General features: G+C 40.9%; 2 protein-coding genes and 1 non-coding gene across 3 annotated transcripts; 2 read left to right on the plus strand and 1 right to left on the minus strand.

Annotated features, from left to right (window-relative positions):
* Positions 1–24,841: 24,841 nt before the first annotated feature.
* LOC130953511 (small nucleolar RNA R71) lies at positions 24,842–24,943 on the minus strand. Its single transcript, XR_009075680.1, has one exon. It is a non-coding gene; the product is annotated as a small nucleolar RNA R71 (small nucleolar RNA).
* An 849-nt stretch (positions 24,944–25,792) lies between these two features.
* LOC130949459 (uncharacterized) lies at positions 25,793–26,701 on the plus strand. The gene is made up of 2 exons (XM_057878172.1): positions 25,793–26,263; positions 26,369–26,701. The coding sequence occupies exons 1-2, from the start codon at positions 25,793–25,795 to the stop codon at positions 26,699–26,701; spliced, it is 804 nt and encodes a 267-aa protein (XP_057734155.1).
* A 13,861-nt stretch (positions 26,702–40,562) lies between these two features.
* On the plus strand, positions 40,563–41,096 carry LOC130949460 (uncharacterized). The gene has a single exon (XM_057878173.1). The coding sequence runs from the start codon at positions 40,563–40,565 to the stop codon at positions 41,094–41,096; it is 534 nt and encodes a 177-aa protein (XP_057734156.1).
* The last annotated feature ends 30,993 nt before the right edge of the window (positions 41,097–72,089 follow it).

Here is a 72,089-nt window from a genome sequence, read left to right on the forward strand (position 1 = left end):
AGATTTGAATAAAAGAAATAGAACTTCATTAATACTTGAGGTACAGCAGAGCTCCACACCCTTAATCTATGGTGTGCAGAAACTCCACCGTTGAAAATACATAAGTGAAAGAGGTTCAGGCATGGCCGAATGGCCAGCCCTCTCCATGATCAAGTGACCGAATGAATAATGAGTTAAAGTGGTCAAAAGATGATTTCTAATACAATAGATAAATGTCCTATATATACTAGACTAGCTACTAGGGTTTACATGAGTAAGTAATTGATGTATAAATCCACTTCCGGGGCCCACTTGGTGTGTGCTTGGGCTGAGCTTGATCAATCCACGAGCTGAGGCTTCTCTTGGAGTTGAACTCCGAGTTATGACGTGTTTTGGGCGTTCAACTCCGGATCATGACGTTTTTCTGGCGTTTAACTCCAGACAGCAGCATGTACTTGGCGTTCAACGCCAAGTTACGTCGTCATTCTTCGAATAAAGTATGGACTATTATATATTGCTGGAAAGTCCTGGATGTCTACTTTCCAACACCATTGAGAGCGCGCCAATTGGAGTTCTGTAGCTCCAAAAAATCCATTTTGAGTGCAGGGAGGTCAGATTCCAACAGCATCAGCAGTCCTTTTGTCAGCCTTTTTCAGAGTTTTGCTCAAATCCCTCAATTTCAGCCAGAAATTACCTGAAATCACAGAAAAACACACAAACTCATAGTAAAGTCCAGAAATGTGAATTTATCATAAAAACTAATGAAAACATCCCTAAAAGTAGCTTGAACTTGCTAAAAACTACCTAAAAACAATGCCAAAAAGCGTATAAATTATCCGCTCATCAGTAGCATAGATCAAGCATCAAAAGTTTTTAACGTATTGTTTGTCATAAGAAACTAACAATAACGTTTGTATTAACAATTATATTTAATTAATAAAATAGTAAATGAAGTTTATGAAAAGCAAGCATTGAATAGTATAAGGTAAAATAGAGAAGTGCATAATGCTATATGGCTTTTTCACAAACACATAGCATGCATGGTGAATACGGTATAGAAAGTATTAAAGTGAACATGCAAGCAACCCTTTAAAAATTAATATAATTGTCAAACAGTTCCTTTAATAATCCACAAGCAAAATATGGTAAATAATTACCCAAATAAATTTCTAACACCAATGAAAATAATGCAATGGATGAAAGTATGCAAACAAAATAAAATAAAAAGAAAAATAAGAAGAATGAGAATGGAAAGAAGGGAAGAGGAAGTAAACAAGAAAGGAGGGAGGAAAAATTAGGATTGGGGAACAAAAGATAAAATATTTTGGCATATAAGGTTAAGGTGTGCGACGCTGGTGACGCGGTAGCGTGGGTGACGCGGTCGCGTGGTGCGCGATAAGGTTGGACGACACGGACGCGTGGGGCACGCGATCGCGTGACTCGATTTGTGCTAGTGGCGCGAGTGCAGCCTCGCGGTCGCACAACTCTCTGTTCGAAACTTGGTATTGCCAAAATCCAGGGTGACGCGGTCGCGTGGTCGACGCGATCGCACGGGTGGCCTTATTTCCAATATGACGCGGACGCGTGGGTGACGCGTTTGCGTGGCAGGGCTTGTGCTGCTAGCACGGGTCCAGCCCAATTCAAGCTCAACTTTCGGCCATACACCCTTTTTACACCGATTTCAGGTCACGCGGCCGCGTGGGTGACGCGGTCGCGTGGGAGGCTATTTGTGCTAATAGCGCGCCTCCAGCCCTGCTCCTGCATAACTCTCTGTTTAATTTATTATTCTCTCATCTCCTTGTGACGCGGACGCGTCGCTGATGCGATCGCGTCGCGTGCTCGCTTTTTTTTTTTAATCTGAAAAGATGTAGAATTCAGTGCTAATATGAATGTGATGCAAAACTCCAGGTTCAATATAATAAAATAAAATAAAATAAAAAACAAACAAAACGAAATAAAATTGAAAAAGAAACGATCATACCATGGTGGGTTGTCTCCCACCTAGCACTTTTAGTTAAAGTCCTTAAGTTGGACATTTGATGAGCTTCCTGTTATGGTGGCTTATGCTTGAACTCATCCAGGAATCTCCACCAGTGTTTGTGATTCCAGTAACCTCCGGGGTCCCAAACTAGGCATGTAAAACCCTTGAGCAGCTTCAAAAAGATTCTTAGGCTCCCGAGGTGTTGGATGTCAGAACAGATTCCAGGATCCCAAATCTTGCTTTTACACCCGTCTTCGTGTTGATTATCATGATTCCATCCGGGTGGTTCAGCTTTAGAATTCTCACTGAAGTGTCCAAACAACTTCCTAGACCCATTCAGTTGAGCTCTATACCAACCTTTACGTTTAAGCTTAAAGCTTCCAACCATGATGAACCTTGCAGGACAATTCTTACCACTGACCATCTTCCTTTTACTCTTAATGCCACAAAGAGCTCTAAGTTGACCATCCGTCTCCAGTAGCCCATATTCAAGTGGAATCAGAAAGCTAAGGGATATGAATTTTACCCACTTGAATGTTGTGAAGGATGATGGCAACTTAGGGGGAGTGTTTTTAATGAAATTGCAAGCTCCACTCCCTTGTGCTCTTCTCTGATAATTACCACCTCTTTGCAAACTTCTTCAATTTCAACCTCTTCCTCTTGGTAGCTCTCTTTCAATTCAATCTCCTTTTCATTGCTTTCCAAGGGCATGGGAGGTTGTGCTTCTTCTTCTTGAATCTCCATCTCTTGATCAACCTCTTCCAAGTCATCAACTATGATATGCTTTGGAGGTTGTACACCCTCTTCAGCATCAATTTCAACCGTCTTGGAAGGAGGCTCTATGTCTTGTCTTTTCCATGGAGGTTCTGCATCTCCTAAGTCTTCAACCAACTCTTCTTCTTGAACAATGATAGCTTCTTCTACTTGTTCTAGTATGAATTCATGCTCTGTCTTGTCCACGGGAGCTTCTGGTATCTCCTTTATGCTATGCTCTTCACTAGACTGTCCACATGGGGCTGTGGCTGATCCTTGTGTATTTAAGTGTCTAGAAGCCCATTGAATTAATACTTGCCCCAGTTGTTGAGTGGTTGCTTGAAATCGATCCATTGTTTCCTTGAGACGATCCTTTGCCTCTTGATGCACTCGGTTTTCATAAGTAGGATCATAATGCTCTTGGATTGATGGATATGGAGATGGTGAATATTGAAGTGGTGGTTCTTGTGAGTAATTAGGTTGGAATTGGGGTGGTTCTATATATGGTTCATATGGCTCATAAGGTGGTTGGTATGGTGGTTGAGGGTTAGGGTCATATGCAGGTGAATGGCGGAAAGGGGCTTGTGAGTATGATGGTCTAAAGTCATGTTGAGGAGGGGGTTCATAGGCATATGGTGGTGGTTGTTGATAATCAAAAGAGTGCTCACCATAGCCATTGCCTTGATATGCATCACAGAATGGTTGTTGATAGTCCATTGGAGGTGGTTGTTGCCATGAGGGTTGATCAAATCCTTGTGGCTCCTCCCACCTTTGATTGTTCCAACCTTGATTCCTGTTCTCATTATAGTTTCCTCTTCCTGCAACATAATTGTAACCAGACTCATAGCCAAAGGGGTGAGAGTTCATAGTAGTGAGACAAAATAAAAATAAAAATCGACAAAAAGAAAATATTTTGAAAAAGATAAGATTTTAAAAAAAGATAAATATATTTTTTTTTGAAAATTATTTACAATAACCAATAATAAGGCACACGTTTACAATTCTCCGGCAACGGCGCCATTTTGACGTCGGAATTTTTGCCAGTAAAGAATTTCATAAAAACAGTCGCGTTGTAGATATAGTCTCTAAACCGACAGAAATCCCTTCGTACAAACGTTTTGGTTGTCACAAGTAACAAACCCCTTTAAAATTGATAACCGAGTATTTAAACCTCGGGTCGCATTCTCAAGGAATTGCACGGAGGTATGTTCTTATTATTGGCTATGAAAAAGGTAAAATTGGGGTTTTGGAAGTAAGGTGCGAATATATTATATGACAAGTAAAATAAAATAATAATAGCTGTAAAATAAACCTTTGGCAAGGTATAAGAACTCGAGGTTCTTTCCTAGTTATCCTTATCAATTGTGATGAGAATTGGATTTTTCTCCCACTTTGTTAACTGATGAGCGGATAATTTATACGCTTTTTGGCATTGTTTTTAGTATGTTTTTAGTATCTTTTAGTTAGTTTTTAGTATATTTTTATTAGTTTTTAATTGAAATTCACTTTTCTGGACTTTACTATGAGTTTGTGTGTTTTTCTGTGATTTCAGGTATTTTCTGACTGAAATTGAGGGTCCTGAGCAAAAATCTGATCCAGAGACTTAAAAGGACTGCAGATGCTGTTGGATTCTGACCTCCCTGCACTCGAAGTGGATTTTCTGGAGCTACAGAGGCCCAATTGGCGCGCTCTCAACGGCATTGGAAAGTAGACATCCTGGGCTTTCCAGCAATATATAATAGTCCATACTTTGCCCAAGATTTGATGGCCCAAACCGGCGCTCAAAGTCACCTACAGAAATTCCAGCGTTAAACGCCGGAACTGGCATAAAATTTGGAGTTAAACGCCCAAACTAGCATGAAAGCTGGCGTTTAACTCCAGAAAAGGTCTCTACACGAAATTCCTTCATTTCTCAGCCCAAGCACACACCAAGTGGGCCCGGAAGTGGATTTTTCTGTCATTTACTCATTCCTGTAAACCTTAGGACACTAGTTTACTACTTATAGGATCTTTTGACATTGTATCCGTACCTTATGACCCCATAACATTTTGTAAACGTTTCTTTCCACAGTATGAGCCTCTAAACCCCATGGTTGGGGGTGAGGAGCTTTGCTGTGTCTTGTTGGATTAATGCAATTACTACTGTTTCTTATTCAATCATGCTTGCTTCGATTCTAAGATAACACTTGTTCTTAATCCGGATGAATGTGATGATCCGTGACAATCATCATCATTCTCAACTATGAACACGTGCCTGACAACCACCTCTATTCTATCTTAGATTGAGTAGTTATCTCTTGGGTTCTTTAATCGGAATCTTCGTGGTATAGGCAGGACCTGATGGCAGCATTCAAGAGAATCCGGAAGGTCTAAACCTTGTCTGTGGTATTCTGAGTAGGATTCAATGATTGAATGACTGTGACGTGCTTCAAACCTGTAACCTACTGGGCGTTAGTGACAGACGCAAAAGAGGGATTCTATTCCGGTAGGGGAGGGAACCAAACCGGTGATTGGCAGTACTGTGACAGAGTGCGTGCATTAGCTTTCACTGCGAGGATGGGAGGTAGCCATTGACAACGGTGAAACCCTACATGAGCTTGCCATGGAAGGAGGCTTGCGTGTTTGATGAAGAAGACAGTAGGAAAGCAGAGATTCAGAAGATGGAGCATCTCCAAACCTCAACCTATTCTCCATTACTGCAATACAAGTAACCATTTCATGTTCTTTTACTTTTTACAATCAATCCTGATAATTTCTGATATCCTGACTAAGATTTACAAGATAACCATAGCTTGCTTCAAGCCGACAATCTCCGTGGGATCGACCCTTGCTCACGCAAGGTATTACTTGGACGACCCAGTGCACTTGCTGGTTAGTTGTGCGGGATTGCAAAAGTGTTATTGCAATTTCGTGCACCAAGTTTTTGGCGCCGTTGCCGGGGATTGTTCGAGTTTGGACAACTGACGGCTTATCTTGTTGCTTAGATTAGGACTGTTTTATTTTTGTTGGTTTAGAGTCTTTTAGTTGAGTCTAGTTTCATATTCTAAGTTTGGTGTCAATTGCATGTTTTTATTTTTCTTTTAAAATTTTCGTTTTTGCATAGTCTTAGTCCCTTTTTGATTCATAAAAATTCTAAGTTTGGTGTCCTCTTTGTGTTTTTCCTTTAAAATTTTCGAAAAAAATTAGTGTTTGATTTCTAAAAATTTTAAGTTTGGTGTCTTTTTGTGTTTTTCTCTTTCCTCTTTTTAAGAATCAAATCTTTTTCATAAAAATTTTTCAATCATATCTTTTTAATTGCTGTTTTCAAAATCTTTTTAATTACTAATTGATTCAGTTCTCAATTTGCTTTGATCTTATTTTATTTTTAATTTTCGAATTTTTATTTTATTTTCCTCTTATTTTATTTTATTTTATTTTGATTTTTTCGGTTATTTCAAAAAAAAAATAAAAATAAACAAAATTTATCCCTTTGCAATCATTATCATTTCCCTTTTGTCCATCATGGACTCAAGTGGAATTAATCAGTCCAAAAGGACTCTGGGGTCATATGCTAACCCCATTACAGCTGCATATGGGAGTAGCATCTGTATACCTCCCATCAAAGCAAGCAGCTTTGAGCTAAACCCTCAACTCATTATCATAGTGCAGCAAAATTGCCAGTATTCCGGTCTTCCACAGGAAGAACCTACTGAGTTTCTGGCACAGTTTTTACAAATTGCTGACACAGTACATGATAAAGAGGTAGATCAGGATGTCTACAGACTATTACTGTTTCCATTTGCTGTAAAAGATCAAGCAAAAAGGTGGTTAAATAACCAACCTACAGCAAGCATAAAGACATGGAAACAGTTATCAGACAAATTCCTGAATCATTTCTACCCTCCAAAGAGGATGACACAGCTAAGGCTGGACATCCAAGGCTTTAAACAAGAGGATAATGAATCCCTTTATAATGCCTGGGAGAGGTATAGAGGTATGCTAAGAAAATGTCCCTCTGAAATGTTTTCAGAGTGGGTACAGTTAGACATTTTCTACTATGGGCTTACAGAAAAAGCTCAGATGTCTTTAGACCACTCAGCTGGTGGATCTATACACATGAGGAAGACAATTGAAGAAGCTCAAGAGCTTATAGACACTGTTGCTAGAAACCAATATCTGTACTCTAGCAATGAGTTCTCTCCAGAAGAGGAAGTCACTGACTCTAATCCTCAAGAACAGATAATGGAGCTTAATCAACAACTACTCCTGATGACAGAACAGTTAGCAGAATTTAAAGAGATGCTCAATGAAACTAAAGTTGCTAATAAGAGCATAGAACTACAGTTGAATCAAGCAAAACAGCAAATATCTAAACAGATAACAGAGGAGTGTCAAGCAGTTCAATTGAGGAGTGGGAAGACCTTGAATAACACTGCTCAAAAGAGCAAAAAGTCAAACAAGGAACAATTGACAGAGGACAACCAAACCACTGTTCAAGATCCCTCTGAGGACAGTAAGAGCCCAGAGAGGAATATTGGCGTTCAAACGCCAGAAAGGGAAGGAAAGCTGGCGTTAAACGCCCATTCCTTGCCCAGTTCTGGCGTTCAAACGCCAGAAAAGGGGGAAAAGTTGGCGTTAAACGCCCATTTTTCACCCATTCCTGGCGTCCAAACGCCAAGGGAGGATCAGACACCTGAGAGTGCTGACAGTAATCCCTCTAACAAGGCTTCTTCAACCACTTCTGTAAGGAATAAACCTGCAGCATCTAAGGTTGAAGAATATCAAGCCAAGATGCCTTATCCTCAGAAACTCCGCAAGGCGGAACAGGATAAGCAATTTGCCCGCTTTGCAGATTATTTAAGGACTCTTGAAATAAAGATTCCATTTGCAGAGGCACTTGAGCAAATACCTTCTTATGCTAAGTTCATGAAGGAAATCTTAAGTCATAAGAAGGATTGGAGAGAAACTGAAAAAGTGTTTCTCACTGAAGAATGCAGTGCAGTCATTCTAAAAAGCTTACCAGAAAAGCTTCAAGATCCTGGAAGCTTTCTGATACCATGCACATTAGAAGGCACTTGCACCAAGATAGCTTTATGTGATCTTGGAGCAAGCATCAATCTAATACCTGCATCCACTATCAGAAAGCTTGGGTTGATTGGAGAAGTCAAACCAACCAGGATATGCCTCCAACTTGCTGATGGCTCCATTAAACACCCATCAGGCATAATAGAGGACATGATTGTAAAGGTTGGGCCATTTGCCTTTCCAACTGACTTTGTGGTGCTGGAAATGGAGAAGCACAAGAGTGCAACTCTCATTCTAGGAAGACCTTTCCTAGCAACTGGACGAACTCTCATTGATGTACAAAAAGGGGAAGTAACCCTGAGAGTCAATGAGGATGAGTTCAAGTTGAATGCTGTAAAAGCTATGCAGCATCCAGACACACCAGAGGACTGCATGGACGCTGACATTATTGACTCTCTGGTAGAAGAGATCAATATGGCTGAAAGCCTAGAATCAGAGCTTGAGGACATCTTCAAGGATGCTCAAACTGATCAGGAAGAGCCAGAGGAGGCAAAGGAATTTTCGAAAATTCCTCAGGAGGAGGATAAGCCTCCTAAGCCTGAACTCAAACCACTACCATCATCCCTGAAATATGCATTTCTGGGAGAGGGTGATACTTTTCCAGTGATTATAAGCTCTGCTTTAAATCCACAGGAAGAGGAAGCACTGATTAAAGTGCTGAGGACACACAAGACAGCTCTTGGGTGGTCCATAAGTGATCTTAAGGGCATTAGCCCAGCTAGATGCATGCACAAGATCCTATTGGAGGATAATGCCAAACCAGTGGTTCAACCACAGAGGAGGCTAAATCCTGCCATGAAGGAGGTGGTGCAGAAAGAGGTCACTAAATTACTAGAGGCTGGGATTATTTATCCTATTTCTGATAGCCCCTGGGTGAGCCCTGTCCAAGTTGTTCCCAAAAAGGGAGGCATGACAGTGGTTCATAATGAAAAAAATGAACTGGTTCCTACAAGAACAGTCACAGGGTGGCGCATGTGTATTGACTACAGAAGGCTCAATACAGCCACCAGAAAGGATCATTTTCCTTTACCATTCATAGACCAAATGCTAGAAAGATTAGCTGGTCATGATTATTACTGCTTTTTGGATGGCTATTCAGGCTATAACCAAATTGCAGTAGATCCCCAGGACCAAGAGAAAACAGCATTCACCTGCCCTTCAGGCGTGTTTGCCTACAGGAGGATGCCTTTTGGTCTGTGCAATGCACCTGCAACCTTTCAGAGGTGCATGCTCTCTATCTTTTCAGATATGGTAAAGAAATTTCTGGAAGTCTTCATGGATGACTTCTCAGTGTATGGAGACTCATTCAGCTCCTGTCTTAACCACCTATCACTTGTCCTGAAAAGATGCCAAGAGACTAACCTGGTTTTAAACTGGGAGAAATGTCACTTTATGGTGACTGAAGGAATTGTCCTTGGGCACAAAATTTCAAGCAGGGGAATAGAGGTGGATAAGGCAAAGGTAGAGGTAATTGAAAAATTACCACCACCTGCCAATGTTAAGGCAATCAAAAGCTTTCTGGGGCATGCAGGATTCTATAGAAGGTTTATCAAGGATTTTTCAAAAATTGCAAAACCTTTAAGTAACCTGCTAGCTGCTGACACACCATTTGTGTTTGACACACAGTGTTTGCAGGCATTTGAGACCCTGAAAGCTAAGCTGGTCACAGCACCAGTCATCTCTGCACCAGATTGGGCATTACCATTTGAATTAATGTGTGATGCCAGTGATCATGCCATTGGTGCAGTGTTGGGACAGAGGCATAACAAACTTCTGCATGTCATTTATTATGCTAGCCGTGTTCTAAATGATGCACAGAAGAATTACACAACCACAGAAAAAGAGTTGCTTGCAGTGGTTTATGCCATTGACAAGTTTAGATCCTACTTAGTGGGATCAAAGGTGATTGTGTACACTGACCATGCTGCTCTTAAATACTTACTCACAAAGCAGGATTCAAAACCCAGGCTTATAAGATGGGTGTTGCTTCTGCAAGAGTTTGATATAGAAATAAGAGACAGAAAAGGGACAGAGAACCAAGTAGCTGATCATCTGTCCCGGATAGAACCAGTAGCTGGGGCGTCCCTCCCTTCTACTGAGATCTCTGAGACTTTCCCAGATGAGCAACTCTTTGCCATTCAGGAAGCTCCATGGTTTGCAGACATTGCAAATTATAAAGCTGTAAGGTTCATACCCAAGGAGTACAGCAGTGTGCAGAGAAAGAAACTAATTTCAGATGCCAAGTACTACCTTTGGGATGAACCATATCTCTTTAAGAGATGTGCTGACGGAGTGATCCGCAGGTGTGTACCCAGAGAAGAAGCACAAAAGATCTTATGGCACTGCCATGGATCACATTATGGAGGACATTTTGGAAGTGAGCGAACAGCCACTAAAGTTCTCCAGTGTGGATTCTACTGGCCTACTCTCTATAAAGACTCCCGAGAGTTTGTGCGTAACTGTGACAGTTGCCAAAGAGCTGGTAATCTGCCTCACGGATATGCCATGCCTCAACAAGGGATATTAGAGATAGAATTGTTTGATGTATGGGGAATTGACTTCATGGGGCCATTCCCACCATCATACTCAAACACTTACATTCTGGTGGCAGTGGACTATGTATCTAAGTGGGTAGAAGCAATTGCTACACCCACTAATGATACCAAGACCGTGCTGAAATTCCTCCAGAAAAACATTTTCAGCAGGTTTGGCGTCCCCAGAGTGCTAATCAGTGATGGGGGCACTCATTTCTGCAATAAACAGCTATACTCTGCTATGGTTAGATATGGAATCAGCCATAAAGTGGCAACTCCGTATCATCCACAGACAAATGGGCAAGCTGAGGTCTCTAACAGAGAGCTAAAAAGAATCCTGGAACGGACTGTGATGGCCCGAAGAAAGGATTGGGCAAAGAGCTTGGATGATGCTCTGTGGGCATACAGAACAGCATTCAAGACTCCTATAGGCACCTCTCCATACCAACTGGTGTATGGGAAGGCCTGTCATTTGCCTGTGGAACTGGAACACAAGCCTACTGGGCAACCAGATTCCTAAACATGGATGCACAGTTAGCTGGTGAGAAAAGACTGCTCCAGCTAAATGAGCTAGAGGAGTTCAGACTCAATGCCTTTGAAAATGCAAAAATTTATAAGGAAAAGGCAAAGAAGTGGCATGACAAGAGATTGTCAACCAGAGTCTTTGAGCCAGGACAAAAAGTTCTGCTCTTCAACTCCAGGCTCAAACTGTTTCCAGGAAAACTCAAATCCCGGTGGAGGGGTCCGTATGTGATTACAGGAGTATCACCATATGGATATGTTGAGCTTCAGGATATTGATTCTGACAAGAAGTTCATTGTTAATGGACAGAGGATCAAGCACTATCTTGAAGGAAATTTTGAGCAGGAATGCTCAAAACTGAGACTTGAGTGATTCTCAGTGAAAGTCCAGCTAAAGACAGTAAAGAAGCGCTTGCTGGGAGGCAACCCAGTCATTAGGAAAGTTGTATGAATTGTTCTTACAGAGGCAAGTATCAAAAATGAAGGAATTCACAGAGTTACAGAAGGATTCAGCTCAAAAAGCAGAGAAAATGAGCTTACTGGCGAAAAAACACCAGTAAAGGGCATTTTGGGCGTTAAACGCCAGAATGGGCACCATTCTGGGCGTTTAACGCCAGAATGGGCACCATTCTGGGCGTTTAACGCCAGTAATGGTACCATTTTGGGCGTTAAACGCCAGAATGGGCACCATTCTGGGCGTTTAACGCCAGGTGTGCAGCATCCTGGGCGTTTTGGAAAAACGCCCAGTGATAAAGGATTTCTGGCGTTTAACGCCAGCCAGGGCACCTGGCTGGGCGTTAAACGCCCAAAAGGGGTAACAATTGGGCGTTAAACGCCAGAATGGGTGCCATTCTGGGCGTTTAACGCCAGAAAGGTGGGGGGACCACATTTTTGTTTTCAACTCAATTTTTTTTCAAACTTTCCTCTTTTTAACCATACTCTTCTACATAAATGCACTTCAACCTTTCATTATTCACTTTCAAATCTTCACAAATCAAAACCATTCTTCAAATCTATTTCAAATTAATCCCAAATCTTCTTCAAAAACTCACCCTTTTCTCAATTTCTTTTCATATCTTCTCAAATCTCCTTTCAAATTTTTATTTTTTTGAAATCTCTTCTCCCCTCCCTTATAAATTCACGTTTGGAACCCCCTTTTGCCCACACCATTCGAATTTTCTCTTCCTCCTCCTCTCTTCTCTCTTTCCTTTTGCTTGAGGACAAGCAAACCTCTAAGTTTGGTGTGCTTTTCCGTGATCACTAAGCCAAGATTCATCAATATCATGGCTCCTAAGGGAAAACAAACCAATTTAAGAGGCAAGAAAGAGAATAATCCAAAGAATCTTTGGAATGAAGAGAAGTTCTTAACCAAAGAACATGAAGACCATTATCATAAAATAATGGGTCTGAGGTCAGTGATCCCGGAAGTTAAATTTGATCTGAAAGAAGATGAATATCCGGGGATCCAAGAGCAAATTCGAAACAGAGGATGGGAAGTTCTAACCAATCCTGAGACAAAGGTTGGAAGGAACATGGTTCAGGAATTCTACTCAAATCTGTGGCTAACAGATAAGCAGAGAATGACTGGAACTGCTTACCATACCCATAGAACCATGGTCAGAGGGAAAGTTATATACTTCCATCTGGACAAAATAAGAGAAATATTCAAGTTGCCTCAACTGCAAGATGATCCTTATTCCTTTAATAGGAGGATGGTGAGAGTAGATAAGGGGTTGGATCAGGTTCTAGAGGACATATGCCTCCCTGGAACTAAGTGGATAACCAATTCTAAGGGTGTCCCAAACCAACTCAAGAGGGGAGACCTCAAACAAATTGCAAGAGGTTGGCTAGACTTTATTGGGCGTTCCATATTGCCCACTAGCAACCGTTCTGAGGTCACCATCAAGAGAGCAGTGATGATTCATTGCATTATGCTTGGAAAAGAGGTGGAGGTCCATCATGTGATTGCTTGTGAGATTTACACAATTGCAAATAAGAATTCCACTGAAGCCAAATTGGCTTATCCAAGCTTGATTTCCTTGCTCTGTAAAGAGGCTGGGGTGAAGATGGGAGTAGATGAGTTCATACCCATTGAACACCCAATTACCAAGAAGTCAATGGAAGGACAAGTGCAAGACAACTCCATCAAAAGGAGGGCGCATGAGTTCCTCCCTGAACTCCCTGAAATTGGCTACTGGGCCAACCTAGAAGCATCTATTAACAAGTTGCAAGAGACTATGGAGCAACTGAAGGAAGAACAGCAGAATCAAAACTGCATGCTCTGCAAATTGCTGAAGAAACAAGAGAAGCAGGGGCGTGAAATCCAAGAGATGAAACGCCAAAAGCTCTCCTCTCAAGCTGAGGGAGCATCTACTTCTCAAAATCAAGGTTGTTGAGTCCTAACTCTGTGAAAACCTCTATCATTAGGAGTCTATTTTTTTTTCGTTTTTCTTGTCTTATTTTATATTTTTTTTAGTCTCATCTTATATCTATATTTGAGTCTTGTTCTTAGTTCATAATTAATAAAATTTAAGTATGCCTTAAAGCTATGAATGTCCTATGAATCCATCACCTCTCTTAAAAGAAAAATGCTCTAATCACAAAAGAACAAGAAGTACAGGGTTTCGAAATTTATCTCTGAAACTAGTTGAATTAGTTTGATGTGGTGACAATACTTTTTGTTTTCTGAATGAATGCTTGAACAGTGCATATGTCTGTTGAATTTGTTGTTTTTAAGAATGTTAAATTTGTTGGCTCTTGAAAGAATGAGGAGAAAAGAGAACTGTTATTGAGGATCTGAAAAATCATCAAATTGATTCTTGAAGCAAGAAAAAGCAGTGAATCCAAAAAAAAATATATATATATCTTTTCGAAAAAAAAAAAGAGAAGAAAAAGAAAAAGAAAGAAAAAGAAGGAAATAAAGTTGTGATCCAAGGCAAAAGAGTGTGCTTAAGAACCCTGGACACCTCTAATTGGGGACTTTAGCAAAGCTGAGTCACAATCTAAAAAAAAAAGGGTTCACCCAATTATGTGTCTGTGGCATGTATGTATCCGGTGGTAATACTGGAAGACAGAGTGCTTTGGGCCACAGCCAAGACTCATACACTAGCTATGTTCAAGAATCAATATACTTAACTAGGAGAATCAATAACACTATCTGAGTTCTGAGTTCTTATAGATGCCAATCATTCTGGACTTCAAAGGATAGAGTGAGATGCCAAAACTGTTCGGAGGCAAAAAGCTACTAGTCCCGCTCATCTAATTGGAGCTATGTTTCTTTGATATTTTGGAGTCTATAGTATGTTCTCTTCTTTTATCCTATTTTGATTTTCAGTTGCTTGGGGACAAGCAACAATTTAAGTTTGGTGTTGTGATGAGCGGATAATTTATACGCTTTTTGGCATTGTTTTTAGTATGTTTTTAGTATCTTTTAGTTAGTTTTTAGTATATTTTTATTAGTTTTTAATTGAAATTCACTTTTCTGGACTTTACTATGAGTTTGTGTGTTTTTATGTGATTTCAGGTATTTTCTGACTGAAATTGAGGGTCCTGAGCAAAAATCTGATCCAGAGACTTAAAAGGACTGCAGATGCTGTTGGATTTTGACCTCCCTGCACTCGAAGTAGATTTTCTGGAGCTACAGAAGCCCAATTGGCGCGCTCTCAACGGAATTGGAAAGTAGACATCCTGGGCTTTCCAGCAATATATAATAGTTCATACTTTGCCCAAGATTTGATGGCCCAAACCGGCGCTCAAAGTCACGTACAGAAATTCCAGCGTTAAACGCCGGAACTGGCATAAAATTTGGAGTTAAACGCCCAAACTGGCATGAAAGCTGGCGTTTAACTCCAGAAAAGGTCTCTACACGAAATTCCTTCATTGCTCAGCCCAAGCACACACCAAGTGGGCCCGGAAGTGGATTTTTCTGTCATTTACTCATTCCTGTAAACCTTAGGACACTAGTTTACTACTTATAGGATCTTTTGACATTGTATCCGTACCTTATGACCCCATAACATTTTGTAAACGTTTCTTTCCACAGTATGAGCCTCTAAACCCCATGGTTGGGGGTGAGGAGCTCTGCTGTGTCTTGTTGGATTAATGCAATTACTACTGTTTCTTATTCAATCATGCTTGCTTCGATTCTAAGATAACACTTGTTCTTAATCCGGATGAATGTGATGATCCGTGACAATCATCATCATTCTCAACTATGAACACGTGCCTGACAACCACCTCTGTTCTATCTTAGATTGAGTAGTTATCTCTTGGGTTCTTTAATCGGAATCTTCGTGGTATAGGCAGGACCTGATGGCAGCATTCAAGAGAATCCGGAAGGTCTAAACCTTGTCTGTGGTATTCTGAGTAGGATTCAATGATTGAATGACTGTGACGTGCTTCAAACCTGTAACCTACTGGGCGTTAGTGACAAACGCAAAAGAGAGATTCTATTCCGGTAGGGGAGGGAACCAAACCGGTGATTGGCAGTACTGTGACAGAGTGCGTGCATTAGCTTTCACTGCGAGGATGGGAGGTAGCCATTGACAACGGTGAAACCCTACATGAGCTTGCCATGGAAGGAGGCTTGCGTGTTTGATGAAGAAGACAGTAGGAAAGCAGAGATTCAGAAGATGGAGCATCTCCAAACCTCAACCTATTCTCCATTACTGCAATACAAGTAACCATTTCATGTTCTTTTACTTTTTACAATCAATCCTGATAATTTCTGATATCCTGACTAAGATTTACAAGATAACCATAGCTTGCTTCAAGCCGACAATCTCCGTGGGATCGACCCTTGCTCACGCAAGGTATTACTTGGACGACCCAGTGCACTTGCTGGTTAGTTGTGCGGGATTGCAAAAGTGTTATTGCAATTTCGTGCACCATTAACCTCTAACTATGAAGGTAAGTTAAGTGGATGAATTCCAATTTTCAATCAACAATGAGTTTGATAACTCTAGAGTCACCAATTATTTAACCAAAGCCAAAAGGAAAGAAAATTGAAACTGCTGGAATAAAATTGCCTTCAGATGGAAAGCAATAATCATGTAATTAAAAGAAAGCAATAATAACTGAAATATCTCAAATAATATTAATTCAAAGAAAATCATAACATGAAAGAGTTCATAAATTTAATTGGAAAAATAAATAAATATAAAGAACCTGGGATTGAGAGTCACTCCTAAAACTAAGAGAAGTCCTAAATCCTAATCCTAAGAGAGAGGAGAGAATCTCTCTCTCTAAAAACTACATCTAAAAACATGAAAAGTGAATTATGAGTGAATGTTGATGCGTACAGGTCGCAGAAAAGTGACGCGGCCGCATGGCTCACGCGGCCGTGCGGGTTGCGTTCCTGCCAGGTCACGTGTCCGCGTGACTCACGCGTTCGCGTCGCCTGGCGTCGGGGCAGCTATGACGAATTATATATCAAATCGAAGCCCCGAACGTTATTTTTCTAACGCAACTGAAACCGCGTCGTTTGGACCTTTGTAGCTAAAGTTATCGCTATTTGAGTGCGAAGAGGTCAGGTTGGACAGCTTAGCAGTTTCTCCAACTTCTTGTATTCCTTCCACTTTTGCATGCTTCCTTTCCATCCTCTGAGCCATTCCTGCCTTGTAATCTCTGAAAACACTTAACACACATATCAAGGCATCTAATGGTATAAAAGAAGAATTAATATTAATAAAATTAAGGTCAAAGAAGCATGTTTTCAATCAAAGCACATAATTAGGAAGGCAAATACAAAACCATGCAAATAGTATGAATAAGTGGGTAAAGAGCTGATAAAATCTACTCAATTGAGCACAAGATAAACCATGAAATATGGGTTTATCACTCCTCCCTGTCCTCTCCTTTAATTCTTGTGCTGTAGAAACTCCATCAAATCCAGCCGAATGCTACCTAAAATAAACAGAATTGCACAAGACTCAAAGTAGCATCCATAGTGGCTAAAAGATAATTAATTCTTGATTAAACTTAACAAATTAAATGCAAATTCACTAGGAAAAGATAAGAAAGATGCTCACGTATCACAACACCAAACTTGAATGGTTGCTTGTCCTTAAGAAACCAAAATTAGTACATGATTAAGATGTGAATTTGCATGAGAGGTGAGAGTTCAGTTATGCTCATGTCTCTTCTTATAGTGGGGTTTATCTATTATAATTCTGAACAATTTTGGCATCTCGCTTTCCTTTGAATCAGAGGAATGTCAGTGTCATTCGGAATTAGAATTCGGATCATATTATGAATTCTCTGATCTTTATACTCCAGTTTAATCCTTGAACACAGCATAATTTTCTTTAATTTATTTTTCTTTGGTGCTTTGCACCTTGAGCCTAGCCGTGACTTTAAATGTTTTGTCTAAAGGGTTACTTTACACAAAAACACCACAAGCACTTGACAGGAGAACTCTCTTTAAGTTCTGATTTTTTCTTTCATTTACTCCCAGACAGTGGTGCTCAAAGCCTTTGGCATACTCTATTAAATACACTTGGTCTCGACTCTAAGTCTTCTGTCTCAAGGATTATTTGACACAATCACACCACAAGCATATGACTAGGGAAACAACTCTTTGAGCTTTTAATCATGTCTGACCTCCCTAGTTATTGATGCCCAGAGCCTTGGACCTTGCTTTTATTATTATTATTATTATTATTATTATTATTATTATTATTATTATTATTATTATTATTATTATTATTATTATTATGCTGTTTCTTTTTATTCAAAGATTAAATTTTTGTTAATTTCAGAGAAATCATAATAATTCTCTAAATTCCTGTTCCTTATACATCAACATCCTTTAATTCAAATTCAACTATGCACTGTTCATCTCATGCATTCAGAATTACAATTATTACCACCACATCTAAGTAAATAAGACTATTCTTAAATATAAACTCAATTTTCCATGCAATACATCACTTCTGTATTTTTGATTTCAAGCTCAGTGAGCAATACATGAGGCAATTTTTTTTATTTATAAGTACTAAAGATCATGCAAGCAATCAAAGCATATGAAAACAGAAGACAACAAAATAAGAATGGAAGAGAAATAGAATGAAAGGAACTCAACCACCTCAGTTATGCTTGTGGTAATCTCATTCCTTCATGAAGAACATTCATCTCCCTTTTGTGATAAACAGAAAACCCATAAGTGAAGCGTCAACACCAAACTTAAAGGTTTGCTTGTCTTGAAGCAAAGAAGAACTGAAAACAAGAAGAAACAAATATTATGATGAAAGAAGAATAAAATGATAAAATAACAAGAGAGAATTAGGATTTGGGAGAGAGAGAATAAAAATTAAAAACTGGACGGCGCGCTAGTGGAGGTGTGCGGCGCAGGCGACGCGTACGACACGCGTACGCGTGGGGCGCGCAATTATCATAGTGACGCGTGAGCGTCAAGCACACGTATACGTGCGCTTGGATTGTGCGAATCACAAGAAGCCAGCCGCGTGCACGCGCAACTCTCTGCTTGCGTGGCTTGGGGACCAAAATTTTTATATGATGCGTGCGCGTCATGCACGCGCACGCATGGGTGGCCATTTGTGCAAAGGACGCGCACGCGTCAGGGACGCGTACGCATGAACAAGTTTGTGCGTCTAGCACACTTCCAGCCCCAAGCCAGCACAACTCTCTACCCAAACACCTATTTATGCCGATTTTCAAGGTCACGTGTACGCATCTGGGATGCGCACGCATGGATGGCTAAAGGCGCAAACGATGCGCACGCGTGAGGTACGCGTACGCGTGGTCTTGTTTGTGCGCAAAGCATAGTTCCAGCACCACTCCTGCTCATCTCTCGGGTAAGTTTCTTGCTTCTCTCCCTCCTTTTTTTTCGAAGTGTTCAGTTTCTGTTCTAAAATAGCTGCATGATAAGATAAAACTCAATAAAGATCATATAAATATGAAAACTACTACTACGAAAATAACTAAGGATACGAAATTATCGGGTTGCCTCCCGACAAGCGCTTCTTTAATGTCACTAGCTTGACGGTCAGTTCTGCTAATTCAGCAAATGAGCGGACCTCTGGCGATCAATCTCGCCTCCAAGATAGTGCTTCAACCTCTGGCCATTCACTGTAAATTTTCTATCAGAATTCTCTTCCTGTATTTCCACATGACCATATGGTGAAGCTCTGATAACCACAAACGGTCCTGACCACCGGGATTTCAGCTTCTCGGGAAAGAATTTGAGCCTTGAATTACACAGTAGCACTCTCTGTCCTGGCTCAAATACTCTGATGGCAATCTTCTTGTCATGTAATAACTTGGTTCTCTCCTTATAGAGCTTGGCATTCTCATAGGCTGAATTTCTGAATTCATCAAGCTCATTTAACTGAAGCATTCGCTTAATTCCTGCAGCTTCTGAATCAAGATTTAGGTACCTGATTGCCCAGTAAGCTTTATGCTCCAGCTCAACTGGCAAGTGATAGGCTTTGCTATAGACCAACTGATAAGGTGACATGCCAATGGGAGTCTTGTACGCTGTCCGGTATGCCCAGAGAGCATCACCAAGCTTCCTAGACCAGTCCTTTCTTGAAACACTGACGGTCTTCTCTAGATTCCTTTTGAGTTCCCTGTTGAAAACTTCAACCTGTCCACTTGTCTGAGGATGATAGGGGGTTGCCACTTTATGACGGACTCCATATCTCTGTAGAAGAGAGTCCAGCGGCCTGTTATAGAAGTGGCTTCCTCCATCACTAATGAGTGTCCTTGGGACACCAAACCGGCTAAAGATATATCTCTGAAAAAAACTCATTACCACCTTAGCATCATTGGTGGGTAGAGCCACAGCTTCCACCCACTTGGACACATAGTCAACCGCCACTAGAATATAGTTGTTTGAATGTGAGGGTGGGAAGGGTCCCATGAAATCAATACCCCACACATCAAACAATTCCACCTCAAGAATCCCTTGCTGTGGCATTTCATGGTTGGTAGGGAGATTCGTGGCTTTCTTACATCTGGCACAGTGCTTCACAAATGCTCTTGCATCCCTGAAGGGAGTCGGCCAGTAAAACCCGCTCTAAAGGACTTTTGTAGCTATTCTTTTGCCACCAAAGTGGCCTCCATAATCAGAACCATGACAGTGTCAAAGAATCTGTTGTGTTTCTTCATCTGGGACACATCTTTTGATTATACCATCTGAACACCTTTTAAAAAGGTATGGTTCCTCCAAAATGTTGTAATTTGCATCAGTCAATAGCTTCTTTACTTATTGCCTACTGTACTCCCTTGGAATATAGTTCATGGCTTTGTAATTTGCAATGTTTGCAAACCACGGAGCCTGCTAAATGAGGAATAATTGCTCATCAGAAAATGTCTCAGTCACTGCTGTGGGTGGTTGTACTCCTGCTTCAGGCTCAATTCTGGAGAGATGGTCAGCTACTTGATTTTTTGACCCTTTCCTGTCTTTTATCTCAATATCAAACTCCTGAAGGAGTAACACCCATATGATTAATCTTGGTTTAGAATCCTGTTTGGTTAGAAGGTACTTCAAAGCAGCATGATAAGTATAAATAATAACTTTAGAACCAAGTAAATAAGACCTAAACTTATCAATAGCATACACAACAGCTAATAATTCCTTTTCTGTAGTTGTATAATTCTTTTGGGCATCATTTAACACACGACTGGCATAGTAAATGACATGTGCAAGCTTACCATGCCTCTGTCCTAAATCCTATAGCAAAATCACTGGCATCACACATCAATTCAAATGGTAAATCCCAATCAGGGAGAGCTATAATGGGAGCAGAGGTAAGGTTTGCTTTCAGAGTTTCAAAAGCATGTAGACAATTAGAATCAAAGACAAAAGGAACATCAATAACTAACAGGTTACTCAATGGTTTAGCAATTTTTGAAAAGTCCTTTATAAATCTCCTATAAAATCCTGCATGACCCAAGAAACTCCTGACTGCCTTAACATTAGCTGGTGGTGGTAATTTTTCAATTACCTCCACCTTTGCTCTGTCAACCTCAATCCCCTTACTTGAAATCTGGTGTCCAAGAACAATACCTTCTGTAACCATGAAATGATATTTTTCCCAATTTAAAATAAGGTTTGATTCTTGACACCGTTTCAAGACAAGAGATAAATGCTTAAGGCAGGATTCAAAAGAATTACCAAAAATAGAAAAGTCATCCATAAATACCTCAATGAATTTTTCAACCATATCAGAAAAAATTGAAAGCATACACCTCTGAAAAGTTGCTGGAGCATTACAGAGTCCAAATGGCATTCTCCTGTAAGCAAACACTCCAAAGGGGCATGTGAATGCTGTCTTCTCTTGATCTTGAGGGTCTACTATAATTTGATTATATCCAGAATATCCATCCAGGAAACAATAAAATGCATGACTAGCAAACCTTTCAAGCATCTGATCAATGAAAGGCAGATGGAAGTGATCATTCCTTGTAGCAGTGTTGAGCTTCATGTAGTCTATACACATTCTCTATCCTGTGACTGTCCTTGTATGAATAAGCTCATTCTTTTCATTCTTGATCACTGTCATCCCTTTTTTCTTGGGAACTACCTGCACAGGACTCACCCAAGGACTGTCAGAAATAGGGTAAATAATACCTGCTTCCCATAATTTCATTACCTCTTTTTGGACCACCTCTTTCATGGTTGTATTGAGTCTCCTTTGTGGTTGCACAACTGGTTTAGCATCATCTTCAAGGAGGATCTTGTGCATACACTTGGTTGGACTAATCCACTTCAAGTCATTAATAGTCCACCCAAGAGCTGTTTTATGGCTCCCGAGCACTGAAATAAATGCCTCTTCCTCTTCAGGCTTCAGGGAAGAGCTAATAATCACCGGATATGAATTATTTTCACCCAAGAACACATATTTCAGAGAAGGAGGTAAAGGTTTGAGCTCAAGCCTGGGGGCTTCCTCCTCTGCTTTAGGCGTGTGAACCATAGTCTTCTGAAATAGGATCCAGAATTTTATCAAGTACCTCTTGAACAAGTGATGCCAGGGCATCTAGGCCAGTTTCACTGACCTTTTCTTTATTATTTTAGGGTAGTTTCATGCATTTTCTTAGTAAATAAGGCAAGTTTTGGATGAAAATACACTTACACCTTGATTCAAGCAACTATTGTGAATTTTCAATGATTTCATGAAGATTTTGCAAGGATTGAATGACAAATTGATGATGCATAATCTCATGACTTGGGCTAGAGCTTTGATACACTTTATTTGCTTGATTTCATGACAAAGGAAGCAAGAAGAAGCCACATTAGCAGTCACGTTAACCTAGTTAACGTGACCACTAACGTGGAATAGGGACAAGCTTGTAGCATTAATGGAAAAGGTGATCGCCAATAACGCCTGCGAAGCCATCATAAGCCCATGTTAATTGCCACGTTAACTAGGTTAACGTGGTAGTTAACGTGGAGAAAAAGGGAGCTCCAGCGTTAGTAGTAAAAGTGAATACCACTAACGCTACAAATTGGCAATTAGCCACGTTAAGAGTCATGTTAACTTAGTTAACGTGAACTCTAACGTGGAAGGAAAAGACAATGCCAATGTTAGTGACACTCACCTTTGTCACTAACGTTGGATCAAGCCAACATTGCCCACGTTAGTGGTCACGTTAAGATCACTAACGTGAAAGTTAACGTGGAGCTAAGCATGATGAGCCAACGTTAGTGACACTCACCTTTGTCACTAACGTTGGAGATGGCATTCACTACCACGTTAGTGGCCACGTTAACCTAATTAACGTGAACTCTAACATGGAGAGGAGGGGCGTTTGGAGTGTTAGTGACAAAGGTAAGTGTCACTAACGCTCTCGAAGCTTAGGCATGCCCACGTTAACCTAGTTAACGTGAACTCTAACGTGGGGAAAGGGGGCACAATGCAACGTTATTAGAAAAGGTGATTCCCAATAACGTTTGTGAAGGATCATGAGGCAACGTTAGTGATCACGTTAGTGCCACTAACGTTGAAGTTAACTGGACCATTTTGGGGTTGGAACGTTAGTGAGAAAGGTGATTGCCACTAACGTTCTCGAACCCACATTTTCACTTAGCGTTAACACCACTAACGTCCTAACTAACGCCCATGCATAACTCACACTTTTCTGCAAGCTGAGCCCACTGAAGATTGTACCTGCTTCAACTAAAGATCTAAGGCCCACATCCAAGACTTGAAGAACTCACTAGAAGCTCAAGAAGAGTAGTATATATAGGAGTAGTTTTGAACTATAGAGAAGCTTGGCACTTGGGAGAACTACCCCCTGTATATTTACTTTCTGCATTTTTCCTAGCTAAGCATGTATTCTTTTCTACCATTTTCCATTTCCAGAGCCATGAACAACTAAACCTCTTTCATTAGGTTAGGGAGCTCTGTTGTAATTTGATGGATCAATTATAGTTTTCATTCTTCTTCCTCTTTCTTTTCTCTTGATTTGCTAGAAAGCTTTCGATCTTAATTCAATTGGTTAGTTGTCTTTAAAAAGAAACTCTCCATAATTGGATTTCCTCTGAGCCTTGGAAAAAGGATGAGGAGATCATGCTAGAAATGCTTCCTCAAGTTGGACCAAATTGGGGTTTGGGCGGATATAGTGACATGTAATCCTCCCAACACTTTGATTTGGAAATACATGTGGTATAATCAGTGACCACACTTTATCTCTTCCCATGAGCAATTAAATCAAGGAATTGGGCAATTGTTCAAGCTTAGAGATATTGAATTGCCAAGGAATTGGGAACCAATCACTTAAGATTGCCAAGGAGATCAATGAATGCATTGATTGAGGAAGAGATGAGAATGAATTTGATCCGGAGAATGCAACATCTCTTAAGCCCAATGAATTCCCCATTTCTGATCTTACCCATTCTCTTTACTTTCTACCATTTATTTCCATGTTCATATCCCCAAATCTCCATTTAAGATTCTGCACTTTATTTTCTGCCATTTACTTTTCCGCTATTTAATTTCCTGCAACACCGACTACCTTCTGTTTAGCTCAACTAGCATACTCTTCCAACTAAAGTTGCTTGACCAATCAATCCCTATGGGATTTAACCTCACTCTATTGTGAGTTTTTACTTGACGACAATTCGGTATACTTGCCGAAGGGAAATTTGTTGAGAGACAAGTTTTCGTGCATCAAGTTTATGGTGCCGTTGCCGGGGATTGATTTTGTATCAACAATAATTAAGTTGGAAGTTCACTAGATTGAGCAATTTTTTTTCTTTTATTTGTTTATTTTATCCAGTCATTTATCTTCAGTTTCTTTAGTTTCTTCCTTATCCTCTCACCCCTCGTTGTTTTCTTTGTTATTATCTACAATTCTGCTCACTAACCCACTAACTATTTGATAATTTGCACCACTCACACTAACAATCACTCTAACAAGAATAATCTCATCATTGTATTTCTTGCTTTGTGCTCTATTAGTTGTATGACAGGGAGAAGAAACGGAGCTTCAACTTCCTTTGATTCGGAACCTGAGAGGACCCTACGTAGATTGAGGAGGAAAGCAAGAGGGAAAGGAGTTGTTGGTGCTGAGAAAGAGGAAGAGTACTTTGAAACAAACATGGCTTGGAAAACAACCATGAAGGAGAAGCCCACAACCATGCCAGAGAAGGCCCTGTAAATCATGTTGGGCAAGAGAGGAGAGTTCTAGGCTCTTACATCAATCCAAACTCAGGAAATTGTAGAAGTAACATCCAAAAGCCTACCATACATGCCAACAACTTTGAATTAAAATCCCAGTTCATCACCCTTGTTCAGAACAATTGCTCATTCAGAGGAAGTGCCTAAAAAGACCCCAATCAACATCTAACTACCTTCCTGAGAATATGTGACACTGTGAAGTCTAATGGAGTCCATCTGGATGTCTATAGACTGCTTTTGTTCCCTTTTTCACTCAGGGACAAAGCATCTAAGTGGCTGGAATCCTTCCCGAAGGAGAGCTTAACAAATTGGGAAGATGTGGTGAACAAGTTTTTGGCAAGATTCTACCCTCTTCAAAGAATTAACATGCTGAGAGCTGAGGTGTGAACTTTCAGGCAACAAGATGGTGAAACTCTCTATGAGGCATGGGAGAGGTTTAAGGACTTAACAAGAAGATGCCAACCGGACATGTTCAATGAATGGGTTCAACTGCACATCTTCTATGAAGGTCTTTCTTCTGAGTCAAAGAAGGTTGTAGACCATTCATAAGGGGGCTCTCTAAACAAGAAGAAAACTATTGAAGAAGCCATAGATGTCATTGAGACTGTCGCTGAGAATGACTACTTCTATGCTTCTGAAAGGAGCAACACTCGAGGAGTAATGGAGCTGAACCACATGGATGCATTGCTAGCTCAAAATAAGATGATCACCAAGCAACTAGCAGATCTTACCAAGAAGGTGGAAGAAAACCAAGTTGCAGCAGTCATCACCTCATCACCAGCTCAAGAAGGAGTGAATGTAGGAGAAGAAGGTGATTGGAAACAAGCCAACTATGTTGGAAACTCACCCAGACAGATCCATGATCCATACTCTAAAACTTATAATTCCGGATGGAGAAATCACCCTAACTTTGGGTGGAGAAACCAACAAGACCAAGGCCAAGGCCAAGACCAGAGACGCCACAACCACAATCCCAACAACAATGCAACTCACCAACATACCTCACAGAGATCCTATCAACACCCACCTAATCACCCTTCTCAACCACCTAATCTCAACCCACCATTACCAACCAAAGATAGACTTTCCAAAATTGAGGCTCTACTTGAAGACATATGCAAAGAAGTCCAAGACAACAGAGTGTTCAAGGATGAAGTGCGAGCCGATATCAAAAACCAAGGGGAAAACATCAAGAGGCTGGAGTCCCAAGTGGGATATCTTTCTCAACAGTTTCCCAAACCTATTGATAGTTTTCCAAGTGACACAGAGAAGAACCCAAGAGGAGAAACAAAGAAAGTAAGGTGGGAAGAATGCAAGATGATCACTATAAGTGATGAGAGGAGTGTAGAGGAAGCACCCACGCAAACAGAATATCTCCAAGACATTCCAAAGGAAAATCATGAAGAAAGAAACTATACACCCCAGCACATACACAAGGAGGAGCTAAAAAAAGGGGAGACCCTGAACCTATATGCACCCTTTCCCCAGAGGCTAAAAGGTGGTGTAGCAAGGAGAATGTATTTAAGATTTCTCGACATGTTTTCATCTCTTGATGTAAATATACCATTCATTAAGGCCCTCCAGCAAATGCCCTTCTACATCAAGTACATAAAGGAGCTGCTGGCCAAAAAGAGTTCATTGAAGGGTGGACAAACAATAAAGATGAACAGGGAGTGCAGTGCTCTCATCCAAACAGAGCCACCTACAAAGAAGAAGGATCCAGGGAGTTTCCACATTCCCTGTGCTATAGGAGAGACAATGATTGATAAGGGGCTCTGTGACCTGGGAGCAAGTATCAACTTAATGCCTCTATCCCTCATGAAAAAGCTTCAAATCAATGAGCTAACACCCACAGATGTAATCATCAAATTGGCTGACAAAACTCAAAAACAGGCAATAGGAGTGGTAGAGAACGTGTTAGTGAAGGTTGGGAACTACTTCCTACCCACGGACTTTGTTATCTTGGAAATGGAAGAGAATCCCATCCATCCCATCATCCTGGGAAGGCCATTTTTAGCCACAGCCAAGGCGCTTATAGATGTGGAGCGAGGAGAGCTAGTATTGAGGATACACGAAGAACAGCTCACCTTCAACGTTTTCAAACCATCACAAGAAGTAGATCATGATAACGAAGAGTCAAAGGAAGAGCACAATAAGGGGTTGATAGAAGAGGTAAGCATGAGAGCACAAGCACCACACCTGAAAATCCCCATTGGTGACAACTAATGTGATCAGAGGGAGTAACAGCCAAGTGTAATCCAAGAGAAACTAGACTTACCAGAGTCATATGGGACAAGCAACAAAATCCCCCTGAAAAAAGGAACCATAAGGAGCAAGGTAACATCAAGGGAAACAAAGAAAAATGTCCCAAGGGAATGGAGGAACAGGAAAATCCCTACAGAGGACTTCTCTCCAGGAGATGAAGTGGTCTCTGCCTACTTTCCATCTATACCACCTCATCTCTCCACCATTCCATCTCAGCTACCTCCAGTGTACACCATCAATAAAATCTAGTCCTTAGAACATGTGGAACTTCTTAACAAAGCCAACGGAAGCAGATTCACTGCAAGGGGGGAAGATTTGAAGCACTACCAACCACCCTGACAAGGGCCAAACGTCAAGCTAATGATGCTAAAGAAGCGCTTCATGGGAGGCAACCCATGTTCCATACCCTCTCTCTTTAATCTCTAATAATAGTAATAAAGCAAAGTCATGGATTCTAAATCAACTTTGACGAACACTTAGAAGAATTTTTATATGCAACATATAGTGAACAACAAGTTTGGTGTCCAAGGCATACTAAGATGGCATGAACACAACCCATATCATGTTAATTTTAGAGTCTTAATCAAACCTTGTTGCACCATGTGACCACAAACAAGTTTGGTGTTACCAATGTTGCATGCATGGGAAATTGAGTGGTCGATTGATTTGCATTCATGAAAAGCATTTAGTTTTTTTAAAAACAAAAGAAAAAGGATTTCAACAGTAGCTATTTCACACTTTAATTTTTCCCACCAAAAATTCAATTGACTTTTTGCATTCCTTTTGTCTTGTATAGGAAATCAAAAAGGGGATTGGTGGTACTTGATAGGACAACCAAAGAAAGGAGGTTCGGCCACTATACCAAGGAAACCACACACTTGTCTTCAAGGGGAGTTGGTGCACGAAATTGCAATAACACTTTTGCAATCCCGCACAACTAACCAGCAAGTGCACTGGGTCGTCCAAGTAATACCTTGCGTTAGCAAAGGTCGATCCCACGGAGATTGTCGGCTTGAAGCAAGCTATGGTTATCTTGTAAATCTTAGTCAGGATATCAGAAATTATCAGGATTGATTGTAAAAAGCAAAAGAACATGTAATGGTTACTTGTATTGCAGTAATGGAGAATAGGTTGAGGTTTGGAGATGCTCCATCTTCCGAATCTCTGCTTTCCTACTGTCTTCTTCATCAAACACGCATGTCTCCTTCCATGGCAAGCTCGTGTAGGGTCTCACTGTTGTCAGCAGCTACCTCCCATCCGCGCAGTGAAAGCTAATGCACACACTCTGTCACAGTGCTGCCAATCACCGGTTTGGTTCCCTCCCCTACCGGAATAGAATCACTCTTTTGCGTCTGTCACTAACGCCCAGTAGGTTACAGGTTTGAAGCACGTCACAGTCATTCAATCATTGAATCCTACTCAGAATACCACAGACAAGGTTTAGACCTTCCGGATTCTCTTGAATGCTGCCATCAGGTCCTGCCTATACCACGAAGATTCCGATTAAAGAACCCAAGAGATAACTACTCAATCTAAGATAGAATAGAGGTGGTTGTCAGGCACGTGTTCATGGTTGAGAATGATGATGATTGTCACGGATCATCACATTCATCCGGATTAAGAACAAGTGTTATCTTAGAATGGAAGCAAGCATGATTGAATAAGAAACAGTAGTAATTGCATTAATCCATCAAGACACAGCAGAGCTCCTCACCCCCAACCATGGGGTTTAGAAACTCATGCTGTGGAAGAAAATGTGTACAATGTCATAAGGTCACATCCGGTACTGATTACAATGTAAAAAGGTCCTATAAGTAGTAAACTAGTATCCTAAGGTTTACAGAAATGAGTAAATGACAGAAAAATCCACTTCCTGGCCCACTTGGTGTGTGCTTGGGCTGAGCAATGAAGGAAATTCGTGTAGAGACCTTTTCTGGAGTTAAACGCCAGTTCTCATGCCAGTTTGGGCGTTTAACTCCAACTTTTATTCCAGTTCCGGCGTTTAACGCTGGAATTTCTGAGGCCGGATTGCTACGCGGGTTTGGGCCATCAAATCTTGGACAAAGTATGGACTATTATATATTGCTGGAAAGCCCAGGATGTCTACTTTCCAATGCCGTTGAGAGCGCGCCAATTGGGCTTCTGTAGCTCCAGAAAATCCACTTCGAGTGCAGGGAGGTCAGAATCCAACAGCATCTGCAGTCCTTTTCAGTCTCTGGATCAGATTTTTGCTCAGGACCCTCAATTTCAGTCAGAAAATACCTGAAATTACAGAAAAACACACAAACTCATAGTAAAGTCCAGAAAAGTGAATTTTAATTAAAAACTAATAGAAATATACTAAAAACTAACTAAAAGATACTAAAAACATACTAAAAACAATGCCAAAAAGCATACAAATTATCCGCTCATCACAACACCAAACTTAAATTTTTGCTTGTCCCCAAGCAACTGAAAATCAAAATAGGATAAAAAGAAGAGAACATACTATAGACTCCAAAATATCAAAGAAACATAGCTCCAATTAGATGAGCGGGACTAGTAGCTTTTTGCCTCCGAACAGTTTTGGCATCTCACTCTATCCTTTGAAGTTCAGAATGATTAGCATCTATAAGAACTCAGAACTCAGATAGTGTTATTGATTCTCCTAGTTAAGTATATTGATTCTTGAACATGGCCAGTGTATGAGTCTTGGCTGTGGCCCAAAGCACTCTGTCTTCCAGTATTACCACCGGATACATACATGCCACAGACACATAATTGGGTGAACCTCTTTAGATTGTGACTCAGCTTTGCTAAAGTCCCCAATTAGAGGTGTCCAGGGTTCTTAAGCACACTCTTTTGCCTTGGATCACAACTTTATTCCTTTCTTTTTCTCTTTGTTCTTTTTTTCTTTTTCTTTCTTTTTTTTTCGAATTTTTTTTTTTTCACTGCTTTTCTTGCTTCAAGAATCAATTTGATGATTTTTCAGATCCTCAATAACAGTTCTCTTTCTCCTCATTCTTTCAAGAGCCAACAATTTTAACATTCTTAAAACAACAAATTCAAAAGACATATGCACTGTTCAAGCATTCATTCAGAAAACAAAAAGTATTGTCACCACATCAAACTAATTCAACTAGTTTCAGAGATAAATTTCGAAACCCTGTACTTCTTGTTCTTTTGTGATTAAAGCATTTTTCATTTAAGAGAGGTGATGGATTCATAGGACATTCATAGCTTTAAGGCATAAACTTAAATTTTATTAATTATGAACTAAGAACAAGACTCAAATATAGATATAAGATGAGACTAAAAAAATATAAAATAAGACAAGAAAAACGAAAAAAAATAGGCTCCTAATGATAGGGGTTTTCACAGAGTTAGGACTCAACAACCTTGATTTTGAGAAGTGGATGCTCCCTCAGCTTGAGAGGAGAGCTTTTGGCGTTTCATCTCTTGGATTTCACGCCTCTGCTTCTCTTGTTCCTTCAGCAATTTGCAGAGCATGCAGTTTTGATTCTGCTGTTCTTCCTTCAGTTGCTCCATAGTCTCTTGCAACTTGTTAATAGATGCTTCTAGGTTGGCCCAGTAGTCAACTCTTGGGAATTCAGGGAGGAATTCCTGTGCCCTCCTCTTGATGGAGTTGTCTTGCACTTGTCCTTTCATTGACTTCTTGGTGATTGGGTGTTCAATGGGTATGAACTCATCTACCCCCATCTTCACCCCAGCCTCTTTACAGAGCAATGAAATCAAGCTTGGATAAGCCAATTTGGCTTCAGTGGAATTCTTATTTGCAATTGTGTAAATCTCACAGGCAATCACATGATGGACCTCCACCTCTTTTCCAAGCATAATGCAATGAATCATCACTGCTCTCTTGATGGTGACCTCAGAACGGTTGCTAGTGGGCAGTATGGAACGCCCAATAAAGTCTAGCCAACCTCTTGCAATTGGTTTGAGGTCTCCCCTCTTGAGTTGGTTTGGGACACCCTTAGAATTGGTTATCCACTTAGTTCCAGGGAGGCATATGTCCTCTAGAACCTGATCCAACCCCTTATCTACTCTCACCATCCTCCTATTAAAGGAATCAGGATCATCTTGCAGTTGAGGCAACTTGAATATTTCTCTTATTTTGTCCAGATGGAAGTATATAACTTTCCCTCTGACCATGGTTCTATGGGTATGGTAAGCAGTTCCAGTCATTCTCTGCTTATCTGTTAGCCACAGATTTGAGTAGAATTCCTGAACCATGTTCCTTCCAACCTTTGTCTCAGGATTGGTCAGAACTTCCCAACCTCTGTTTCGAATTTGCTCTTGGATCTCCGGATATTCATCTTCTTTCAGATCAAATTTAACTTCCGGGATCACTGACCTCAGACCCATTATTTTGTGGTAATGGTCTTCATGTTCTTTGGTTAAGAACTTCTCTTCATTCCAAAGATTCTTTGGATTAGTCTCTTTCTTTCCTCTTGAGTTGGTTTGTTTTCCCTTGGGAGCCATGATATTGATGAATCTTGGCTTAGTGATCACGGAAAAGCACACCAAACTTAGAGGTTTTGCTTGTCCTCAAGCAAAAAGAAAAGAAAGAAGATAAGAGAGAGAGGGGGAGAAAATTCGATTGGTGTGAGGAAGGAGGGTGAGGAACGTTCATTTATAGAGTGGGGGAGTAGAATTTCGAAAACAAAGAGAGATTTGAAAGGAAATTTGAAAAGATATGAAAAATATTTGAGAAAAGGGTGAGTTTTTGAAGAAGATTTGAGATTATTTTGAAATAGATTTGAAGAATGGTTTTGATTTTTGAAGATTTGAAAGTGAATGATGAATGATTGAAGTGTGATTTTGTAGAAAAGTATGGGTGAGAAAAGGAAAGTTTGAAAAAATCTGATTTGAAAACAAAATTGTGGTCCCCCCACCAAGCTGGCGTTAAACGCCCAGAATGGCACCCATTCTGGCGTTTAACGCCCATCTGTTGCCCCACTTGGGCGTTTAACGCCCAGCCAGGTACCCTGGCTGGCGTTAAACGCCAGAAATTCTTCCTCACTGGGCGTTTTTCTAAAACGCCCAGGATGCTGCACACCTGGCGTTAAACGCCCAGAATGGTGCCCATTCTGGCGTTTAACGCCCAAAATGGCACCATTCCTGGCGTTAAACGCCCAGAATGGTACCCATTCTGGCGTTTAACGCCCAAAATGCCCCTTACTGGCGTTTTTTCGCCAGTAAGCTCATTTTCTCTGCTTTTTGAGCTGAATCCTTCTGTAACTCTGTGAATTCCTTCATTTTTGATACTTGCCTCTGTAAGAACTAATCATACAACTTCCTAATGACTGGGTTGCCTCCCAGCAAGCGCTTCTTTACTGTCTTTAGCTGGACTTTCACTGAGAATCACTCAAGTCTCAGTTTTGAGCATTCCTGCTCAAAATTTCCTTCAAGATAGTGTTTGATCCTCTGTCCATTAACAATGAACTTCTTGTCAGAATCAATATCCTGAAGCTCAACATATCCATATGGTGATACTCCTGTAATCACATACGGACCCCTCCACCGGGACTTGAGTTTTCCTGGAAACAGTTTGAGCCTGGAGTTGAAGAGCAGAACTTTCTGTCCTGGCTCAAAGACTCTGGTTGACAATCTTTTGTCATGCCACTTCTTTGCCTTTTCCTTATAAATTTTTGCATTTTCAAAGGCATTGAGTCTGAACTCCTCTAGCTCATTTAGCTGGAGCAGTCTTTTCTCACCAGCTAACTGTGCATCCATGTTTAGGAATCTGGTTGCCCAGTGGGCTTTATGTTCCAGTTCCACAGGCAAATGACAGGCCTTCCCATACACCAATTGGTATGGAGAGGTTCCTATAGGAGTCTTGAATGCTGTTCTGTATGCCCACAGAGCATCATCCAAGCTCTTTGCCCAATCCTTTCTTCGGGCCATTACAGTCCGTTCCAGGATTCTTTTTAGCTCTCTGTTAGAGACTTCAGCTTGCCCATTTGTCTGTGGATGATACGGAGTTGCCACTTTATGGCTGATTCCATATCTAACCATAGCAGAGTATAGCTGTTTATTGCAGAAATGAGTGCCCCCATCACTGATTAGCACTCTGGGGACGCCAAACCTGCTGAAAATGTTTTTCTGGAGGAATTTCAGCACAGTCTTGGTATCATTAGTGGGTGTAGCAATTGCTTCTACCCATTTAGATACATAATCCACTGCCACCAGAATGTAAGTGTTTGAGTATGATGGTGGGAATGGCCCCATGAAATCAATTCCCCATACATCAAACAATTCTATCTCTAGTATTCCTTGTTGAGGCATGGCATATCCGTGAGGCAGGTTACCAGCTCTTTGGCAACTGTCACAGTTACGCACAAACTCTCGGGAGTCTTTATAGAGAGTAGGCCAGTAGAAGCCGCACTGGAGAACTTTAGTGGCTGTTCGCTCACTTCCAAAATGTCCTCCATACTGTGATCCATGGCAGTGCCATAGGATCCTTCGTGCTTCCTCTCTGGGTACACACCTGCGGATCACTCCGTCAGCACATCTCTTAAAGAGATATGGTTCATCCCAAAGGTAGTACTTGGCATCTGAAATTAGTTTCTTTCTCTGCACATAACTGTACTCTTTGGGTATGAACCTCACAGCTTTATAGTTTGCAATATCTGCAAACCATGAAGCTTCCTGAATGGCAAAGAGTTGCTCATCTGGGAAGGTCTCAGAGATCTCAGTAGAAGGGAGGGACGCCCCAGCTACTGGTTCTATTCTGGACAGATGATCAGCTACTTGATTCTCTGTCCCTTTTCTGTCTCTTATTTCTATATCAAACTCTTGCAGAAGCAACACCCATCTGATAAGCCTGGGTTTGGAATCCTGCTTTGTGAGTAAGTATTTAAGAGCAGCATGGTCAGTGTACACAATCACCTTTGATCCCACTAAGTAGGATCTAAACTTGTCAATGGCATAGACCACTGCAAGTAATTCTTTTTCTGTGGTTGTGTAATTCTTCTGTGCATCATTTAGAACACGGCTAGCATAATAAATGACATGCAGAAGTTTGTTATGCCTCTGTCCCAACACTGCACCAATGGCATGATCACTGGCATCACACATCAATTCAAATGGTAATGCCCAATCTGGTGCAGAGATGACTGGTGCTGTGACCAGTTTAGCTTTCAGGGTCTCAAATGCCTGCAAACACTGTGTGTCAAACACAAATGGTGTGTCAGCAGCTAACAGGTTACTCAGAGGTTTAGCAATTTTCGAAAAATCCTTGATAAACCTTCTGTAGAATCCTGCATGCCCCAGAAAGCTTCTGATTGCCTTAACATTGGCAGGTGGTGGTAATTTTTCAATTACCTCTACCTTTGCCTTATCCACCTCTATTCCCCTGCTTGAAATTTTGTGCCCAAGGACAATTCCTTCAGTCACCATAAAGTGACATTTCTCCCAGTTTAAAACCAGGTTAGTCTCTTGGCATCTTTTCAGGACAAGTGATAGGTGGTTAAGACAGGAGCTGAATGAGTCTCCATATACTGAAAAGTCATCCATGAAGACTTCCAGAAATTTCTCTACCATATCTGAGAAGATAGAGAGCATGCACCTCTGAAAGGTTGCAGGTGCATTGCACAGACCAAAAGGCATTCTCCTGTAGGCAAACACGCCAGAAGGGCAGGTGAATGCTGTTTTTTCTTGGTCCTGGGGATCTACTGCAATTTGGTTATAGCCTGAATAGCCGTCCAAAAAGCAGTAGTAATCATGGCCAGCTAGTCTTTCTAGCATTTGGTCTATGAATGGTAAAGGAAAATGATCCTTTCTGGTGGCTGTATTGAGTCTTCTGTAGTCAATGCACATGCGCCACCCTGTGACTGTTCTTGTAGGGACCAGTTCATTTTTTTCATTGTGAACCACTGTCATGCCTCCCTTTTTGGGAACAACTTGGACAGGGCTCACCCAGGGGCTATCAGAAATAGGATAAATAATCCCAGCCTCCAGTAATTTAGTGACCTCTTTTTGCACCACCTCCTTCATGGCAGGATTTAGCCTCCTCTGTGGTTGGACCACTGGTTTGGCATTATCCTCCAACAGGATCTTGTGCATGCATCTAGCTGGGCTAATACCCTTGAGATCACTTATGGACCACCCAGGAGCTGTTTTGTGTGTCCTTAGCACTTTAATCAGTGCTTCCTCTTCCTGTGGATTTAAAGCAGAGCTTATAATCACTGGAAAAGTGTCACCCTCTCCCAGAAATGCATATTTCAGGGATGATGGTAGTGGTTTGAGTTCAGGCTTAGGAGGCTTATCCTCCTCCTGAGGAATTTTCGAAAATTCCTTTGCCTCCTCTGGCTCTTCCTGATCAGTTTGAGCATCTTTGAAGATGTCCTCAAGCTCTGATTCTAGGCTTTCAGCCATATTGATCTCTTCTACCAGAGAGTCAATAATGTCAGCGTCCATGCAGTCCTCTGGTGTGTCTGGATGCTGCATAGCTTTTACAGCATTCAACTTGAACTCATCCTCATTGACTCTCAAGGTTACTTCCCCCTTTTGTACATCAATGAGAGTTCGTCCAGTTGCTAGGAAAGGTCTTCCTAGAATGAGAGTTGCATTTTTATGCTCCTCCATTTCCAGCACCACAAAGTCAGTTGGAAAGGCAAACGGCCCAACCTTGACAATCATGTCCTCTATTATGCCTGATGGGTGTTTAATGGAGCCATCAGCAAGTTGGAGGCATATCCTGGTTGGTTTGACTTCTCCAATCAACCCAAGCTTTCTGATAGTGGATGCAGGTATTAAATTAATACTTGCTCCAAGATCACATAAGGCTACCTTGGTGTAAGTGCCTTCCAATGTGCATGGTATCAGAAAGCTTCCAGGATCTTGAAGCTTTTCTGGTAAGCTTTTTAGAATGACTGCACTGCATTCTTCAGTGAGAAACACTTTTTCAGTTTCTCTCCAATCCTTCTTATGACTTAAGATCTCTTTCATGAACTTAGCATAAGAAGGTATTTGCTCAAGTGCCTCTGCAAAAGGAATCTTTATTTCAAGAGTCCTTAAATAGTCTGCAAAGCGGGCAAATTGTTTATCCTGTTCTGCTTTGCGGAGTTTCTAAGGATAAGGCATCTTGGCTTGATATTCTTCAACCTTAGATGCTGCAGGTTTATTCCTTACAGAAGTGGTTGAAGAAGCCTTGTTAGAGGGATTACTGTCAGCACTCTCAGGTGTCTGATCCTCCCTTGGCGTTTGAACGCCAGGAATGGGTGAAGTTTGGGCGTTAAACGCCAACTTCCCTTCCTTTTCTGGCGTTTGAATGCCAGAACTGGGCAAGGAATGGGCGTTTAACGCCAGCTTTCCTTCCCTTTCTGGCGTTTGAACGCCAGAACTGGGCAAGGAATGGGCGTTTAACGCCAACTTTCCTTCCCTTTCTGGCGTTTGAACGCCAATATTCCTCTCTGGGCTCTTACTGTCCTCAGAGGGATTTTGAACAGTGGTTTGGTTGTCCTCTGTCATTTGTTCCTTATTTGGCTTTTTGCTCTTTTGAACAGTGTTATTCAAGGTCTTTCCACTCCTCAATTGAACTGCTTGACACTCTTCTGTTATCTGTTTAGATATTTGCTGTTTTGCTTGACTCAACTGTAGTTCTATGCTTTTATTAGCAACTTTAGTTTCATTGAGCATCTCTTTAAATTCTGCTAACTGTTCTGTCATCAGGAGTAGTTGTTGATTAAGCTCCATTACCTGTTCTTGAGGATTAGAGTCAATGACTACTGTCATGACTTCCTCTTCTGGAGAGAACTCATTGCTAGAGTATAGATATTGGTTCCTAGCAACAGTGTCTATAAGCTCTTGAGCTTCTTCAATTGTCTTCCTCATGTGTATAGATCCACCAGCTGAGTGGTCTAAAGACATCTGAGCTTTTTCTGTAAGCCCATAGTAGAAAATGTCTAACTGTACCCACTCTGAAAACATTTCAGAGGGACATTTTCTTAGCATACCTCTATACCTCTCCCAGGCATTATAAAGGGATTCATGATCCTCTTGTTTAAAGCCTTGGATGTCCAGCCTTAGCTGTGTCATCCTCTTTGGAGGGTAAAAATGATTCAGGAATTTGTCTGATAACTGTTTCCATGTCTTTATGCTTGCTGTAGGTTGGTTATTTAACCACCTTTTAGCTTGATCTTTTACAGCAAATGGAAACAGTAATAGTCTGTAGACATCCTGATCTACATCTTTATCATGTACTGTGTCAGCAATTTGTAAGAACTGTGCCAGAAACTCAGTAGGTTCTTCCTGTGGAAGACCGGAATACTGGCAATTTTGCTGCACTATGATAATGAGTTGAGGGTTTAGCTCAAAGCTGCTTGCTTTGATGGGAGGTATACAGATGCTACTCCCATATGCAGCTGTAATGGGGTTAGCATATGACCCCAGAGTCCTTTTGGACTGATTAATTCCACTTGAGTCCATGATGGACAAAAGGGAAATGATAATGATTGCAAAGGGATAAATTTTGTTTATTATTATTTTTTTTTTGAATTAAACGAAAAATAAAAATAAAAACAAAAAGAAATAAATAAAAAAGAATAAAATTTCGAAAATCAAAGAGAAAAGAAGATCAAAGCAAATTGAGAACTGAATCAATTAGTTAATTAAAAAGATTTTGAAAACAGCAATTAAAAAGATATGATTGAAAAGTTTTTATGAAAAAGATTTGATTTTTAAAAAGAGGAAAGAGAAAAACACAAAATGACACCAAACTTAAAATTTTAGAAAATCAAACACTAATTTTTTCGAAAATTTTAAAGGGAAAAACACAAAGAGGACACCAAACTTAGAATTTTTATGAATCAAAAAGGGACTAAGAACATGCAAAAACAAAAATTTAAAAGAAAAACAAAAGCATGCAATTGACACCAAACTTAGAATATGAAACTAGACTCAACTAAAAGACTCTAGACCAGCAAAAATAAAACAGTCCTAATCTAAGCAACAAAATAAACCGTCAGTTGTCCAAACTCGAACAATCCCCGGCAACGGCGCCAAAAACTTGGTGCACGAAATTGCAATAACACTTTTGCAATCCCGCACAACTAACCAGCAAGTGCACTGGGTCGTCCAAGTAATACCTTGCGTGAGCAAGGGTCGATCCCACGGAGATTGTCGGCTTGAAGCAAGCTATGGTTATCTTGTAAATCTTAGTCAGGATATCAGAAATTATCAGGATTGATTGTAAAAAGCAAAAGAACATGTAATGGTTACTTGTATTGCAGTAATGGAGAATAGGTTGAGGTTTGGAGATGCTCCATCTTCCGAATCTCTGCTTTCCTACTGTCTTCTTCATCAAACACGCATGTCTCCTTCCATGGCAAGCTCGTGTAGGGTCTCACTGTTGTCAGCAGCTACCTCCCATCCGCGCAGTGAAAGCTAATGCACACACTCTGTCACAGTGCTGCCAATCACCGGTTTGGTTCCCTCCCCTACCGGAATAGAATCACTCTTTTGCGTCTGTCACTAACGCCCAGTAGGTTACAGGTTTGAAGCACGTCACAGTCATTCAATCATTGAATCCTACTCAGAATACCACAGACAAGGTTTAGACCTTCCGGATTCTCTTGAATGCTGCCATCAGGTCCTGCCTATACCACGAAGATTCCGATTAAAGAACCCAAGAGATAACTACTCAATCTAAGATAGAATAGAGGTGGTTGTCAGGCACGTGTTCATGGTTGAGAATGATGATGATTGTCACGGATCATCACATTCATCCGGATTAAGAACAAGTGTTATCTTAGAATGGAAGCAAGCATGATTGAATAAGAAACAGTAGTAATTGCATTAATCCATCAAGACACAGCAGAGCTCCTCACCCCCAACCATGGGGTTTAGAAACTCATGCTGTGGAAGAAAATGTGTACAATGTCATAAGGTCACATCCGGTACTGATTACAATGTAAAAAGGTCCTATAAGTAGTAAACTAGTATCCTAAGGTTTACAGAAATGAGTAAATGACAGAAAAATCCACTTCCTGGCCCACTTGGTGTGTGCTTGGGCTGAGCAATGAAGGAAATTCGTGTAGAGACCTTTTCTGGAGTTAAACGCCAGTTCTCATGCCAGTTTGGGCGTTTAACTCCAACTTTTATTCCAGTTCCGGCGTTTAACGCTGGAATTTCTGAGGCCGGATTGCTAAGCGAGTTTGGGCCATCAAATCTTGGACAAAGTATGGACTATTATATATTGCTGGAAAGCCCAGGATGTCTACTTTCCAATGCCGTTGAGAGCGCGCCAATTGGGCTTCTGTAGCTCCAGAAAATCCACTTCGAGTGCAGGGAGGTCAGAATCCAACAGCATCTGCAGTCCTTTTCAGTCTCTGGATCAGATTTTTGCTCAGGACCCTCAATTTCAGTCAGAAAATACCTGAAATTACAGAAAAACACACAAACTCATAGTAAAGTCCAGAAAAGTGAATTTTAATTAAAAACTAATAGAAATATACTAAAAACTAACTAAAAGATACTAAAAACATACTAAAAACAATGCCAAAAAGCATACAAATTATCCGCTCATCAGGAGTATCTTGGAAAGTGTTGCCATGCAACATTGGGAGTTGGATAGCCTTGGAGACCGAACCAAGACCCTCATAAAAGAGGTGATCCTTGTGCTCATCCAATGCCAAACCCCAACCGTCCATCATTAAGCAACACCATCAATCCACACCCTTCAAACACCCATCATCCTTTTTATATGAATAACCCCCATTCTACACCTCTCCCTACGTAATTCTCATTCTTATTCATTTCTCTTCCTTCTCTCGAACACACACTCAATATCTCCACACACCAAGTCTCCTGCATGGCATCATCAAGCTCCAAAAGGCGAAAGGGGGAGGAACCTATGAAGCAGCCTCCTTTTGATGAAAAAAAATTTAGAACCTTTTACCATGCACTACAATTTGGGTGGATGGCTGAGAAAGAAGTCATATATGAGTTAGGCTTTCAAGTCACAAAAATTGAGTGCTCCAAAATCACAGAGAATGTGGAAAAACGTTGATGGGAGCTCCTCACCGATCCGATTACAAGGGTGAACGCAACTCTGGTAAGAGAGTTTTATGCAAACGCGGTTAGATATGATAAAGCAGATGAATCCTATACAAGTTTTGTGAGAGGGGTAATGGTGGATTTTAGTCCCATGAGCATCATGAGAGTGTTAAAGCTGTGAACCATACCCTTTGCAGAAGAGAGCTATCACTTGAGAATAGATAACAACACCAACCACGACCAGATTATGAAAGACATCTGTGTGCAGGGAGCGGATTAGGACAGAGACCCCCATGGAAAACCCATATTTATAAAAAGAGGAGACCTGCTTCTTGAGGCTAACGGGTGGTTCGAAATTGTAAGGAGATCCATCCTTCCAGCTGCAAACAATTCTGAGGTCAATATTGCTCGAGCTACCATGGTACATTGCTTAGTAAAGGGTGGGAGTATCAATGTGAACGAAATCATAGCTGAAGGGATCCAGGACTCAGCTGAGAAGAATGATCTGGGTGCTAGACTTTGGTACCCCAGCACCATCCTTAGACTATGCATGAAAGCCAAGGTGGTATTCGAAGATAACAATCCACAGTGGGTAAATCCTGGGAGATTAGTTACCCTCCAGCGTATAAACTATATGACACCCGCTCAACAATAAAGAAGACCTCAGATAGGGAAAAGAACTGCACAAGAAAAGCCTCACCAAGAAGAACCTCACCAAGAAGAACCCCAACAAACAGGGTACTAGCAAGAAGGGCAATATGATCCAACCAACATAAATCTGTTTCACATTCAAGGAGCCATTGAGGATCTAGCAAGGAGCTATATGGAGGGACAAGAACAACAACTACATGTCCAATCTCAAAGGATGGATCGTCAAGAAGAACTACTCTCTAGTTGGATGGATCAACAAAGAGAATGGCAGAAACAGCAAATGGAGTTGCAACAGGAGCATTACTCCCAGCTCACCCAAGCCATCAATCAAGTGACCGAAAGGCAAGAGAGCCAAGACAAACGCCTTCAAGAACTCAACCAACGCCAGATAGCCCATAAGAAAGCATTCAACGAATTCAGCGTGCTCAACGAAGGAAGGCAACTGCATCGGGAAGAGTTTAGCATAAACACTCAGGCCAAGTTAACTTATATGACTGGGCATATGCATAACTTGCACTCTGTCATTCCAAGTTATGAGGCAGTCTGCAAGGACTTAACAGAACAAGAAGAGGGAAGGGTGAAACAACAAAAGGAAGCATTAAAGAAGAAGATGGAGGATGCTGATTTCTGGAAAAAGCTGATCGGGAAGCGCAAAGGAAATGGGGACTCAAGCAATCAAGGAGGATCCCAAGAAAAAGGGACATGAGCATTCCAATAAGTGAAAGGTGGCGGAGTTCCTTCTTAGTTTTATCTCTTTCAAGCTTTAAATAAGGAAAATCATGTATGAAATAGAACATGCTTCCATAGTAGTTTAGGATTTTCAATTTTGCCTTTAAAGCTGTAGTTGCTTAGGTCTATGCTTACTAGTCTAATGTCCATGCTTCATTTTCATCTTGCTTATTGTATGCTTGTCTTTTTAGTTAATCAAAAAAGAAGATGTTATGAAAAGAACAAGAGTGGAGCTATCTTGTGAAGTAAATCCTGAATGTTTGTGGTAGGGTGATTAATTAGCTAAGTTGGTTCACCAACAAGGTAGGAAGGTAACTATCTATCCTGAATCATATGCTTGAAACACACCCCAGGAGACTAGCTAATTGATAAGATCCTAATAAGAAAAGAGAAAGAGCAATAAAAGTGAAAAGGAAAGAAAAACAATAAGAAATAATGCTAGGCACCAAGGGTCTGAAGATTGAGACATGTGTCTGTGGTGTTCATGTACAAGGGATATGCTTGGATGAATAAGCTCTTAGGGGTGCCTTATCACTTGGTAACTTGGATTAACTAATCCGGGATTATCAGCTGAAAGTCCACTATCAAGAGTAATCTTTGCTATAAAACACTTAGCAACCCAAAGAGGTGCTGGACACCAAGATCTCAAGAAAGAAAAATAACAAACCATGTGCCTGTGGTGTGTATGTATGGGGGAAAGAGACTTGAGGGAGTAAGTCCTTAGGGGTGCCTTAACACCTAGCACCTTAAACCAACTGGTTCGGAAGTGTTGGCTAAAAACTTATGATAAAGAGTCGCCCTCTTACAGAGCACTTAGCCTATAAAAAGAATGCAATAACCTGGAAAAGAAGGAAGGATCAACAATTAGGAAGTCTCAAAGGATGCAATCAAGAGAGTGTTCAAGGGCATGATAAAGGCCTGAAAACTAGTAAAAGAATGAACCTAAGTTGCTATGCATGAAACCCCATAAACCATGAATTTTACTTTTATATTGTTTATCTTGTTCTTTCATTCATTCTTCATATGTTTTAGTGCTTGCTTAGGGACAAGCAAGCTTTAAGTTTGGTGTTGTGATGCCAGGGCATCTAGGCCAATTTCACTGACCTTTTCTTTACTGTTTTAGGGTAGTTTCATGCATTTTCTTAGTAAATAAGGCATGTTTTGGATGAAAATACACTTACACCTTGATTCAAGCAACTATTGTGAATTTTACATGATTTCATGAGGATTTTGCAAGGATTGAATGACAAATTGATGATACATAATCTCATGACTTGGGCTAGAGCTTTGATGCACTTTATTTGCTTGATTTCAGGACAAAGGAAGCAAGAAGAAGCCACGTTAGCAATCACATTAATCTAGTTAACGTGACCACTAACATAGAATAGGGACAAGCTTTGTAGTGTTAATGGAAAAGGTGATCGCCAATAACGCCTGCGAAACCATCATAAGCCCACGTTAATTGCCACGTTAACTAGGTTAACGTGGTAGTTAACGTGGAGAAAAAGGGAGCTCCAGCGTTAGTGGTAAAAGTGAATACCACTAACGCTACAAATTGGCAATTAGCCACGTTAAGAGTCATGTTAACTTAGTTAACGTGAACTCTAACGTGGAAGGGAAAGACAATGCCAACATTAGTTACACTCACCTTTGTCTCTAACGTTGGATCAAGCCAACATTGCCCACGTTAGTGGTCACGTTAAGATCACTAACGTGAAAGTTAACGTGGAGCTAAGCATGATGAGCCAACGTTAGTGACACTCACCTTTGTCACTAACGTTGGAGATGGCATTCACTACCACGTTAGTGGCCACGTTAACCTAGTTAACGTGAACTCTAACGTGGAGAGGAGGGGCGTTTGGAGCGTTAGTGACAAAGGTAAGTGTCACTAATGCTCTCGAAGCTTAGGCATGCCCACGTTAAGAGCCACGTTAACCTAGTTAACATGAACTCTAACGTGGGGAAATGGGGCACAATGCAACGTTATTGGAAAAGGTGATTCCTAATAACGTTTGCGAATGATCATGAGGCAACGTTAGGGGTCACGTTAGTGCCACTAATGTTGAAGTTAACGTGGACCATTTTGAGGTTGGAACGTTAGTGAGAAAGGTGATTGTCACCAACGTTCTCAAACCCACATTTTCACTTAGCGTTAACACCACTAACGTCCTAACTAACGCCCATGCCTAACTCACACTTTTCTGCAAGCTAAGCCCACTGAAGATTGTACCTGCTTTAACTAAAGATCTAAGGCCCACATCTAAGACTTGAAGAACTCACTAGAAGCTCAAGAATAGTAGTATATATAGGAGTAGTTTTGAACTATAGAGAAGCTTGGCACTTGGGAGAACTACCCCCTGTATATTTACTTTCTGCATTTTTCCTAGCTAAGCATGTATTCTTTTCTGCCATTTTCCATTTCCAGAGCCATGAACAACTAAACCCCTTTCATTGGGTTAGGGAGCTCTGTTGTAATTTGATGGATCAATTATAGTTTTCATTCTTCTTCCTCTTTGTTTTCTCTTGATTTGCTAGAAAGCTTTCGCTCTTAATTCAATTGGTTAGTTATCTTAGAAAAGAAACTCTCCATAATTGGATCTCCTCTGAGCCTTGGAAAAGGGATGAGGAGATCATGCTAGAAATGCTTTCTCATGTTGGACCAAATTGGGGTTTGGGCGGATATAGTGACATGTAATCCTCCCAACACTTTGATTTGGAAATACATGTGGTATAATCAGTGACCACACTTCATCTCTTCCCATGAGCAATTAAATCAAGGAATTGGGCAATTGTTCAAGTTTAGAGAGATTGGATTACCAAAGAATTGGGATCCAATCACTTAAGATTGCCAAGGAGATCAATGAATGCATTGATTGAGGAAGAGATGAGAATGAACTTGATCCAGAGAATGCAACATCTCTTAAGCCCAATAAATTCTCCATTTCTTATCTTACCCATTCTCTTTACTTTCTGCCATTTATTTCCATGTTCATTTTCCCAATTCCCCATTTAAGATTTTGCACTTTTTTTTCTGCCATTTACTTTTCTGCTATTTAATTTCCTGCAACATCGACTACCTTCTGTTTAGCTCAACTAGCATACTCTTCCAACTAAAGTTGCTTGACCAATCAATCCCTGTGGGATTCGACCTCACTCTATTGTGAGTTTTTACTTGACGACAATTCGGTAAACTTACCGAAGGGAAATTTGTTGAGAGACAAATTTCCATGCATCAACAAATGGTTCAATAACATCTATTTTCATACACCCTTTAGTATCATTAGGGTGCTTGAGAGCTTCAAAAACATTGAAGTCCACCTATTCTTCATTGATCCTCAGGGTTAATTCACTCTTTTGCACATCAATCAGAGCTCTATCTGTAGCTAAAAAGAGTCTACTAAGTATAATAGAGAATTTTACCTCCTCTTCCATGTCTAATATAACAAAATCAATAGGGAAAATAAATGGTCCTACTTTAACAAGTAAATCCTCAACAACACCCACAGATAATTTAATAGAAAGATCAGCAAGTTGAAGGGAAATACGAGTGAATTTTACCTCCTCAATTTGAAGCTTTTTTTATCACTGAAAGTGGCATTAGATTGATGCTAGCTCCAAGATCACATAAATTTCTCTGGATGGTGACATCTCTAATGGTGCAATGAACTACAAAGCTCCCTGGATCTGGCATCTTCTCAGGAAGGTTATGTTGAAATAATGGCACTGCATTCCTTGGTTAACACCACTGTTTCTTGTTCCTTCCAATTCCTCTTGTGGGTCAACAATTCTTTCATAAATTTAGCATAGAGAGGAATTTGCTCAAGAGCATCTGCAAAAAGAATGTTGATCTGTAGCTTCTTGAAGACATCTAAAAATTTAGAAAACTGCTTTTCTTTGGAAGCCTTCTGGAGCCTTTGAGGATATGGCATTTTTGGCTTGTATTCAGTAGCCTTTGGCAAGGTGGGATAAGTATCAAGAGAATCAGGGAATTGGTTGTCTGCACGCTTAAGAGGTGCGCGTTCTACTTCTTCCTTATTCTCCTTTGGAGCTTCTTTTTCAGCCAACTCTTCATTGACCTTGGTCTTAGAACCGGCCACTACCACTTCTCAATTGAATAACCTTGCAATCTTCTCTTGGGTTCACCACTGTATCACCTAAAATGTACTTGCGGACCTCTCAGGTATTTGCTTACTTAGTTGGCCCATTTGCACCTCTAGGTTTCTAATGGAAGCTCTAGTTTCTTGCATAAAACTCCTCATCATCTCCCAATTAGAATCTTCGTGGGAATTAGAGTTTGCCTGCTGAGGTGGTTGTTGCTGTTGAGACTGAAATTAGCAGTTATTACGATTGTTCTGTTGGAAACTGCCCTGAGAATTATTGTTGAAATTTTGAGGTCTCTGAGGTTGGTCCCTTGATAAACGAAATTTAGCATGTCGATTTAGAATTCAATGATGAATATGATCGTGAGTATAGTCTAACCGACACTTAAACTTCGCATCAAACAATCCTACAATCTATAACCGAGAGTACTAGTCTCCCGAGTCGTCCTCCCTTGGAATTGCTAGAGAATGCATCTTATTGATTAGAAAGCCTTGTTATGATTCTTTGAGGTTTAGCAAAATAGATGACAAACAATCAATTTTAGAAGACTTGGCCTAGGGTCGGCATTAGAAATTCTATCATTATAGCTTCCTCAATGATGATAACAATTAGGCTTTGCTTCATTTAGTTAACCCCTAGGTATAGAGGAAAGTCAAATGAGAGTAACTAACTTGAGTTACAAGTCCTAGTTTTACCCTAGGGAAATCTAGCTTTAGTGCACTCCAAGTCAATTAGCAATTTCTAATTCCAAATCAACAATTGACATAAGCTATTCAACTCTTTCTAATGGTCCAAACCCTATTCCAAGTAAGAAACTTTTACTCCATAACTAGTGTTGGCATTTTATCAAACAATTGATGAGCAAGGATGAAAGGCATAATAAGAATGAGAAGAAGTTAGAATTAAAAGTGCTTCAACACAAGAAATTAACAACAATCAACAAAGAACAACAATGGAAATGAACTTCTCAAGAAATTGATAGAATCCAAAACTACAAAGTTGCATCTAGAATCTATGAGAATTGAGCAATCACAAGCACTAATTGAGATTAGAGAAGAAGATCTATAACATGAACAAAGTAAATTGAGAATTGCAATAGATCTCACTAAAGAGTGATTGAGAATTCAGAAATGGAAGAAGATGAACCCTAATGAGAGCTTGGAATCTCTCTCTCTCTACCCAAGAGTGTAACTACTACTAGCCAAAAATATCTAGAACCATCTAAAATGAACCAAAAGTCCCTTAACCCTTCAACCCCTGGTCTTCTTAAGCTCTTCCCGCCAAGGCACTTCCCCAAGATGGGATCTCCAACTGTCTCCAGGCCCAGGTCACGTGACTCTTTAAAAAAATCATATTCGAGCATCGGCACGCACGCGCAAAGCACGCGTGCGCGCCACTGGGGCATCTTGCAATGCGAGCGGAAGCGTAACGTACGCGTGCGCGCCCATAGGGATCATGGCTTAGCCGCTACACGTGCCGGCTCGTAGCTTGGCTTCTGACTTTGGCTTCTAGCTGCGCAATCCACGCAGGCGGGCCAAGTACGCGCACGCGCCCTTGCTGAAGTTCCCAAGGCTCAATTTCTCATGCTCCCTTCCTTTGCACTCATTCTCCTTCTCTTTTCCGGTTCATCCTTGCCCTATATTCTGGAACCACTTAACACACAGGTCACGGCATCGAATGGCACCAAGAGAATATTAGAAATGCATCTAATTTAGTACAAAATAAGCATGTTTTCATCCATGAGGCAAAAATTAGGAAATGAGCACAAAGTTTTGTATTTTCATATGAAAAGCGTGTGGAATCATTGATAAAACCCCTGAAATCAATACAAGATAAACCCTCAAAATGGGGTTTATCAACCTCCCCACACTTAGATTCTAGCATGTCCTCATGCTTAGAGAAATGCAAAAGACCGAAGGATCATAAAGGTATAAGACTGATGAGCGGATAATTTATACGCTTTTTGGCATTGTTTTTAGGTAGTTTTTAGTAAGTTTAAGCTACTTTTAGGGATGTTTTCCTTAGTTTTTATGTTAAATTCACATTTCTGGACTTTACTATGAGTTTGTGTGTTTTTCTGTGATTTCAGGTAAATTCTGACTGAAATTGAGGGATTTGAGCAAAACTCTGAAAAAGGCTGACAAAAGGACTGCTGATGCTGTTGGAATCTGACCTCCCTGCACTCGAAATGGATTTTCTGGAGCTACAGAACTCCAAATGGCGCGCTCTCAACGGCATTGGAAAGTAGACATTCAGGGCTTTCCAGAAATATATAATAGTCCATACTTTATTCGAAGAATGACGACGTAACTTGGCGTTGAACGCCAAGTACATGCTGCTGTCTGAAGTTAAACGCCAGAAAAACGTCATGATCCGGAGTTGAACGCCCAAAACACGTCATAACTCGAAGTTCAACTCCAAGAGAAGCCTCAGCTCGTGGATAGATCAAGCTCAGCCCAAGCACACACCAAGTGGGCCCCGGAAGTGGATTTATGCATCAATTACTTACTCATGTAAACCCTAGTAGCTAGTCTAGTATATATAGGACATTTATCTATTGTATTAGACATCTTTTGACCACTCTAAGTCTTTTAATCATTCGGTCACTTGATCAAGGAGAGGGCTGGCCATTCGGCCATGCCTGAACCTCTTTCACTTATGTATTTTCAACGGTGGAGTTTCTGCACACCATAGATTAAGGGTGTGGAGCTCTGCTGCACCTCAAGTATTAATGAAGTTCTATTTTCTTTTATTCAAATCTTTCTTATTATTATTCCAAGATATTCATTCGCACCCAAGAACATGATGAATGTGATGAGTAAATAACCCTCATCATCATTCTCACTCATGAACGCGCGTGATTGACAACCACTTCCGTTCTACATGCAATAGAGCTTGAATGTGTATCTCTTAGATTCCCCAACAGAATCTTCGTGGTATAAGCTAGATAGATGGCGGCATTTATGAGGATCCGGAAAGTCTCACCTTGTCTGTGGTATTCCGAGTAGGATCCTGGGAATCCGGAAAGTCTAACCTTGTCTGTGGTATTCCGAGTAGGATTCCGGTAATGAATGACTGTGACGTGCTTCAAACTTGCAAGTGCTGGGCGTTAGTGACAGACGCAAAAGAATCAAGGGATTCTATTCCAGTAGGCGCGGGAACCAACCAGTGATTAGCGGTACTGTGACAGAGTGCGTGAGCATTAGTTTTCACTGCGAGGATGGGATGTAGCCATCAACCATGGGTGATGCCTCCAGACGATTAGCCGTGCGATTGACAACCGCATAGGATTATTTTTCCGAGAGGATTGAAAGTAGCCACCGCTGATGGTGAACCCCTATACACAGCTTGCCATGGAAAGGAGTAAGAAGGATTGAGTAGAAGCAGTAGAAGGGCAGGCGTCCTTGAGCCATGCAGCATCTCCATTCGCTTATCTGAAATCCCCACCAATGAATCTGCATAAGTCTTCTATCTCTTTTATTATATATCATCTATTTTCTTATTTTATTATTAATTTTCGAAAACCATAAACAATTTAATCTGCCTAACTGAGATTTACAAGGTGACCATAGCTTGCTTCATACCAACAATCTCTGTGGGATCGACCCTTACTCACGTAAGGTTTATTACTTGGACGACCTAGTACACTTGCTGGTTAGTTGAACGGAGTTGTGTCCACTCGTGCCAAAAATCCTAAGTTCCACAATTCTACAATAAATGCAAATCAAAGAACAGTGATCACAATTTCGTCCACCAAGTTTTTGGCGCCGTTGCCGGGGATTGTTCGAGTATGGACAACTGACGGTTCATCTTGTTGCTCAGATTAGGTAATTTTCTTTTCAAAAATCTTTTTCAAAATTTTTCTTTTCTTTTTCGTCTTCACAAACTTTATTTTCGAAAATAATTAATAAAAATCCAAAAAAATTAGAAAATCATAAAAATCAAAATAATTATTTTGTGTTTCTTGTTTGAGTCTTGAGTCAAATTTTAAGTTTGGTGTCAATTGCATGCTTTAAAAATTTTTTCTTGCATTTTTCGAAAATTCATGCATTCATAGTGTTCTTCATGATCTTCAAGTTGTTCTTGATAAGTCTTCTTGTTTGATCTTGATGATTTCTTGTTTTGTGTCTTTTCTTGTTTTTCATGTGCATCTTTGCATTCATATCTTCCATGCATTAAAGATTTCTAAGTTTGGTGTCTTGCATGTTTTCTTTGTATCAAAAATTTTTCAAAATTATGTTCTTGATGTTCATCATGATCTTCAAAGTGTTCTTGGTGTTCATCTTGACATTCATAGCATTCTTGCATGCATTTTGTATTTTGATCCAAAATTTTTATGTTTTGGGTCATGTTTATGTTTTTCTCTCTCATAATTAAAAATTCAAAAATCAAAAAAATATCTTTTCCTTATTTCCCTCCAAAATTTCAAAATTTTGGGTTGACTTGGTCAAAAATTTTCAAAATTAGTTGTTTCTTACAAGTCAAATCAAAATTTCAATTTTAAAAATCTTATCTTTTCAAAATCTTTTTCAAAAATCATATCTTTTTCATTTTTTCTATTTTTTCGAAAATTTCAAAAATATTTTTCAAAATATTTTCAAAATCTTTTTCTTATCTTTATATCATATTTTCAAAATTACACTAACAATTAATGTGATTGGTTCAAAAATTTGAAGTTTGTTACTTTCTTGTTAAGAAAGGTTCAATCTTTAAGTTCTAGAATCTTATCTTGAAGTTTCTTGTTAGTGAAGTAAATAATTTCAAAATTTTTGAATTAAATCTTTTTTATCTTTTATTTGATCTTTTTCAAAAATTTTATCTTTTTCAAAATTTGATTTCAAAATATCTTATCTAACTTTCTATCTTCTTATCTTTTTCAATTTTGATTTCAAATCTTTTTCAATCAACTAACTAACTTCTTGTTTGTTTCTTATCTTTTTCAAAACCACCTAACTACTTTTCCCTCTTCTATTTTCGAAAATATCTCTCTCTTTTTCAAAAATTCTTTTTAATTAATTAATTGTTTCATGTTTAATTTTAATTACAACTTATCTCTAATTTTCGAAAATCACTAACCCCTTTTTCAAAAATTATTTTCGAAATCTCCCTCCTCTTTTCTTCTTCTATTTAATTATTTAATTACTAACACTTCTCTTCACCTCTCTTCATCCATAAATCCGAATCCATTCTTCATTCTTTTACCCCTTCTTTTTCTACTAACATAAAGGAATCTCTATACTGTGACATAGAGGATTCCTCTTCTTTTCTTGTTTTCTTCTCTTTCATATGAGCAGGAACAGGGATAAAGGCACTCTTGTTGAAACTGATCCAGAACCTGAAAGGACTCTGAAGAGAAAATTAAAAGAAGCTAAATATAATTATTCTAAAGGTAACCTTTCAGAAACATTAGAACAAGAGAAAGAGATGGCAGACGGAAATAATAATAATAATGCAAGGAGAATGCTTGGTGACTTCACAAAGCCAACGTCCAAGTTTGATGGAAGAAGCATCTCCATTCCTGCCATTGGAGCCAATAACTTTGAGCTGAAACCTCAGCTAGTTGCATTAATGCAACAAAACTGCAAGTTTTATGGACTTCCATCTGAAGATCCTTATCAGTTTTTAACTGAGTTCTTGCAGATCTGTGAGACTGTAAAGACAAATGGAGTTGATCCTGAAGTCTACAGACTCATGCTTTTCCCCTTTGCTGTAAGAGACAGAGCTAGAGTATGGTTGGATTCACAACCCAAGGATAGCCTGGACTCATGGGATAAGTTGGTCACTGCCTTCTTGGATAAATTCTTTCCTCCTCAAAAACTGAGCAAGCTGAGAGTGGATGTTCAAACCTTCAAACAAAAAGATGGTGAATCCCTCTATGAAGCTTGGGAAAGATACAAGCAGCTGACCAAAAGATGTCCATCTGACATGTTTTCAGAATGGACCATATTAGATATATTCTATTATGGTCTCTCTGAATTTTCGAAAATGTCATTGGATCATTCTGCAGGTGGATCTATTCACCTGAAGAAAACGCCTGAAGAGGCTCAAGAACTCATTGACATGGTTGCAAACAACCAATTCATGTACACTTCTGAGAGGAATTCCGTGAACAATGGGATACCTCAAAAGAAAGGAGTTCTTGAAATTGATGCTCTGAATGCCATATTGGCTCAGAACAAAGTGTTGACTCAACAGGTCAACATGATCTCTCAAAATCTGAATGGATTGCAACATGCATCCAACAATACTAGAGAGGCAGCTTCTGAAGAAGCTTATGATCCTGAGAACCCTGCCATGGCAGAGGTTAATTACATGGGTGAACCTTATGGAAACACCTATAACTCATCATGGAGAAATCATCCAAATTTCTCATGGAAGGATCAACAAAAACCTCAACAAGGTTTTAACAATGGTGGACGCAATAGGCTGGGCAATAGCAAGCCATATCCATCATCTTCTCAGCAACAGACAGAGAACTCTGAACAAAACAATTCTAATTTAGCCAATATAGTCTCTGATCTGTCAAAGGCCACTTTCAGTTTCATGAGTGAAACAAGATCCTCCATTAGAAATCTGGAGGCACAAGTGGGCCAGCTGAGTAAGAAAGTCATTGAAACTCCTCTCAGTATTCTCCCAAGCAATACAGAAGAGAATCCAAAAGGAGAGTGCAAAGCCATTGACATAATCAAAAAGGCCGAATGCACAAGGGAGGAAGAGGGCAAAAATCCTAGTGAGAAAGATCTCCTGGGACGTCCCTCAAGCAAGAAGGAGTTTCCTATTGAGGATCCAGAGGAATCTGAGGCTCACATAGAGACCATAGAGATTCCATTAAATCTCCTTCTGCCATTCATGAGCTCTGAAGATTATTCATCCTCTGAAGAGGATGAAGATGTGACTGGAGAGCAAGTTGCTCAATACTTAGGAGCTATCATGAAGCTGAATGCCAAGTTGTTTGGTAATGAGACTTGGAAAAGTGAACCTCCCTTGCTCATTAGTGAACTAGATACTTGGATTCAGAGAACTCTACCTCAAAAGAAACAAGATCCTGGCAAGTTCTTAATACCTTGCACCATTGGCACCATGAGCTTTGAAAAAGCTCTATGTGATCTTGGGTCAGGGATAAATCTTATGCCACTCTCTGTAATGGAGAAGCTGGGGATCATTGAGGTACAACCTGCCTTGTTCTCATTACAATTGGCAGATAAGTCCATAAGACAAGCTTATGGAATAGTGGAGGACGTGCTAGTAAGGATTGAAGGCCTTTACATCCCTACTGATTTCATAATCCTAGACACTAGGAAGGAAGATGATGAATGCATCATCCTAGGAAGACCTTTCCTAGCCACAGCAGGAGCTGTGATAGATGTCAACAGAGGTGAGTTAGTCCTTCAATTGAATGGAGACTACCTTGTGTTTCAGGCACATGGCCATCCCTCTGTGACAAAAGAGAGTAAGCATGAAGAGCTTCTCTCAGTTCAGAGTCAAGAAGAGCCCACACAGTCAAACTCTAAGTTTGGTGTTGTGAGGCCACAACCAAACTCTAAGTTTGGTGTTGAGACCCCATATCCAAACTCTAAGTTTGGTGTTGGGACAACTACACACTAAATTGACCTGATCCTCATGTGGCTCCATGAGAGCCACTGTCAAGCTATTGACATTAAATAAGCGCTTGTTGGGAGGCAACCCAATTTTATTTATCTAATTTTATTTTATTTTGTTTCTTTGTTATTTTTGTGTTTTATTAGGTACATGATCATGAGGAGTCACGAAAAAAATCAAAAAAATTAAAAACAGAGTCAAAAACAGAAGAAAAAATTTTTCACCCTGGAGGTAGCGCAGACTGGCGTTCAACGCCAGTAAGGTGCATCTGGCTGGCGTTCAACGCCAGAACAGAGCACCATTCTGGCGTTGAACGCCCAAAACAAGCAACAACCTGGCGTTAAACGCCAGGATGGTGCACGAAGAGGACAAGTTGGCGCTGAACGCCAGGAACAAGCATGAAACTGGCGTTCAACGCCAGAAACATGCATTACATGGGCGTTGAACGCCCAGAACATGCACCAATGGGCGTTTAAACGCCAGAATGATGCATGAAGGCATTTTACATGCCTATATGGTGAAGGAATGGTATTTGTTTTCACCTCAGGATCTGTGGACCCCACAGGATCCTCACCTCAGGATCTGTGGACCCCACAGGATCCTCACTTCAGGATCTGTGGACCCCACAGGATCCCTACCTAACATATTCCCACCTTACCTCCTAATCCTAGTTTTTGTGAATGTGATTACTCTTCCCCATGTCACACTTCCCAACATCTTCTTCATCAATCACCTCAATTCCTCTTCCCAATTACCCCATTCACCATTCACATCAACTTCCTCTTCCCAATAACCCCCACCTACCCTCATAAAATTCAAATTCAATTTCCCACCCATTCCCACCCAAAATGGCCGAACACTAACCCTCCCCTCTCCCTATAAATACCCTCCCATTCTTCTTCATTTTCACACAACACAAACCCCTTCTTCTCCCACATAGCCGAACCTACTTCTCTCCCTCTCTACCATATTTTCTTCTTCTTCTTCTACTATTCTTTTCTTTCTTGCTCGAGGACGAGCAAATTTTAAGTTTGGTGTGGTAAAAAGCATAAGCTTTTTGTTTCTCCATTACCATCAATGGCACCAAAGGCCGGAGTATCCTCTAGAAAAGGGAAAGGGAAGGCAAAAGCTTCCACCTCCGAGTCATGGGAGATGGAAAGATTCATCTCCAAGAGCCATCAAGACCACTTCTATGATGTTGTGGCAAAGAAGAAGGTGATCCCTGAGGTCCCTTTCAAGCTCAAAAAGAATGAGTTTCCGGAAATCCGACATGAGATCCAAAGAAGAGGGTGGGAAGTCATAACCAACCCCATGCAACAAGTCGGAATATTGATGGTTCAAGAGTTCTATGCCAATGCATGGATCACTAGGAACCATGACCAACGTATGAACCCAAGCCCAAAGAATTATCTCACAATGGTTAGGGGGAAATACTTGGATTTCAGTCCAGAAAATGTGAGGTTGGCGTTTCACTTACCCATGATGCAAGGTGATGAACGCCCCTACACAAGAAGGGTCAACTTTAATCAAAGGTTGGACCAAGTCCTAATGGACATATGTGTGGAAGGAGCCCAATGGAGAATAGACTCCAAAGGCAAGCCAGTCCAACTAAGAAGACTGGACCTCAAGCCTGTAGCTAGAGGATGGTTGGAGTTCATCCAAAGATCCATCATCCCTACAAGCAACCGATCTGATGTTACTGTGGATCGGGCCATCATGATCCATAGCATCATGATTGGAGAGGAAGTAGAGGTTCATGAGGTCATCTCCAATGAGCTCTACAAAATAGCCGACAAGTCCTCACCCATGGCACGGCTAGCCTTCCCCCACCTTATATGCCATCTATGTTACTCAGCTGGAGTCATCATAGATGGAGATGTCTCCATTGAAGAAGACAAGCCCATCACCAAGAAAAGGATGGAGCAAATAAGAGAAGTTCTTCACGGCCCTTAAGAAGAACATGAGGAAGTTCAACATCAACAAATGCCTCAAGGAATGCACTTTCCTCCCAACAACTATTGGGAGCAACTCAACACCTCCTTAGAAGATTTGAGCTATAATGTTGAACAACTAAGGGTGGAACATCATGAACACTCCATCATTCTCCAAGAAATAACAGAAGATCAAAGAGCAATGAGGGAGGAGCAACAAAGGCAAGGAAGAGACATAGAAGAGTTGAAGAACATCATTGGTCCTTCAAGAAGAAGACGCCACTAAAGGTGGATTCATTCCTTGTTCTTTATTTCTTTCTGTTTTCGGTTTTTAATTATTATGTTTATCTATGCTTTGTGTCTTTATTTCATGATCATTAGTATGTAACCATGCCTTAAAGCTATGAATAAAATCCATGACTCCTTCACCTTTCTTAAAAGAAAAATGTTTTAATTCAAAAGAACAAGAAGTACATAAATTTCGAATTTATTATTGAATTTAGTTTAATTATATTGATGTGGTGACAATACTTTTTGTTTTCTGAATGAATGATTAAACAGTGCATATGTCTTTGGATATTGTTGTTTATGAGTGTTAAAATTGTTGGTTCTTGAAAGAATGATGAACAAAGAGAAATGTTATTGAGGATCTGAAAAATCATGAAATTGATTCTTGAAGCAAGAAAAAGCAGTGAAAAAGAAGAAGCTTGTGAAAAAAAATGGCGAAAAAAAAAATTTAAAAAGAAAAAGAAAAAGCAAGCAGAAAAAGCCAATAGCCCTTAAAACCAAAAGGCAAGGGTAAAAAGGATCCAAGGCTTTGAGCATCAATGGATAGGAGGGCCCAAGGAAATTAAATTCAGGCCTAAGCGGCTAAATCAAGCTGTCCCTAACCATGTGCTTGTGTCATGAAGGTTCAAGTGAAAAGCTTGAGACTGAATGGTTAAAGTCGTGATCCAAAGCAAAAGAGTGTGCTTAAGAGCTCTGGACACCACAAACTGGGGACTTTAGCAAAGCTAAGTCACAATCTGAAAAGGTTCACCCAGTTATGTGTCTGTGGCATTTATGTATCCGGTGGTAATACTGGAAAACAAAGTGCTTAGGGCCACGGCCAAGACTCATAAGTAGCTGTGTTCAAGAATCAACATGCTTAACTAGGAAAGTCAATAACACTATCTGAAATTCTAAGTTCCTAGAGAAGCCAATCATTCAAAACTTCAAAGGAAAAAGTGAGATGGCAAAACTGTTCAGAAGCAAAAAGCTACAAGTCCCGCTCATGTAATTATAATTAATATTCATTGATATTTTGGAATTTATAGTATATTCTCTTCTTTTTATCCTATTTGATTTTCAGTTGCTTGGGGACAAGCAACAATTTAAGTTTGGTGTTGTGATGAGCGGATAATTTATACGCTTTTTGGCATTGTTTTTAGGTAGTTTTTAGTAAGTTTAAGCTACTTTTAGGGATGTTTTCCTTAGTTTTTATGTTAAATTCACATTTCTGGACTTTACTATGAGTTTGTGTGTTTTTCTGTGATTTCAGGTAAATTCTGACTGAAATTGAGGGATTTGAGCAAAACTCTGAAAAAGGCTGACAAAAGGACTGCTGATGCTGTTGGAATCTGACCTCCCTGCACTCGAAATGGATTTTCTGGAGCTACAGAACTCCAAATGGCGCGCTCTCAACGGCATTGGAAAGTAGACATCTAGGGCTTTCCAGAAATATATAATAGTCCATACTTTATTCGACGAATGACGACGTAACTTGGCGTTGAACGCCAAGTACATGCTGCTGTCTGAAGTTAAACGCCAGAAAAACGTCATGATCCGGAGTTGAACGCCCAAAACACGTCATAACTCGAAGTTCAACTCCAAGAGAAGCCTCAGCTCGTGGATAGATCAAGCTCAGCCCAAGCACACACCAAGTGGGCCCCGGAAGTGGATTTATGCATCAATTACTTACTCATGTAAACCCTAGTAGCTAGTCTAGTATATATAGGACATTTATCTATTGTATTAGACATCTTTTGACCACTCTAAGTCTTTTAATCATTCGGTCACTTGATCAAGGAGAGGGCTGGCCATTCGGCCATGCCTGAACCTCTTTCACTTATGTATTTTCAACGGTGGAGTTTCTGCACACCATAGATTAAGGGTGTGGAGCTCTGCTGCACCTCAAGTATTAATGAAGTTCTATTTTCTTTTATTCAAATCTTTCTTATTCTTATTCCAAGATATTCATTCGCACCCAAGAACATGATGAATGTGATGAGTAAATAACCCTCATCATCATTCTCACTCATGAACGCGCGTGATTGACAACCACTTCCGTTCTACATGCAACAGAGCTTGAATGTGTATCTCTTAGATTCCCTAACAGAATCTTCGTGGTATAAGCTAGATAGATGGCGGCATTTATGAGGATCCGGAAAGTCTCACCTTGTCTGTGGTATTCCGAGTAGGATCCTGGGAATCCGGAAAGTCTAACCTTGTCTGTGGTATTCCGAGTAGGATTCCGGTAATGAATGACTGTGACGTGCTTCAAACTTGCAAGTGCTGGGCGTTAGTGACAGACGCAAAAGAATCAAGGGATTCTATTCCAGTAGGCGCGGGAACCAACCAGTGATTAGCCGTACTGTGACAGAGTGCGTGAGCATTAGTTTTCACTGCGAGGATGGGATGTAGCCATCAACCATGGGTGATGCCTCCAGACGATTAGCCGTGCGATTGACAACCGCATAGGATTATTTTCCCGAGAGGATTGAAAGTAGCCACCGCTGATGGTGAACCCCTATACACAGCTTGCCATGGAAAGGAGTAAGAAGGATTGAGTAGAAGCAGTAGAAGGGCAGGCGTCCTTGAGCCATGCAGCATCTCCATTCGCTTATCTGAAATCCCCACCAATGAATCTGCATAAGTCTTCTATCTCTTTTATTATATATCATCTATTTTCTTATTTTATTATTAATTTTCGAAAACCATAAACAATTTAATCTGCCTAACTGAGATTTACAAGGTGACCATAGCTTGTTTCATACCAACAATCTCTGTGGGATCGACCCTTACTCACGTAAGGTTTATTACTTGGACGACCTAGTACACTTGCTGGTTAGTTGAACGGAGTTGTGTCCACTCGTGCCAAAAATCCTAAGTTCCACAATTCTACAATAAATGCAAATCAAAGAACAGTGATCACAATTTCGTCCACCAAAGACTCATGAGGTGCAACCTACTTACACGAATGCAATTACGACTAGTGCTACTATCTACTTGGTTAGGAACAAATCAACCTGCCTAAGATACATGTAAGCATATAGGGTAAGATGGTGGTCAATACATGGGACTTACCAATTTTCAGTCATCAAGTGCAATATACGCAACTTTGCATGAAGAACGCTCGTGAGAGCCGGGAACAAGAATTAGAGCCTTCGAACCCTCACCGGAAATATTTACACTCTATTCGCTCAAGTGTTTAGGGTTGATTCTCTCAATTTTCTCCTAATCATGCTTTCCAAGATTTGTTCCCCATCTAACAATCAACATTTATTCCATGCATGTGTACAAATATCATGAGGTCTTGTCTTTAGGTTGTAATGGGGCTAGGGTCGAGTTAGGATGCATATTTGGCTAACTGAGCTTGAATTTTTAAATCCTTGATTAGCTTAAGCTCCCCACCCAGCCTATGATGTCCTATACAATTTCAAAGCTAACCTAACTACCCATTCTTCATTTTTCACATACTCATGTATCCCTTTTCCAATTCACAACACTCATGCATTGATTTTATTGGGCTACACTTTGCTTTGGGGCATTTTGTCCCCTTTTTATTCCTTCTTTTTCTTCTCTTTTTTTTTCTTTTTTTATATATATTTTTTTCTTTTTGTTTTTCTCATTTTTTTCTTTTTTTTTTGTTTTCTTTTTTTCTTTTCTTTTCTATATACAAGAACGTCAATGCATAAGGTTTATACATTTGATCAATACATGAGCATGTATCCAATTCCCAATATTTTCAATAAAAATATAAAACTACCCTTCTATTTACCCAATGTCCCAAGATTCCCACATTTGAATAATACTCACACACACTCGCCTAAGCTAATCAAGGATCCAAAGAGGGATATTTATGGTTTTCTGCTTTAGGCTTGTAATGTGCTAATTTAAAGAACAAGTGGGTTAAGCGTAGGCTCAAATTCGGCTAACAAGGGGAGATAAAGGGTAAGGCTATTTGGTTAGTGAGCTAATGAAGTGATGGCCTCAATCATATAAATGCATGAATACAAAAAATAATGGACATATAGACTCAAACAAAGCAAGGATCACACTTATAGAGAGAAAACAATTACACACAAGAAGGAGAATAAGTGACTATACGATGTAGCCACAAAACAAGGCTCAAAGCTCACTAGCTTGTGTTCTTAACTCAAAATCCATGTTCCAAAATACAATTCTTCAAGCAAGTTTATCATCAAAATATTCAAAATTGGCAATGTCAAGGTTGCCCTAAAGTATTAGTTTCCTAAGAAAGAGTTTCATTGTTCCAACCAAGTAAACTTATCATGCAAATGGTGTCAACGAAAACCTAATCATGCAACATATCTTAACTACAAAGGAGTTCAAAGAGAAAAAATTTATTCGGGTGTTACCTACGGAGATCGGTCAGCCGACCTCCCCACACTTAAAACTTAGCACGGTCCTCCATGCTATAGGTGATGCAGAATGGGTGACCGAGTCCCGAGTGTCCTTCATCTCCGTTGTCATCGCTATTTCCGCTTGAAGTTGCGGTGGATGTGGAGATATCAAGTTCCTCCATAGGTGGGGTGACAATGCTTAGAAGCTTCTTCACGTGAGCATATCGGCGCTGGTTACGCCTCTCATAGCGGTCCAACTTCTTGTGAAGGTCTTCAAGGCGTTGGGTGGCGGATTTTTGTGGTGCGGATGAGGTAGTGGTGTTGCGAGTTGAGTTGGTTAGTCCAAGGTCCTTGGTGACTTCCGGAGGCTTGAGGCACCTCTTGGTCGGAATAACATCTCCCTCGACCAGGATCGAGGTCCTCCTATCCTTAGCCTCTCGGTGGACACCGGCTGCCGCTACTAATTCGGTCACCATAGCGGGGAAGGGTAAGTTTCCCTTAACATGAATACGCCCTATGGATTGGTGAATGGCATGCGAAATGTCGACCGGTTTCTCGGTTAGGATGCACTATACCAATAAAGCAAGCTCGGCGGTAATGGATGACCCATGGGTGCTCGGAAGCACATAGTGAGCTAGGATTTGGGCCCATGCCGCGGCTTCTTGTGTGAGGAAACGTGCATCTAAACCCTTTGGTCTTTGCTTTATGGTTCCCCGAATCCAAAATGCTTCGGTTAAAGCTATTACGCGAAGGATCGCACTCCAATCGAACTCACGTTCGTCGCATGCAGACAAGACTTCTTGATAGGCGTCATATCCATCCGCTAATGGCCCAATCTTAAGTACTCCTTGGATGGCTTCCACCGTGACTGGCACTTGCTTTTAGCGCACAAAGACTGATGTGAGAAGGGGTGAATGGTAGTTGGAGTAGAACTCCACCACCCATGATAAATTGACCTCCTTTGGTTGCCTCAAGAGGAACCTCCATTGCCTCCAGTTAATGTGTGGCATCACTATCGGAGTGAGGTGGGCCGATAGGACTAGAAGGGGCTCCGGGTGATAATTCTGCTCAATCATCCTTGAGTAAACAAGTTCGCAGTAGCGGTTAGGGAACTTGTTTGAGTCCTTTGGAGGGTTGTCATTCTCTAAAGCATCAACGGGGCTCGTAGCCTTTTTGAGGAGGGGCTTGACTGTTGGTTCTTGGCGCGCTCTGTTGGTGGTTGGCTTCTTCGGGGCTTTCCCTTTGTTCTTTTTGATGACCATCCTGTGATAGTAAAGAAAGTAGATAACATCAAACCCAAAGAAGCGTAATTGAATGTGATCATGCAAGTGAAAAATTGTGCCATAAGAATATGGGTATCCTTATTACATGACAGTTGCAACATGTAACTAAGATAACATGTGATAAGCAAGGCAAATCACTGGCATGTGGTATAAGGGTAGTGTAAGCATGCAAGTAAAAGGCATGAGAAGCATACACCCTCAAATACCAAAAGTGGGAAGCAAGTTATGAAAAGGTGAGTGGGTGGATTGTAGAATGTGAGGGTGCACCCAAAAGTGACTAGTTAAGAAGCAATGAATTATAATGAGCTCAAAAAATCATGTATGCTTTTCCTCAAATACTTGGCGTGCATCCTTGTTGTAGTATGCAAATAGATGAGGGCGGAGCAATGTAACATTCCACAAACCAATATTAATCACTACAATGCACAATGGTTGTAAGAAAATCATGCAAAACATCTCATCTACCAATGCAAAAGAAGTTAAGACCCAAGTGCCCATGAAAACTTAATTGAAAAAGAAGAAGCAAAAACACCCCAAAGAAGTGAGGGGCTCAAAAGAGGAAGAAGAGAAAAAAAAAGAAAGATACTACCTAAAAGAGAATGAAGTCAACTGACTAAGGAGAAAAAGAGAGAAGTAGAGCAAGAGGGAGGCATAGTATAGTACCTTGAGAGAGATGGAAAAGGGGTATGGGAGAGGAAGTTGTAGAGTGGGATGATGGAGATGGAGGGAGCAATGTAAGGACCACCGGAGGTGGGTGGTCGCCGGAGGTGATGGTTAGAGGTGGTTGTTTGGAAGAAAAAATGGTAGTGGATAGTAGAGGAGGCAAGAAGAAAAGGGGAGAGAAGAATGATGGGAGCAAGTGTGCTCCCTGTTATATTCATGTCGGACACCCATGCGTGCGCGCACGGTGCGCGCCCGCGCAGGAAAGCGGGATGGGGTAATGGCGCGCGCACGCACAATGCGCGTAGGCGCCCATGTGCTTGTGCCGGTAACACAAGGATGGCTCAGAGGCGGCACAACTTTCTGGAAAATGTACCAGAAGTTGGCCACAGGGATGTTGGCGCGCGCGCGGCAGGTGCGCGCACGCGGCAGTGAGGTTATGCCTCAGGCATGAGATAGGCCTAGGATTGGCTCAACTCTCTGGAGAGTGGCCCAGAGGTTGCTGCAGGACGAGGGACGTGTGCGCGGCATGGGCGCGTGCGCGTCCTTTGTGTTGCGAGCGTATTGGCGCGTTGGCGCCTAGTGTGCGCACGCGGCAGAGGTGGTGAGCTGGGGGCTCAGTGCAGGTGCGAGAATGGCCCAACTCTCTAGAAAAATGTACCAGGAGTGCACAGGGGCGATCGGTGCGCGCGCGCAGGGTGCGCTGGCGTGTCGATCCGCGGACTGTCAAAAGGGTGCGTACGCGCCATGTGCGCGCATGCGTGATTGGCCTGTGCCTCAGGCATGGTGCTGGCGCAGTGTGTGCGCAACTTTCTGGAAGATGTATGGAGGGGTAATTTTTGCAATCCACGCGTCCGCGCACATCGCGCGCCCGCGTGGATGGTCGAAAATGCTTCATGGGCGCGTACGCGCCAGGGGCGCGCACGCGCGAAATGGTGCTTTTTCAAAGTTTTCATGTTCTTGCACCACTTCCAGCATTCCAACCCTCCAAACAGCCACTTAAGCACTATAGAAGGATGATTTAACATGATAAAGTACCAAATGAACTCAACAAATGAAACAAAATTTGAAATCAAACCTAGCTACCAAACATGAAGTCAAGTATTGAGCAAGTATCAATCAAAGAAGAATTCAATGGCTATGTACAAATGGTAGATCTTACCATGGTGGGGTGTCTCCCACCTAGCACTTTTGTTTACCGTCCTTAAGTTGGGCTTCCACTAGCTCAAAGTTCTTGTTCAAGAGATGCATCCCTCAAGAGAAACACTTCAAATTCCTTGGAGTTCTTTCTTTGCTCACCATTGTACAATTTGAGACGGTGCCCATTTACCTTGAAAATGTCCAGACTTGATGGGTGGCGCAAGTGGTAGACCCCGTAAGGCTCTACTTTCTCTACTTGGTAAGGTCCATCTCATCTTAATCTAAGCTTTCTGGGTAGTAATCTCAACCTTGAGTTGTAAAGGAGGACTAGCTCACCGGGTTTAAATTCCTTTCTCCTAATGTTCTTGTCATGAATGGCTTTCATCTTTTCCTTGTAGAGTCTAGAATTGTCATAGGCTTCTAATCTCAAGCATTCCAATTCCGCCAATTGAAGCTTTCTCTCTACTCCGGCTCCACCCAAACTCATATTGCATTCCTTTATGGCCCAATAAGCTTTGTGTTCGATTTCTACCGGTAAGTGGCATGCTTTACCATATACAAGCCTAAAAGGGCTCATGCCAATGGGTGTTTTGTAAGCCGTTCGATATGCCCAAAGTGCATCAGAGAGCTTAGCGCTCCAATCCTTCCTATTCGACTTCACAATCCTTTCCAACACATGTTTAATTTCCCAGTTAGAAACCTCAGCTTGGCCATTTGTCTGAGGGTGGTAGGCCGTGGCAACTTTGTGTGTGATGCCATACTTCCTCATGAGGCCGTCCATTTTTTTGTTGCAAAAATAGGATCCTTGGTCACTTATGATTGCTCTTGGGGAGCCAAAGCGACAAATGATATTGTTCCTCACAAAAGAATAAACAACATGGGCATCATCCGTCCGGGTGGGGATTGCCTCCACCCATTTTGACACATAGTCGACGGCTAACAAAATGTAGAGAAAGCCATTGGAATTTGAAAATGGTCCCATGAAGTCGATTCCCCATACATAAAAAATTTCACAAAAAAGCATATTTTATTGGGGAATTTCGTCCTTCTTGGAAATATTTCCAAACCGAATACATTGGGGACAAGATTTGCAATAGAGAGAAGAGTCTTTGAGAAGAGTTGGCCACCAAAATCCGCAATCAAGGACCTTTCTTGCCGTTCTTTGGGGGCCATAGTGGCCACCGCCTTCGGAAGAATGGCAAGCGTCCAAGATAGCTTGGAATTCGGTTTGAGGTATGCACCGTCGCACTATTTGGTCCGCTCCACACCTCCACAAATAGGGATCGTCCCAAACATAGTATTTGGATTCGCTTTTCAGCTTATCCTTTTGATGTTTGTTGAGATTGAGAGGGAAGGTGCGTGAAACCAAGTAGTTTGCTATTGGAGCATACCAAGGAACTACTTCCGAGATTGAGTGCAAACCATCTAGAGGAAAGGAGTCATTGATAGGAGTGGTGTCGCCTTTTGTGTGTTCGAGGTGACTTAGATGGTCCGCCACTAAGTTTTGGGAACCACTCCTATCCTTGATCTCCAAGTCAAATTCTTGTAACAAAAGCACCCATCGAATTAATCTCGGTTTTGATTCCTTTTTGGCCAACAAATACTTTAATGCCGCGTGATCCGAGTACACTACTACCATGGAACCAAGAAGATAGGCTCGGAACTTGTCCAAAGCAAAAATAATAGCTAAGAGTTCCTTTTCGGTAGTAGTGTAGTTGGATTGGGCTCCATCTAGTGTTTTGGAAGCATAAGCTATGACATAGGGAATCTTACCCTCGCGTTGTGCTAACGTGGCTCCTATCGCGTAGTTCGAGGCATCGCACATGATTTCAAACGGTTGAGTCCAATTTGGTCCCCGCACAATAGGAGCTTGTGTTAATGCCACTTTAAGCTTGTCGTACGCTTCCATGCATTCTTTGCTCAGCTCAAATTCAGTGTCCTTTTGTAGTAGTCTAGAGAGAGGTAAAGCCACTTTGCTAAAATCTTTCATGAATCTCCGGTAGAATCCTGCATGTCCAAGAAAAGAGCGGACTTTCCTCACAGAGGAGGGGTAGGGTAAACTAGATATGACATTTATTTTTGCCGGATCTACGAAGATGCCTTCTTTTGAAACAATGTGTCCCAAAACAATGCCTTGTTTAACCATGAAATGACATTTTTCAAAATTTAAGACAAGGTTTGTTTTGGTGCATCTCTCTAAGACTTTTTCAAGGTTGCCCAAGCAATGATCAAATGAATCACCGTACACACTAAAGTCGTCCATAAAAACTTCCATACATTGCTCTAGAAAGTCCGCAAATAAGCTCATCATGCATCTTTGAAACGTTGCCGGTGCGTTGTATAGGCCAAATGGCATACGCTTGTAAGCATACGTTCCAAAGGGGCAAGTAAATGTGGTTTTTTCTTGGTCTTCTAGAGCAATGTGTATTTGGAAGTATCCGGAGTAACCATCAAGAAAGCAATAATATGATTTACCGGCTAGTCGATCAAGCATTTGATCAATGAACGGTAGTGGGAAGTGATCTTTTCTTGTGGCCGCATTCAATCTTCGGTAGTCTATGCATACCCTCCAAGAATTTTGCACCCTTGTTGCTATAAGTTCACCGCTTTTATTTTTGATTGTGGTCACCCCGGATTTCTTTGGCACCACTTGGACCGGGCTTACCCACTCGCTATCCGAGATGGGATAGATGATGTCCGCTTCAAGTAGCCGAGTGACCTCCTTTTTCACAACCTCAAGAATGGTTGGATTAAGTCTCCTTTGAGGTTGTCGGACCGGCCTTGCTCCTTCTTCAAGAAATATGCGGTGCTCGCATACTTGGAGGCTTATTCCCACTAGATCCGCCAAACTCCACCCAATTACCCTTTTATTTTTCCTCAAGACATCTAGCAACTTTTCTTCTTGTTGAGGGGTTAGCTCCTTTGCAATTATCACGGGGAGCTTTTGGGCTTCATCAAGATATGAGTACTTTAGGTGGGGTGGTAGTGGCTTCAATTCCATCTTTTTGTCATGATTTGAAGTTTGAATCTCCGGATGGTTTGTATGGTGTGTGGTGTTTAATTTTCTTGGATCTTCATTTACTTCTTCAATCATGTACTTCTCATCCAACTTTGCAAGGTGCACTTCGGCAGCAATGTTGTCAATTGGATCACACCGGAATAGAGAGTGATTCTCCGGTGGGTGCTTCATTGCTTCTTCTAGGCTAAAACTTACGACTCTCCCATCTATCTCAAATGAGTAGGTTCCCGAGTAGGCATCTAGTTTAAATCTAGAAGTTCTCAAAAATGGTCTTCCAAGTAGGATGGATGATGCTCTCTCGGGTTCACTTGATGGCATTTCAAGGACATAGAAGTCAATCGGAAACACCAACCCTTTGATATTAACCAATACATCTTCTGCAACACCCGTCACGGTTATTATGCTTTTATCCGCTAGGACAAATCTTGTCGTCGACCTTTTTAGTGGTGGTAACTTCAATACCCGGTAGACGGAGAGAGGCATGATGCTAACACATGCTCCGAGGTCACATATACAATCTATGAATTGAACTCCATTGACGGTGCAAGTGACCATACAAGGGCCCGGATCATCACACTTCTCGGGCAATGCTCCCATTAAAGTGGAAATAGAACTCCCCAATGGGATGGTTTCCAATTCAAGAATTCTATCCTTGTTCATGCATAGATCTTTAAGGAATTTTGCATATCTAGAAACTTGATGGATAGCATCAAAGAGGGGGATGGTTACCTCGACTTTCTTGAACATTTCTATCATTTTGGGGTCGAGTTCTACGCGCTTCCTAGCTTTCTTTGCAAGTGTTGGAAATGGGAGTGGTTGAGCAATTTCTTCTTCCAAGGTTCTCTTAGTTTTGGGGGTCTCTTTTCTTGGTTGAGCTTCTTCATCCTCAACTATGACTTGTGGTGTCTCCTCTTCCACTACCTCTTCTATATCTATTCTCTCTTCCTCTTGAGCGGTTGTGATGGGGTTTGAATCCTTTGCTCCCTTCTCTTTTAATTGTGTTCCGGATCTTAGGGTGATGGCATTGATGCCTCCCTTAGGATTGGGTTGAGGTTGAGAAGGAATGACGCTTTGGATTGAGGGTTGAGGAGTGGGATTTGATGGTGGGTCCATGCGTGCAAGAAGAGCTTGTAGTGTAGAGGTGAGGCCGGTGAGACCGGAAGCAAGTGTGTTTTGTAGTTCTTTTTGGCCTTGGATGATGGTCCGGAGTGTATCATCTTGGTTAGAGGGGGCGGATGGATATGTGAGTTGAAGGGCTTGTGATTGGTTGGGTGGTAGTCTTTGATGCGGTGGTTGGTATGTTTGGTAGTTTCTTTGTTGGTTGTATGGTGGATTTTGTTGGTTGTATGGTGGCCAGTTTTGTGAGTTGTTGTTCCATCTTTGACCTCCTCCATTGTTGTTGTTGTCCCTATTTCCTTGTTGATGATTGTCTCTCCAATTTTGATTGTGATTTCCACTCCCTTGATTGTAGCTTCCTCCTTGATAAGGATGCCCTTGGTTAGGATTACCGCCTTGGTAGTACCCTTGATTTGGGCGGTCATAGAAATTGTGAGTAGCCGCCAAAGTGTTGTCTTCTTGAAGGCTTGGGCACTCATCCGTGTAGTGGGAATAGCAAGAACAAATGCCACACACTTTCTGAGGGACTAATTATTGATTGTATTGTTGAGGGGGTGGAGAGTGTTGTTGGTATGGTTGAGGTTGTTGTGGTTGTTGTTGGCTCAATTGGAGTTGCTTCAAGATGGATGTCATTTCACTCAAGGATTTGGTTAGAGCGGTGGTTTCGCTACTAGTTGATACCTCATTCACGGTTTTTGGGCGGTTGACTCTTCGTCTCATATGTTGATTGGATTCAGCTAAGTCAATGATAAGTTGCCATGCCTCCTCCACTGTTTTATATTTAGACAAAGAACCATTGCTAGAGGTGTCCAAGAGAGTTCTATCTTGTTCTCGCATTGGTGCACGAAATTGCAATCACACTTTTGCAATCCCGCACAACTAACCAGCAAGTGCACTGGGTCGTCCAAGTAATACCTTACGTGAGTAAGGGTCGATCCCACGGAGATTGTCGGCTTGAACCAAGCTATGGTTATCTTGTAACTCTTAGTCAGGATATCAATAATTCTCAGGTTTAATTGTGAAAAGTGGAAGAACATGAAATAATTACTTGTTTTGCAGTAATGGAGAACAGGTTGAGGTTTTGGAGATGCTTTATCTTCTGGATCTCTGCTTTCCTACTGTCTTCTTCTTCAAGCACGCAAGGTTCCTTCCATGGCAAGCTGTATGTAGGGTTTCACCGTTGTCAATGGCTACCTCCCATCCTCTCAGTGAAAATGTTCAACGCGCTCTGTCACAGCACGGCTATTCATCTGTCGGTTCTCAATCAGGTTGGAATAGAATCCAGTGATTCTTTTGCGTCTGTCACTAACGCCCAGCCTTCAGGAGTTTGAAGCTCGTCACAGTCATTCAATCCTTGAATCCTACTCAGAATATCACAGACAAGGTTTAGACCTTCCGGATTCTCTTGAATGCCGCCATCAATTCTAGCTTATACCACGAAGATTTTGATTAAGGAATCCAAGAGATATTTACTCAATCTAAGGTAGAACGGAGGTGGTTGTCAGGCACACGTTCATAGGTGAGAATGATGATGAGTGTCACGGATCATCACATTCATCAGGTTTAGGAACAAGTGATATCTTATAATAGAAGCAAGCATGATTGAATGAAAAATAGTAGTAATTGCATTAATCCATTAAGACACAGCAGAGCTCCTCACCCCCAACCATGGGGTTTAGAGACTCATGCTGTAGAAGATACAATGAGAAACGTGAAAAGTGTCATGAGCTGTAGATACAATGTCAACATATCCTATTAATAGTGAACTAGTAACCTAGGGTATACATAAATGAGTAAATGACGTAAAAATCCACTTCCGGGGTCCATTTAGTGTGTGCTTGGGTTGAGCATTGAAGCTTTCATGTGTAGAGACTTCTTCTGGAGTTAAACGCCAGCTTTTATGCCAGTTTGGGCGTTTAACTCTAATTTTTATGCCAGTTCCGGCGTTAAACGCTGGGAATTCTGAAGCTGATTTGCAATGCCGGTTTGGGCCATCATATCTCGGGCAAAGTATGGACTATTATACATTGCTGGAAAGCCCAGGATGTCTACTTTCCAATGCCGTTGAGAGCGCGCCAATTGGGCTTCTGTAGCTCCAGAAAATCCACTTCGACTGCGGGGAGATCAGAATCCAACAGCATCTGCAGTCCTGTTCAGCCTCTGAATCAGATTTTTGCTCAGGACCCTCAATTTCAGCCAGAAAATACCTGAAATCACAGAAAAACACACAAACTCATAGTAAAGTCCAGAAAAGTGAATTTTAACTAAAAATTAATAAAAATATAATAAAAACTAACTAAAATATACTAAAAACATACTAAAAACAATGCCAAAAAGCGTATAAATTATCCGCTCATCACAACACCAAACTTAAATTGTTGCTTGTCCCCAAGCAACTGAAAATCAAAATAGAATAAAAAGAAGAGAATATACTATAGACTCCAAAATATCAAAGAAACTTAGTTCCAATTAGATGAGCGGGACTAGTAGCTTTTTGCTTCTGAACAGTTTTGGCATCTCACTTTATCCTTTGAAGTTTAGAATGGTTGGCATCCATAGGAACTCAGAACTCAGATAGTGTTATTGATTCTCCTAGTTAAGTATGATGATTCTTGAACATAGCTACTTTATGAGTCTTGGCTGTGGCCCAAAGCACTCTGTCTTCCAGTATTACCACCGGATACATACATGCCACAGACACATACTTGGGTGAACCTTTTCAGATTGTGACTCAGCTTTGCTAGAGTCCCCAATTAGAGGTGTCCAGGGTTCTTAAGCACACTCTTTTTGCCTTGGATCACAACTTTTTTTTTCTTTTTTTTTTGGTATTCACTGCTTTTTCTTGCTTCAAGAATCAATTTGATGATTTTTCAGATCCTCAATAACAGTTCTCATTTTCCATCATTCTTTCAAGAGCCAACAATTTTAACATTCTTAAAACAACAAATTCAAAAGACATATGCACTGTTCAAGCATTCATTCAGAAAACAAAAAGTATTGTCACCACATCAAACTAATTCAACTAGTTTCAAAGATGAATTCGAAATCCTGTACTTCTTGTTCTTTTGTGATTAAAGCATTTTTCATTTAAGAGAGGTGATGGATTCATAGGACATTCATAGCTTTAAGACATGAAATTTAAATTTTATTAATCATGAATTAAGAACAAGACTCAAAAATAGATATAAGATAAGACTAATAGTAATAGAAAACAAAAATTTAAATAGGCTCCTATTGATAGAGGTTATCACAGAGTTAGGACTCAACAACCTTGATTTTGAGAAGTGGATGCTCCCTCAACTTGAGGGGAGAGCTTTTGGCGTTTCAACTCTTGAAGTTCACGCCCCTGCTTCTCTTGTTCCTTCAGCAATTTGCAGAGCATGCAGTTCTGATTCTGCTGTTCTTCCTTAAGTTGTTCCATAGTTTCTTGCAACTTGGTGATAGATGCTTCTAGGTTAGCCCAGTAGTCAATTTCAGGAAATTCAGGGAGGAACTCCTGCGCCCTCTTTTTGATAGAGTTGTCTTGCATTTGTCCTTCCATTGACTTCTTGGTGATTGAATGTTTAATTGGTATGAATTCATCTACTCCCATCTTCACCCTAGCCTCTTTACAGAGCAAGGAGATCAAGCTTGGGTAAGCCAGTTTGGCTTCAGTGGAATTCTTGTTTGCAATTGTGTAGATCTCACAAGCAATCAGATGATGAACCTCCACTTCTCTTCCAAGCATAATGCAATGAATCATCACTGCTCTCTTGATAGTGACCTCAGAACGGTTGCTAGTGGGCAATATGGAACGCCCAATAAAGTCTAGCCAGCCTCTTGTAATTGGTTTGAGGTCTCCCCTCTTGAGTTGGTTTGGGACACCTTTTGAATTGGTTATCCACTTAGTTCCAGGGAGGCAAATGTCCTCTAGAACTTGATCCAACCCCTTATCTGCTCTCACCATTCTCCTATTAAAGGATTCAGGATCATTTTGCAGTTGAGGCAGTTTGAAGACCTCTCTTATTTTGTCCAGATGGAAGTAGATAACTTTCCCTCTGACCATGGTTCTGTAAGTATGGAAAGCAGTTCCAGTCATTCTCTGCTTATCTGTCAGCCACATATTTGAGTAGAATTCCTGAACCATATTTCTTCCAACCTTTATCTTAGGATTGGTTAGAACTTCCCATCCTCTGTTTCGAATTTGCTCTTGGATCCCCGGATATTCATCTTCTTTTAGATCGAATTTGACTTCCGGGATCACTGACCTCAGACCCATTATTTTGTGATAATGGTCTTCATGTTCTTTGGTTAAGAACTTCTCTTGATTCCAAAGACTCTTTGGATTATTCTCTTTCTTGCCTCTTAAATTGGTTTGTTTTCCCTTAGGAGCCATGATCTTGATGAATCTTGGCTTAGTGATCACGAAAAAGCACACCAAACTTAGAGGTTTGCTTGCCCTCAAGCAAAAGAAAGGAAAGAGGGGAGAGAGGAGGAGAGCAAATTCGAATGGTGGGGAGAAAGGGGTGGCCGAACGTGTATTTATAAGGGAGGGGGAGAGATTTCGAAAATTTTGAAGGAGATTTGAGAAGATATGGAAAGAATTTGAGAAATATTTGAGTTTTTGAAGAAGATTTGGGAAGGATTTGAGAGAGATTTGAAGAATGATTTTAATTTTTGAAAATTTGAAGGTGAATGATGAAAGTTTGAAATGTGTTTATGTAGAAAATTATGGATCAAAACAGGAAAGTTTGAAAAAATTTTGATTAGAAAGCGAAATCTCTGTCCCTACCTTTCTGGCGTTAAACACCCAGAATGCTATCCATTCTGGCGTTTAACGCCCAAATGCTGGCCATTGTGGGCGTTTAACGCCCAGCCAGGTACCCTGGCAGGCGTTAAACGCCAGAATTCCCTTCGTTACCGGGCGTTTTGCTAAACGCCCAGGATGCTGCACACCTGGCGTTAAACACCCAGAATGGTGCCCATTCTAGCGTTTAACGCCCAAAATGGCACCTTTACTGGCGTTAAACGCCCAGAATGGTGCCCATTCTGGCGTTTAACGCCCAAAGTACCTTTTACTAGCATTTTTTTTCGCCAGCAAGCACTTTTTCTCTGCTTTTTGCACTGAATACTTCTGTAACTCTGTGAATTCCTTCAATTTTGATATTTGCCCTTTGATAATATATATCAAACTTTGATTAAACAAAATAGATAACCTGCTAATGACTGGGTTGCCTCCCAGCAAGCGCTTCTTCATTGTCTTTAGCTGGACCTTCACTGAGGATCATTCAAGCCTCAGTTTTGAGCATCTTGCTCAAAATTGCTTTCAAGATAATGCTTGATCCTCTGTCCATTAACAATGAACTTTTTGTCATAATCAGTATCCTGAAGCTCAACATATCCATATGGTGACACTCCTGTAATCACATACAGACTCCTCCACCGGGATTTAAGTTTTCCTGGGAACAATCTGAGCCTAGAGTTGAAGAGCAGGACTTTTTGTCCTGGCTTAAGGAC

Source organism: Arachis stenosperma, chromosome 9 (genome assembly GCF_014773155.1).
Source record: "Arachis stenosperma cultivar V10309 chromosome 9, arast.V10309.gnm1.PFL2, whole genome shotgun sequence".
Lineage (NCBI taxonomy): Eukaryota > Viridiplantae > Streptophyta > Magnoliopsida > Fabales > Fabaceae > Arachis > Arachis stenosperma.

Excerpts from the sequence above, each read along its gene's own strand:
- LOC130949459 (XM_057878172.1), top strand. The coding sequence starts at position 25,793 with ATGATCACTATAAGTGATGAGAGGAGTGTAGAGGAAGCACCCACGCAA. Across the intron at positions 26,264-26,368 it reads AGGGGCTCTGTGACCTGGGA|GCAATAGGAGTGGTAGAGAA; the intron begins GCAAGTATCAAC and ends ACTCAAAAACAG.
- LOC130949460 (XM_057878173.1), top strand. The coding sequence starts at position 40,563 with ATGGAGGGACAAGAACAACAACTACATGTCCAATCTCAAAGGATGGAT.